This window comes from Archocentrus centrarchus, chromosome 22 (assembly GCF_007364275.1).
Source record: "Archocentrus centrarchus isolate MPI-CPG fArcCen1 chromosome 22, fArcCen1, whole genome shotgun sequence".
NCBI classification, from domain to species: domain Eukaryota; kingdom Metazoa; phylum Chordata; class Actinopteri; order Cichliformes; family Cichlidae; genus Archocentrus; species Archocentrus centrarchus.
This window is the reverse complement of record NC_044367.1, coordinates 26,165,242-26,229,589: the sequence shown is the minus strand read 5'-3', so window position 1 is coordinate 26,229,589 and position 64,348 is coordinate 26,165,242. Positions and strand designations below refer to the sequence as shown.

The 64,348-nt window shown below is 41.6% G+C and overlaps 3 protein-coding genes across 3 annotated transcripts; 1 reads left to right on the top strand and 2 right to left on the bottom strand.

The window, feature by feature from the left end:
• Positions 1 to 26,283: 26,283 nt before the first annotated feature.
• eif4eb (eukaryotic translation initiation factor 4eb) lies at positions 26,284 to 35,434 on the bottom strand. The gene is given in 11 exon segments (XM_030718174.1): positions 26,284 to 26,871; positions 26,941 to 27,013; positions 27,015 to 27,047; positions 27,049 to 27,099; positions 28,991 to 29,104; positions 30,052 to 30,115; positions 30,241 to 30,268; positions 30,271 to 30,322; positions 30,324 to 30,336; positions 34,312 to 34,415; positions 35,258 to 35,434. Coding segments are annotated over 11 exon segments (789 nt in total). The 5' UTR covers positions 35,405 to 35,434; the 3' UTR covers positions 26,284 to 26,761.
• Positions 35,375 to 48,709, top strand: metap1 (methionyl aminopeptidase 1). Its single transcript, XM_030718173.1, has 11 exons — positions 35,375 to 35,536; positions 36,660 to 36,711; positions 37,638 to 37,747; positions 38,876 to 38,936; positions 43,401 to 43,492; positions 43,591 to 43,674; positions 44,464 to 44,602; positions 45,288 to 45,419; positions 46,164 to 46,307; positions 46,394 to 46,459; positions 47,441 to 48,709. Exons 1-11 carry the CDS (start codon positions 35,420 to 35,422, stop codon positions 47,605 to 47,607), a joined length of 1,164 nt encoding a protein of 387 aa, XP_030574033.1. The 5' UTR covers positions 35,375 to 35,419; the 3' UTR covers positions 47,608 to 48,709.
• A 9,950-nt stretch (positions 48,710 to 58,659) lies between these two features.
• Positions 58,660 to 63,897, bottom strand: LOC115772484 (alcohol dehydrogenase 1-like). Its single transcript, XM_030718763.1, has 9 exons — positions 63,798 to 63,897; positions 62,701 to 62,802; positions 62,393 to 62,534; positions 62,021 to 62,108; positions 61,679 to 61,898; positions 59,367 to 59,627; positions 59,077 to 59,209; positions 58,821 to 58,959; positions 58,660 to 58,731 (listed from the first exon to the last, which is right to left on the bottom strand). Exons 1-9 carry the CDS (start codon positions 63,813 to 63,815, stop codon positions 58,698 to 58,700), a joined length of 1,137 nt encoding a protein of 378 aa, XP_030574623.1. The 5' UTR covers positions 63,816 to 63,897; the 3' UTR covers positions 58,660 to 58,697.
• Positions 63,898 to 64,348: the final 451 nt, after the last annotated feature.

Genomic DNA, 64,348 nt, shown 5'->3' with positions numbered 1-64,348 from the left:
AGAGAGAGACAGAGAGAGAGAGAGAGAGAGAGAGAGAGAGAGAGAGAGAGACCGAGAGAGAGAGAGAGAGAGAGAGAGAGAGAGACAGAGAGAGAGAGAGAGAGAGAGAGAGAGAGAGAGAGAGAGACCGATAGAGAGATAGAGAGAGAGAGAGAGAGAGAGAGATCTCTCGAGAAAGCGCGATAGAGCGAAGAGAGACCGCTCGAGAGATCAGAGAGAGATTACGCTCTCAGAGATAGAGAGGAATATAGATAGAGAGAGAGACCTGAGAAGAGAGAGAGAGAGAGGACGCATCAAGACGCACCAGCAGCTGCGTTGACAGAGCAGCAGGGAAATGTTGTCCTTCAGAGTAAAAGCCTGAAATTCTGAGACTAAATCAAGCATCTGCCATATTTTTGTATACATTTATGAACAATATTAAAAAAAAATCATGTAAAATAAATTTCTAGGACAGCAATCAAACTGAAGCAGTTAATCTAGACTTAAATCATTACAGATCAATCGATCATTAGACTTAGATCATTATAACATACACTCACCTGGACACTTTATTAGGTACACCTTTCCAGTACCAATTCTAAGCCTTTTTTTTTTGGCCTTCATAACTACTTTAATTCTTTGTGGCACAGATTCCACAAGGTGCTGGACACATTCCTCACAGATTTTTTATCCACATTGGCATGACAGCATCACACAGATGCTGCGGATTTGTCAGCTGCATGTCCGTAATGTCAATTTCCCGTTCCGCCACATTCCAAAGGTGCTCGATTGGATTGAGGCCTTTTGAGGGCAGTGAACTCTGCCATGTTCCAGAAACCAGTTTGAAATGATTTAAGCTTTGGTGAGTTATTCTAGTAGAAGCCATCAGAAGATGGATACTGTGTGGTCATAAAGGAATCTGCTGACCGGTTGGGTGCGAGGGGAGGGAAACAGGACAAAAGACACACTGTGGAAGAGAACCAGAGATTAATGATAACTAATAATTAAATGCAGCTTAGGCCTATTGCAGCATAACTAAGAGATGGTTCAGGATCACCTGATCCAGCCCTAACTATAAGCTTTATCAAAAAGGAAAGTTTTAAGCTTAATCTTAAAAGAAGAGAAGGTGTCTGTCTCCCAAATCCAAACTGGGAGCTGGTTCCACAGAAGAGGGTCAATTTGTAGGCCCAGTTTTCTGTTCATAGCTGACAGGATTGGTACTCGGTGTGGTCTTCTGCTGTTGTATCCCATCCATGTCAATCTTGGTTGTAGCGAGTGGTTATTAAAGTTACTGTTGTCTTCCTATCCATTCAAAGCAGTCTGGCCATTGTCCATATATGGTGGATATTTTTTTCTTTTTCAGGCTGTTCTCTGTCCCAGTAGATGAGGAGTTTCTGAAATAATCAGACCAGCCCCTCTGACACCAGCAACCACATTTGAAGTCACTTAAATCACTTTTTGCCCCTATTTTGATGCTCACTTTGAACTTCAGCAAGTCCATTTGATTTGTCTGCATGGCTAAATGGACTGTGATTGGCTGATTAGATATTTAACAAGCAGGTGAATGGGCATACCTAAGAAAGTGGCCAGTGAGTGTGTACATCTACATTCTGTTTACAAAAGAAAGATTTCCTTGTGCAGTCCTTCCATGGAAGCAGGTGTCGTCTGAACCTCTGGTGGTTTCAGGCTTGTTTCTCTAAAATCAGCTTGCAGTCTCGATTCAGCTGCAATTAAAATGACCATCTTTCCAGGTTACCGGCAAAATGACTTAGTAGCGTTGTGATGGTGGAAACGACACCTTTTGTATCCAAAGCAAGATCAGGTGATCAAAAGTGAACACACTATCAGAAGATCAATAAATTAGGCTTTGTTTACTGAGCAGTAGAAAAGCCTCTTGAGTAGTGATATATAAAATAGGGGGCTCTGTTAAAAAAATGTTGTCCAGTAAGTGGTGCAGTCGCCATAAATGAGTGACAGAAAATCTCTAACATTTTACTGCACACAGTGGAGGACCTGAGTTTCCTTAGGACATATAACTAATCTCCTATTTTGTATACAGCATCTGTGTTGGTCTTCCAGTTCAGCCTGTTTTCAGTGTGTTTTCAGGTACTTCTACTCCATCACATCAATATCCTGTCCCAGGATAGACGCAGCTCATGTAGCTGTCCTCTTCTTTCTGAAGTCGGTCACCATCTCTGTGGTCTTATTCACATTCAGGAACAGATGATTTCTTCCAGCAGGCTGACTTTTTTAAAAGCTTCCTTCAGTGAATCAGTAAATTTAATAACTACTGATTTTCTATATTCAGTAGAAATGTGCTGGATGTGAACTCGGCAAATTCCCTAAAATCATATTACATAATGCCAATGATGCATTTGGTGATTCTTTGGAGAATTTGCAAAGTGTCGCAACACATCCACAGAAACGTCCTGCAGTATTACAGTTATGTTATAGAACAATGGAAATGGAAATGCTAACATAACTATGATGTTACATGAAAATCAGAGTAGTGCTACTATATCACTTTATCAAATGTAAGTTAATAGAACATAAATGGAACACATTTAAATGGAACACATTATACATGAATGTGACGTATTTTGTAATATCGCTGAAACAGGGTCAGGTCTGACATTTTTGTGTTAGTATTAAGTAACTGGAAACATTAAGCAGAGGATGGATGTTACCACCACTCTGCACCAACCAAATTTTCTTTGTAGTATCAGCCTGATGAATGGAAGGATGCAATTTGGATTAAATCTAAATAAAAATGCACTGTTTTCCCACATTGCTACATTATAGGATTTGATGGGAAACTAATTTCCCATTTTGCAAACAGAAGTGTACAACTCAAGCTAGTAAATAATGAAAAAAGGCTGATACCTGGAAGTTTTTTCATTGTGGAAACACTGATGAAGAGTTAAAAAAAAAAAAAGACTGATAGATCAGATTGATTTGAAGTGTTTTATTGTCTGAAGAGAAATATCCACCAAACTGCAACACTTTACAGGAAATCCCAAGAGCACCACTGCTCAAGCACGGAGGACCAAAGCAGAGGAGTAAAATAATGCATTAAAAGTGCTTAAACACTTGGAGAAGCTATTATCTTCCCTTATCACACAGAATCAATGGCACAGTGGGAGTGAAATGTTACAATCTGTTTTATTTTATATGCAGTATACGTCAGCCATCATGTCACCAATTAAACTGAAAACTTGCTCCTCTTGCTCCTCTGTACACTCGGATATTTGACCAAAGTCTGAACCCAATAATGGCCTTAACAAGTAGAATTAAAACTTCAAACCTAGATGTCCTCTTCTTCAGAATTAAGAGGGTTTAGGAAAATATCAGTTACTTGAGGTTTTCATGCAAATAGTCCCTTCACTGAGCTCAGAGCACTCAACAACAAAAGGAAAAAGAAGAGGCACAATGACGATGATGACTCATTCTTGATGAATCAGATCAGAATGTCACATTAGCATCAGCTCCAAAGCTTTCGACACAACGGGCACTAATCAATTCTCCAATCAATTTCTGTTGAAACAAACGAATCATTACATCAGAGGTGGATGATGCTGAGACTCCTGGATAAGCTTATCAGGGTTTTAAGAAGAAGTCAATACCTGGCTCGTGTGTCACCCTGAACAAATCTTTCCTAGAAGGAGGATTTGATTTCACAGCTCACGGAGCAACAGCGTGCCCCTTAGATGATACTCACACTCGGAGCGAATAGCTTTTGTCTAATAGGATTTAATTTTGAAAGTTTTCGCAGGAAGTCCCATTTTATATTCTGCTTTCTTGCCGCTGGGTATGGTGGGACTCCAGTCTTCCAAGTTAATCATTTTGCTTTTACCAGAGAACAGCAGCTCACAGCATGGGCTGAAAAAAAGAGGAGCGCCTGTGGGATCTGTTGTATTTCTACCTCCACTCCCCCCCCCACCTTTCTGCTCATTTCTTCGCTCTGCCCTCTGAGACTTTTAATCTGTATTCACTTTCTATCCATTCATACGTTTACCTTTGTTATTCATACACGCCACATTTCCCCTCATCTTTCCCTCATTTTAATCTTCAGTGACACCTGTAAGTCACAGGGGACCCAGCCAGCTCAGATGGTGTAATAAAGATATGAAATAACTGACAGTGTTTTCTAACACTGCTGTTCTTGTGAGGACAAAATGTTCTCACAAACACAGCACAATATGATGGGAAAATTAAAACATATGATATAATTATATGTAATTATTTTGGGCCCAAATAGACAGTCAAAGTAAAGATTACATTTGGAGTCAGGCAAAGATTAAGGAGTGATTTGGCAACACTTCATGCTGACAGTTAATTAAATGTTAGTGTAATAATATTTTGTCTTTATATTATGACAACACCGGCACATACCAAATTTCATATTCTATATTGTGTTTTTATTAATTATTAAAAAAATGAAAAGCCTTTATTTCAAAACCACTGTTACAAAGTGATTCCCCAAAACACATAAAAACAGACTTCACATTAAAAAAATCATCAATTTTAGAAGAAAACACGACCATATAACGATGATTTAAAAGAGGACTTTATTAGAGGTAAAAAAAATGATTTTAAAAGAAAAAACTGGGTCTAAGATGGGTCTAATATGGTCACCATTCTTGGTTCTTGTAAGACGTCTTGCTGCTGCATTTTGAAATATTTGAAGTCTATTTATTGGTTTGGTTGATTTTATAAAAATCTAACCAAGAGGAAATAAAAGCATGAATGACTGTCTGATTGCATCCTCGTGATATTCCTCAGGTGGCAGAAGCAATCTTTTATTATTATTTTTTTTTAAATGAAATTTTCTACAAACAATAAAAACTGATTTTGAGTGGGCAGGTGGGAATCATATTTCAGATTTGACTATTTTTACATTCCCCTTATGGGGGAGACCTCTAAAGCTGTGTTCAGATGGAGCGCAGGTGAATTGTAGAAGCAGGTTAGTTGCATACAAAGCCAAAATATTTAACTGACAAAATGTGGCTGAAGCTTTAGGCTAATCTATCAGTGCTTCATACATACAGTGATTTCAGTGATCAGACCTCAGTTTGTTTAGCATATTACAGAGATATTCATTAAAAAGGCTTTTCTGGTCATCACTTACACCCTCATTTCTTTGCAGCAGCCCACTGTGGATATTTTATCAGTACCTGCACCGAGTTTCCCACTTCAGATAGTACCTGTCCTCCTGGCTTCCTTTTTCTTCAGGTCTGAAATAAATCAATAAATAAATATTGCAAGTAGTTACAGCCACCAGTGCCCAGACACTGAGCATGTAACAGCAGAGTCAGACTGACTTCAATCACCCTCACATAGATTGGTGAAGGTTTGCAAATAATCACCTTCTAAAGTATAAATGCAGGCAGACTGGCAACACTTTACAATCAGTCTGACTGGCCAGCGTAGATGAGGCAACCCATCCGTGATGTGTCTTTGTAATAGAGACTCGATTCATCTGGTTGCCAGTTGGTTGTATTCTGGCTATATTCCTGCATAAAACCAAGGTTGCTAAGTGCCTCTGTTATTTTGTAGTTAAATTGCTGTTCTACAGCAACTATTTGTGGAGGAATTTCTGGATGTCAGTTTCAGATTTATGGATCAGAAAGTTCTGAATGCCAGTAGTTGATGTGAATTTGTGTTTACTGTGTGTTTCTGTGCATGTAGATGGCAACAGATTCATGATTTTTACCAGTTTATCACAGTAAATTTCATATTATCACAAACAGATTGTGTGTAATTGCCAATTTGGCTCCATTCAGTCACAATCTGATAGCAGGCCGACCGTCTTATCACCATTTCTTCAATGTTTGGATGCACCAAAATTACTTTGAAGACAGTAACAGAGTGGTTGCAGACCTGGTCCCAGGTTTTGGAGCGACAATTTAAAATGCAACAAGAATGCAAGCTCATTACACACAGTTGCATTAATTTTAGTCGTGGAGCAGTCATCAGCCCCAGTTTTCCCTCAGGTCCCGTTTTCAGTGGAAACGGTTTTTTACTGTTTTCATTTTACAGACAGAAACGTTTCAGAAACGATCTCCGTTTACACGGAAACGCAAGACGTTGAAAACGCTGTAGTTCCCATTCCAGGCCACAAGTTGGCAGTGTGGATATAGGCGCCGCAACCGTAGTGTGCATGTGCCAGCACCCCGTTTTCAAAAAGCAGTTAGTTGTTCTGGTGTAAACAGGGCCTTAGGCGGCCAGGTTTCGCTCTACTTTGTAGAGTAAACATGTTGGAGAAGATTCACACCACTTTTTTAAAAAGTTAAAACCTACCCAGGAAACAGTTAGCTTGGCATAAGCAAGCAAATAGCCTGACTCAATTTTCAAAAGAGAGCAAATTAACAAATGAAATTTGTAACCGTTACAAAAAAGTGGAAAAAAATTTTACAGAATATCCAATAAATTGATGAGTTTCAGAGGAGATGCCTAAACAGTAACCTCGTATTTACTGAGTCACCGTCTGACTGAGGTTGTGTTTCACCCCTCAGGTCTGGAAATGGGGACTAACGGGAGCCAGCGGAAAGGTTCCCACTAGTACGGAGATACAAATTTATGCGTGTGTGTCGCCGTGGGGAGGATGGCAGGAATATTGATTTCGCTGTCTTCATTAGCATGTACCTGTGGGGCTAACGTCTCTATGGGGTTCTGGCTAGACAAGCCAGCACTCTGCCTCTCTCCCTGTGGTGAAAGACTGGCTCGCCACTTCCCTCCTGCGCCGCCTGACACTTTGGACTGAGAGCAAGACCAAAATAGAAACAGTAAAACAGACCCGGAGACCAAAAAGGAACAGACACAGCTCTGCCATCTATGGCAACCATGCCTAGAAAGAAATAAAGCACAATCTAAAATGTCTAGAGCCATTTACACTTTTTATCGCTCCATAATTTATTACACTTCCATTACTTGTGATGTCAACATGAAATATTTCTGACTTCTTTCTGTTGTAAAATAGCTTTAATTACATTAACTTTAACTTCTAATTTACCAGGCTCTGTCACTGAACCTCAATTAAAAAGGGAAAAAACAAAACAATCATGTTAAGTGCAGGGAGCTAATCCCTCCATTAGCTTCTCTCAAGACAGCTCTTTGATTTAAGAGCTTATATCAGGGTCCAGGAATTTAAATCAGCTTCAGCCGTGACAGTTTGTTCCCCTCAGAAACAATTTACGTATTAAACGTGTCTATTTATTTATGCTGCCTTCATCTCTGTGTAGTTATGTGTTTACAGCCTGCAGCATCATCGCTCAGTCTAAAGCGTACAGTATGTTATGGTAGCATACAGTTTATAAATGAGCTGATGGTCTTTTTTTTTTTGCTTTAACAGAACATTTTTTTCTTTGGCAGTTTTGACCTCCGTCTTTGTCTGTGCAGCCTCGACAAACAGCTGCCCTGTTTTCTTTTTTATATTTTTATTTTATCGCTGCGACTCCAGGGGATGGCAGGGCCAGTTGGTTAGCAGAGTAAGTCACTCAGTTCACTCCAAACGGAAATGTTTTAACAAGTGTTTGAGTGCCTGTCTTGACATTTTTGTCCAGACATTCATTGTTCCCAGAGGATGAAGCAGACTCACTTTGGTGATCCATCCAGAGCCACCGTTAGGTTGACATTTAAGGTTTTGAGAGAAATATCCTTCTAACTATTGGATTGGATTGCCCTGGCGGAGCCATTCGTCTCCTATTTGAAGTTCAAATGTCCGTCTAGAACCCAAATGTTCATGTTTATGACGAAAGCACTTAAATTCTCATCGGCCTCAAAGCTGCACTTACAGCATTTATTAGTAATTAGCAAATGACCTGTCAATAATCAACCTGTTGAGCACTGTGGGCATGCAAGCACACTGATAATAGCATTTAGTCTGAGCATAGCAATTTATACAACTGCTTCACCACACTGGTACTGCTGTTTAGTGGTGCTTTTTACTGTGAGGGGTTTTATTCATTCCGCAGCCATTTAAATAATAGATTTTTATTCCTGTGTCATGGTAACATTTGCCAGATCCCATTTGGGAAAACACGGCGATATTGTATATTAAACATTAAACACATAATCACTGTGTATTGAATGCTTTGTTTTTAGACTAGATTTCAAATAAACTGTGCACGAGAAAGGCTGTATATGTTGTATATAAAACTTGTTTGTGGATCATGCATAGAATGAAAAGAAAAATGTAACTTGTCTGAACAGTATATACACTAATAAATCAATAAAACCATTCATAAGTTTCCACTCATATCTATGCCATTGTTAGACTTCTGCTGAAATGCTGTGACTATGTTCTTGATTGACAGCAAATACAGTTTATTAGGTGCACGTGTTCAGCTGTTCATTAATGCAGATTTCTGATTAGCCAATCACGGCAGCTACTCGGTTCATTTAGGCATGTAGACATGGTCAAAACAACCTGCTAAAGTTCAGACCAAGCATGTGGAAGAAAGGTGATTCAAGTGACTTTGAATGTGGTCCAGCTGTTGGTGCCAGACGAGTATTTTAGAAACTACTGATCTGCTGAGATTTTCCGACCATCTCTAAGGTTTACAGAGAATGGTCCAAAAAAGAGAAAATATCAAGTGAGTGGCAAAAATGCCTTGTTGATAGCAGGAGTTAGGCAGAGGCATGTACACGAGCATCTCTGTACGCACGACGCACCAAACCTCGAAGCAGATGGGCTACAGCAGCAGAAGACCACACCAGGTGAAACTCCTGTCAGCTAAGAACAGGAAACTGTGCCTACAATTCACATGGGCTTATCAAAATTGATTGGATTGGAAAAATATTGCCTGGTCTGATGAATATCAATTTCTGCTTCAACATTCACTGGAAGGCTCAGACTTTGGCATGAACAAGCATAATGGCGTGGTTGATATTTTCTCGGCACACTGTGGACGCTTTAGAACTTACTAACCATCGTTTAAACACCACACTTTATGACCACACTGTACCCATCTTCTGATGGCTGCTTCCAGCAGAATAACACAGCAGGTCTCAAAGCTCAGATCATCTCCAACTGGATTCTTGAACATGACAGTGAGTTCACTGCACTCAAATGGCCTCCACAGTCACCAGATCTCATAGAGCACCTTTGGGATGCAGTGTTACGAGAGATTTACATCATGGATTTGCAGCCAACAGCTTTGGAGCAACTGTGTGATGCTGTCCTGCCAATATGGACCAGAATCTTTGAGGAATGTTTCCAGCTCCTTGTTAAATCTCTGCTATGAAGAACTGAGGCAGCTCTGAAGGCGAAAGGGAGTTTGACCCAATACTAGCAAAGTGTACCTAACAAAGTGGCCATTGAGTGCAGGTGAGTCTGTAAATATAATCAACTTGCATTTTGACATTTTAGATTAATAAATATTACTCTGCTGTAATATCCCCAGTGATCCAAACATAGGGTACATGACATTTTAATTTTCTTTCTTTCTACTCTAACCCAAAAGGTCAGCTGAGGAGACTAAACTTAATTTGAGGGTGACAGCCTCTTTCAAGTATGCCAAGCAGACAGTGGCAGACCCGAATGACATTAATTATGCCTTATGAAGTAAAAGTCACTATCACAATCATCTCATTTGTCCTGAATTAACACTAATTTGTTTGCCTCTCCTGTTCTCCCCCAGAATTCATTATAGGGAAGTTAAAAAGACACAAAAACTCTAGCAATGTAAGATGGTGGGCAAAATACATGCTGACCATATCATGGTAGAAGGTTCAACAGAAATTAGTAATAAATATAATGGTTTCAGTTACTAGTGAGTTTATTGTAATGACACTAGGCATTTAAGGTTGGGTAGGAAAAGCAAACCACAATAGAACCAAATGGTTAAAAACTGGCACACAGGGACTTTTTTATGGGAGAAATTAAGAAAAAAGATTGGTAACCGTGTGTTACTTAAAAGCAAAGGAAGCAATAAAAACTTATTAACAGATCTAAGGAGCTAAGTGACAGGCAAGTGCAGGACTTTCCCCTTTCTGCAGCACAGCCTTCTTCCCCTGTCCCAGAGCCTGGTAGCAGTGGGGCCTCGGGGTCATAAGCATCTGGTTTACATCACAAATATTGCCCGTGCTCATGCAGAGGTTGTGCAGAAAGGCAGAAACAACAGGGACAGAAGGCACACCATTTGGTCTCGCCTCCGAGGCCTCTGAGAAAACAATCGTGCCATCTTGACTTCACCATGCCAAAGGTATTCTGTGTCTGAGCCAGCTCTGGGACGGAGCTGCTTGTACAAGGCTGGTGTCATTATGGGGTACTGAGTACATGGATGTCATGTGGTATAAACAGGGTTACGCTTGAGCACATCAGTGTTGTGAACATGTCTTGGGTAGCTTTAAACACAAGCTTTTTTTCCTTCCTTCTTGGGTGAACATTTTGCAACTGACAACACGAATCTCAAAGTGGACGTAGTGAAGCAGAAAGTGGGACAGTTACAGTATATAAACTTTACACCTTCCTCAGGTCCACCTGCCCTCCGCAGAGGTAGCTCATGCCTGACCAGTCTCCGGGTGATCTTGTGAACTACAGTGTGGTTGCATAAGGCCTCAGATATTAGGTTGTGTGACAGGTCGCCCTTAAACAAACAGCAGCACCTCCAGCTGACGTGCTCTGCCACCGTGGCTGCACTCCCCCAGAGACTGCCTCAGCTTGTGCATTGCCACTGCTTAAAGGTCACGCTCTGAAGTAAATACACAACACACAGATATTTTGGGTCTTAATAGGACATTCCTGGTTTAAAAAAATGTAATGTTATTTGACATTCAGTAACAGCAATATACTGTAGACTCATAGAAATTGTTTTAATGGGTGCAGAAGCGACCTTGTGGTTAAGGATTTTTCTTTTTTTGTCTCTTTTTAAAAGGTTATGTAAGTGAGAGTTACACAGTAACATTATGGGAGCAAACAAATCTGCAAGATAAAGATATAGTAAAGGAAATTTGCCCTCAGCAGGCAAGAAACATAGACGCACGTTTCTCTGGTCTTTGTGTTGCATTTATAAAAAGATGAGAGTAAAAGTAAAAACAGGAATGAAAATGATCAACTTATAAAGGACTGAATTCAAAGACACCCTGAAAATTAAAGTGAAAAAATGATGCTAGTCCATTCTGCTGAAATTTCATTGCAGCAACTCTAAATGGTGCTCAGTGGTTTGTATGGTCCCCACGTGCTTGTAAGCACGCCTGATTACATCGGGGCTCCTAATGAGATGACGGATGCTGTCCTGGGGGATCTCCTCCTAGATCTAGACCAGGGCATCGCTGAGCTCCTGGATAGTCTGAGGTGCAACTAGCAGCATCGGATGGACTGAAACATAATGTCCCAGAGGTGTTCTATTGGAATTAGGTCAGGCGAGAGTGGGGGCCAGTCAGTTGTATCAACTCTTTCATCCTCCAGGGACTGCCTGCATACTCTCATTGCATTGCCGTGCACCAGGAGAAACTCTGGACCCACTGCACCAACGTAGGGTCTGACAGCGGGTCAAAGGATTTCATCCTGATACCTAAATGCAGTCAGGGTGCTGTTGCCTAGCCTTTAGAGGACATCAGGGCCTCAAGTCACCCTCATGAAGTCTGTTTCTTCCTCATGCTACCAGCAGTCACACTGACCCTAGCCGAATGCAAAACTAGTGAAAAAAGATGAGGAGGGATGTAAAAGCATTCCTGTTTTGGGGGTTGCCTCATTGTTGCCCCTCTACTGCACCTGTTGTTAATTTCATGAACACCAAAGCAGCTGAAACTGATTAACACCCCCTCTGCTGCTTAACTGACCAGATCAATATGTCTGTTTCAGGCTGAGATGCTCGCGCAGCATCAAATGGCTCAGGATATTGCCTTTACCTTTAAAGGTGAGAACACGGATACCACTATTATGTCTCTACAGTAACGGCGAAGCCAGCAGATCGTAAAAATAGGGGCAAACGGTAACTCCACCAAACCAAGATATAGTGCCAGCAATTTCCCCAGTAAATTGCTGGGGAGTAAAATGGATTAAAATACACAAGCTGTAAAGGGTGAGTATAAACTGTGCTGGTGGGATTATTTGTTCTTTCTACAGCTATTGTCTCCCAGTTGAGCCCACGGTTTGCAGGCCCAGTATTCATCAGGGACTGCACCATGACACCGTCTCTGTGGTTTGACTGTAACATCTTGAGGTGTCTGAGGGTAAAAATTCAGAGGAAATGATCTGACCTGTGGTGCGTTAAAATGTGCCATCTCATTCTGGCACAGACCACACTGAAAGCTCAGACGCCTTTTGAGCAAATACAATCTCATACTTGGACCACCATTCGATAGATTTGGCCGCCGACAACTTTGTCCACTTCCCGAAAAAGAAAATCAAGTTGAAGGACGGCTGTTTTGACACACTGGAGGAGACCCAAAGAAGCAGCCATGCTGAAAATGGTCCAGAGGTGGATGAGCTGATGGGCTTCACTGTGAGGCTGGTCAAACTTTAAATCAGGTAAGGCTTCTGATCTTTATGGACCTGTTCTGAGAACTTTGCCAAAGTTGACATAGGCATTCACAACTTAACAACAAAGACTTTCTGTAATAAGGATAATCAATGACAGGTCCAAGACTTAGACCTGGACTGGAACTCATCAGGAATTAATGCAGTCAGGGTTTGATGCTTCCACCTGTCCATGGCAGCACATCATACTGCATGCTGACCTGCTGTCTCCTTTCTTGCTAGGGGTAGCTCTGAAGGAAGCCGTGAGGAACATGAGTGTACATCTGAATGGCAAAACACATGGACACATATACAAATAGATGATATAATAAAGAAGAGGATCCAGTAGCTCTGTATGCTGTGGGGGCCACTTTCTGTCATAGAGTGGGTTCAGTTATCCACTTACAGAGAGGAGCATTATCTCAGACCTCAGCCCAGCTGAACACCAATGTAAAGATACAAAGATAATTTAGGCCATCATGAAGGGATTAAGACCAGTCTTTAAAAAAATTAGAATCACAAATAGCTGTATAAAAAGCTACAGTTATGATACTGTACTTTAATGGCAGAATTTGCAGACAGAGGAGGTTGTCTGAAGGTGGAGGCTCGTGTGTGGCTTGCACAGCACAGATGAATATTAACCACTTTATCACTAGTGAAACCCCCTGCGACTTAAGAGCAGCATGTGAAAGGAGCACTGCAGTCTTCCTTCCATCTTTACTGACTTGTGGGAGGTAAATTGGACAGGAGGGAGCAGCAAATACTCAGCAACCTCCTGCAATAGCAAGCAGCAGGGTGTTCAACACGTGTAATGAAATCACTTTACCACCAATGCCTGGTATACAGGAATATAGTGACAGTGATGAGAGAATAAGGATTCAGGCCACAGAGCTGGAAACAGGTCATTAGTGCACTAATGTTTCGCCTTTTTGACTCTAATTTCTCACGACCTCCTGTTTTCTCTCCCCCCTCATGTAATATCGCACAACACTGATCATTATTATTGTAACTGTTCAAACTCCTGATCTGTGTAGGTCCAGCTGTAGTTTTGTAACTCAGGCATTATTCTGTGCTGCATACAACTGAGAGGAGCAATTAAGCAAAATACAAAGCCAGTTTATAATGCACAGTCAATTCGCAACAGCCCAATCTGTTCTACAGTCTTGCACAAATGCTCTTGTTTGGGAATTACTGAGAGATAACAGCCATGAAGAAGTGACAAGTGGCTCCGAGGTGGGCGTTGAATAGTTGGAGGCTGCGTCACTTTGTGCTTCACAAAGGCAGCAAGTGACTGCAAAATCCTCGAAGCATAAAATAATGGCAGAAAAGCTGTAATTAGAATATGATTTTTTAAAATTCTTTTTTTACTGAAATGTTTTATTAGACTAGCACTGCATCACCAGACTCAGTGTAAGGCAACTACACAGTATACTGTGTAAGTATTATGAATAAAATGTGTATTAATATGTTCTAATCCATTAAAGGCAAACAGTCCAGGATGACATGGTGTAATTATGTTAAGGTTAAGGCTTTGCTCTAGGGGCATCCATAATAAATATGCAGACTAGTCGAAGCTCTTATTATCATACTACTAGAGACTACACATCTCTGCAAAAAGAGGCTCTGTATAGTTTGAAGGATATCTTTGTTTCTCTACACGAGCAGCAATAATGTTGTTAGTCTTTGCAAGGGAAGTATTGGCTTATAGGTTATATAATTCCCAAGACTGCTTCAGGCAACATAATATACTTTCTACCTTTTTATTGCATGCATGCAGTGCAGTGTCAGTGCTTTGAAGTATCACTACAGCTCTTTGTTTGTTATCTGTAAAAGTCTTGTTTGTGCACGAGTTGTGCAAGGAAGGCATCATTCTTTGAAATGCATATAAGATGGTGTCCTCTTTTATTTTAAGTCTGCTGAGATGATAGCTGTGTCCTAAATGTGGTGATTGCATTTTCACTGTTAGAAAACTGAATGGACTTGAAAAAAAATTGAATATTCTTCAAGACTGTATTCTATATTTATATTTATTTCTATTGCTAACAGAGCAATAAGGAGTGACAGATTGGACTCTGAATTAAGGCTAATGTTGCTTTGTATCTGCATGATGAATGAATAGAAAAATATCTGCTCGTGTAACTCTGTGTGTTGACTTCTGGTTTTCTCCAAACAGGAAATGATTGTTCAAACAGCCACATGTTCTTTAGCATGATCTTTGTAGATGTGCAGCTGTGTTCTCTTTGGAGAACAGTGGCTTTCTCTTTGCAGTCCTGCCACACACACTACTGTCTCCTGGTAGTACATAAAAAAACATTAACCAATGAAAGAGAGGTGTTCAGCTCCACAGAACCTACCCTAGGATCCTTTGAGACCTCCTGACTATTACATATCTCACTCTTGCAGTGATCTTTGTTGGTCTGCAACTCCAAGGGAGGGTCCACAAGCAACTGTAAGCGGCATTATTCCAAAGAGGAGGCATTTATGAACCACAGCACTGCAGCCACAAAGTGGCAGAGCATGTAAAGTTACAAAGCACAGTTGCCAAGTGCTGAGGTGCACAGTGAATAAAAGCCACCGCTGCTCTGCTGACTCCATAACTGCAGAGTTCCTCCTCTGGCATTAACATCAGCATAAGAACTGTGTGCCTGGAGCTTCATGGGCTTCCATGGCAGCTCCTGTAGGCGTGATGTGTCAGTGGGCTTTTGTCTTTATAGTGCATCTCCTGGGTTCACAAACTTTCCTCCTCACATTTGGCCATTTGATATAGTAAATAAATGATAGGCTATAATAATTTCTTTTCATTTGTACATTTGGTTCTCTTCATCTACTCTGAGGACCTGCGTGAAAATCAAACTTGGTTTTAGGTCACAGTAAATAAAAGAAATTCTAAACTCTTTCTGCACCTGCATGCAGCATAAATCGCATTAACAAATATGACTTTTGCATGATTTCTTTCCCATGTGGCTGAAAATGACACTTACTCAGCTGACAGCAGGGAGCTCAGCCATGCCACTGTTATGCCAGCAGACTGTGGGTGGGTAATAATAAAGTATTATGAAATTAAATGCTTAAACAGAAAATATTCACCTCACTGGATCAAGACAACAAATAAAATCCGACTACTGAATCTCTTGAGCTCATTTGTCACAGATGAATGATGCTGGCAGTGCACGAGGGGTTATTATTACCAGCCAATTTAATGCATAACTGCTAGTGCAAACTCCACGGCACTTCACAAAAGGCAGCGTTAATTATCTCCTGTTTGTGTGAAAGCCTTGCCTTCCTTTGAAAGTTAGATGAATGAATGGCTCAAATTAATGAGAAATTCTATTGATTGGATATTTTGAAGTTGTTTGGAAAGTGTTCGAGCTCATTGACTGACCCACTTGTTTAAGAAGAAATAACCTTTCAAGTTTTTCTTCTCACTTCTTTCAAAACAGTGCTTTTTCCATCCTGCAGTTTCACGCCCCTCCTGGTTTTTATTCCAGCCATCTAATGAGTGATTATTTGACACCTGCGATGGCAGGTGAATGCAATTAACTGCAATTAACCAACTGGTAAGATAGATGACCAGAAGCTCTGTGGGTCCTGAGGACAGGAGTGACGAACCACTGTATTAAAGAAACAAATCAGTGTTAATTAACACAATGCAAAGTGATTGTCAGCGTTGTCAAAGTAAAGAAGAAAAGGACAAAGTTGTTTGCAGAAAAAAGTCAACCTAAAAATGATTAAGCTAACAAACAGGGGGGGTGGGGTGACACTCTATTATGCGTCACATAATAGCTTGTATGGTTAGCCCCAGTAGATTTGTTTTCTTTGTGGGCAGCCTGTAATCATCTCCTGTGCTGCTGCTGCTGCTGCTCTGACATTCACTGGGCCATCATTCTAAGTCTGAGCCATCGTTGCTGCCTTCCAGGCCCTGGCCAGTATAACAGTGGAATCTGGCCAATGATACAAACGTGGGTCATCTTCTTAAACTCAAACTGATGACTTCTACCAAAGCACTTGTTTTGAATTTCGGTTGATATTTCTCTGAAACAACCAGATCCTCAGCAGCACATCACATCAACACATCTTTTTCCTCTTGTCCACTTTTCATCTCTGAAGCTACCACACGTGATTTTTTCCTTTTTGTTAGTTTGTCTGTTTGTTTTCTGGGAAACACAACAATTTTAGCTAGCAAGGCACTTTGTGCGCCAAACCTTACAGACACAGCTTGTGTATTTGGTGATGTACACTCACTGATCTAATGACTGCTTCCAGCAGGATGACACATCATGTCACAAGCTCCAGTCATCTCAAGCTGGTTTCTTGAACATGACAATGAATTTACTGTCCTCAAATGGGCTCCGCAGCAGAGCACCTTTGGGAAGTGGTAGAAATGGATCACACAGCATCACATCACACGGTTTGCATCTGCAGGAACTGTACCATGCGATCGTATTCATATGGACCAAAATCTCTGAGCAATGTTTCCAGCACCTTGTTGAATCTATGACATGAAAAATTAAGGCTGTTCTGAACGCAGAAGGGGGTCCAACCCCGTTGAAGTAGCCGATGAGTGTACACTGAGCTGTTTGAAACATTGAAACATGCTTTTGAAATTGCCTCCTACTTAAAATAAATTACTGGCATTACTCCACTGAAGTATCATGCACACAAATTGATTGACATCTGCAGTCATGAGAAGGATGAGCAAAGCGAGTGCGCAGGCAGGACCATGTGGTGACTTGGTTTGTTGTCGCTATGACATCAGCTGGAAGGACCATCAGGCTGTAGCCTGCATTGTACCAAACTGCCTGTCAGATTTAATTACTCATCAGCTGAGGTGACAAATTATGCAGGCCCACCTTACCCCTGCTGGCAGACCAATTTTGGAAACTTTGGTGATTTTCACCCTGTTTCCTTGTTGTGTTAATACAAAGCAGCACCAGAAAGCACCCCCCAGGCCTCATGCTTGAAAGTTAAGGAAAATTGCTAAGTGCTATCTCTTCTGAAATGTGTCCTATAGGATTAAGCTGATCATCAAATGTTAAAATCAATCCTACACTGCATTGGGCGCCAGCAAAGTGAAGCTAACATGAAAATAATATGCAGTTTTCTCCTGAGCGGGCTGTCAGGAGTCGGTCTCAAAGAGGTGTACGGGAGTTATTTGGATCAATACTAAATGCCTCACGATGCAATGCAATAACTGCTTCACACTGCACGGCTGCTTTCTGTGTGTTTCTATGATTGTGTACCAATGCATATATTTTAAATATACGTGTCTGGGATTTCAATTCAATCTAAGTGTTTCGATCACGCAAAGTGGCTAACTGCCTGTCGGATTACCCACCTTCATTCATTTAATCTGTGTTAACAAATCCCACCATTGATCTTACAATACATGAAGATAAATGAGAGTCCCGAATGGGCCCTTGGGGAAACCGATCAGCCATCTAAAGAATGGAAAGCTGATAAAGTGCTGATCTTTACAATGCCTTCCTTGGGTCCCTTTTGCTGTTGGGTAGTACCCAGTATTATGTCCTAATTATAGCTTCTGGCAACATATACCATCTGCAGTATAATATTCTTTGATGTTTAATGTCGAGTCTTATAGACTTTCTGTTTCTGCGCTCTGCTTCTGAGCCGCTCTGCTTGCGAGATCTTCTGCAGTCGTAGCGGCACATGAAGAAGTTTGCTTTTTCATGTTTTAAATGCTTTTGCTGATTCTTTGAAACTCCCTCTTCACCTCTGCACAAACACATGCCTTTTTTTCAGCTTGTGTTGCTGCATAACTTAATTTCTTTTTTTCCCCTATGAATAGCAAACTGCAGCCATGAAAGCCTGAGACAGGAAACACCCAGACTGACAGCAATGCAATCCACACAACATTAATCTCCTAAATCACCGCCTTTAAAGATGAAAGCCAGAAGAATGTAGACTTAGGGCTGTAAACAAATCCTTCCTGCACTGCCTACTGGCCTTACAAACACCAATTTAAAGTTAAACGGGGGCTGCAGCTCCCTCCCGTGTAAAGTGATGGACAGCAGTGAAATGATTACCTATTAAAACCTGCCAACAGTCACAGCATAAGTGAAATACCCAGAGCTGCAGTAAAACAAGTCAGCTAGATAAATATTCCACAGTAACATATTTGATGCTTTGGCTCTTGTGCTTCTCTACTCCAAAATTGCTTCTTTTTTTTGAACTCTGCTCATTTCACTCGTCATTTTGTATTTCTCCACCTGGACTACATCTCCATCTGACTGATGTGACCCTCGTCCCACATCGGAGGGTTGGGATTTTGATAAGTGCCTTTGATTGGAAAACAGGAAGGCCTGCGGCTGCTGCGGCCGACTGGAGACTAAGAAAATTATACTCAATTCAATTTGCTGCATTGAATTGCATTCATTGGTGCCAATGCTATTCTGTAACCCCCATTTAATAAATGGCCATGCCAGTGGCCTCGTGTTTACCTGCCTGCACAGGCTTGGTTTTATTACCGTGTGCACAGAAAGAATAAAAGTGTTCTATTTGTGGGTTTTAATGAACATTTCATAAATGCATTATGTCTATCTTTGGGATGAGTTTAGAACATAGTTAAGCCATGGCAAAAACAAAGTGATTGGAAAGTGAAGGACACACGCCTGTGGATGTGAGGTCCCACAGCTCACCTTAAATTCCAAGAGAAATAAAAAAAGCCATGAAATCCAGTCTCTGCACACAAAATTGTAGTGAGGCAAAGTGCAGAGGGAGGGTTACCATAAAACCCCTACCATAAAACCTGTGAAATTGAAGAACTTTGGAACCACCAGTCTACAGTTGACCAAATTAAACAATTTACAAGAGGGGCCTTGGTCAGAAAGGTGAACAAGTTACTTACTGAGCTTCAGAAGTCCTCAGGAAGGATGGGAAAACAGGCTGAAAAGAACCATCTCATGCAATTCATCACTTAATAGCAGAGCAGCTAGACAGAAGCCACTCTTAGCTAAAGACAAATGATAGCCAAGTTGGACTTTGGGATTTGGGAAACAGTATTTAAATAATTCAGAGTACAATGGAAGAATTATCTGGCCTAATTCAAGCATTCAAGATCATCTAATAAATTCATAATGTTATACAATCCTTGGAGCAAAGGATGATGGTGGTGGTGGGAGCATTATGGTATGGGAGTGCTTCTCAGCATCAGCACAGATAGACTGAACTGAGGGAAGGATGAATGCAGGCAAAAAAAGATCTTCTGCTGAGTTGGCACCCCCCCCTCCAAAAAAAATAAAATTATTAATTAAAAAATATATATATATATGTGTGAGCTACATATATGAGCTACAGTGGGCTAGATTGCTCTAATCCAGGTCTGCAAAGCTTGTAGTCTTGAATCTGCCAGGTTCACATCGATGTTTAAGGTAAAAGGTTATTCAGCATAGCTTGAGAGGAAAACATACAAGTTCAAATTAAATGTACGGCACAATAGACCACTTCAACATGTGAAGAGGCCTGGATGCTTTCAATAGCAAAACTTTAGTGCAGCTAATAAGCAGCTAATGGCAGCTGAGTTTAAGTGCGTCAATGTCTACTCCATGAAGCACAATGAAGACAGAAATCCATTATCTCATGTTTAAATCCTTCTGTGCAGTTCCTCCATTAAGGCCCCTCTGAGACACTGCACTCTGAATTTGGCAAAAGGAAATTAGGAAGGTGTTTTTCTTACATTCCTTTAACCCTAATGGCCTCAGCGCAGTATTAAAACGTTGATCAAGTCTTAGTGATTTCAGGTTTTGCAGAACACATTAGGATTCTCGGTCTGTTTGCAGCGCACTTCCACAGGCTCATTAGACCTTACAGTCCTGCTGATCAGTGACCCCTAAAGCCCTTCATTATATTAAAACAAGTTTTAACTTATGTTGAAATACACTTTTTTTTAAAAAAACCGAATGCCTGTTAATTCTGTTATCTGTTTATCCAGGTTTGAATCTGCCCCAAGGCCATTTACTGTCCTCCCCGGGTCCTTCTCCCAGCTTTCCTGTCTTCTCTCTGCTGTCCTATCTCAATAAAGAAGGCGAACGATGGAAGCCTTTTTAAATGCTGCATCATTTTATTTATTTACCATTTAATTAATGTAGAAATCTTTCATGTTTATTAAAAAATAAGCATATTGACTTAAAGTGGTCTGTGGCTGTGCCATTTTGCTACACTGGTGCAGGCTAGTTACTGATACCAGGGCTTTTGTAGCATCTGCTCTGACAATGCGCATTACACACAGGCTTTACTTAATGTGTTTATCATGTAAGTGCATTCTTGTAAAGAATTTTACATGACAAACCAGCTGGCTTTTAAAGGTTATTACCAGAACTTCTGCGGGGACCTCATTAAAGAGCTACTTAAAGCCTCATCAGATACAGAAGGATCTGTGTGTAGACGCGTCGCCTGCTGGTTTATTAAAAGAACACAGCATCTCCCAAATAATAAGCCCCAGGCCCAGATGGTTTTCCAGCCGAGTTTTATAAAGAATTTTGGTCTGAGCTAGCTCCCATTTTTTTCAGAATGGTAACTCAGATTCAGAATGACCACATCTTATCTCCAACCTTAAACTCTGCTAACATTAGCCTGCTTCTTAAACCAGGCAAAGACCCCACACTCCCATCCAGCTACAGGCCAATCTCTCTCATTAATGTAGATCTTAAAATAATTTGCAAAGCCCTTGCCAAAAGATTAGAAAGTATTACTCCATTTATTGTACATCCAGATCAAACAGGCTTTATCAAGGGTCGGCACTCAGCCAATAATACACGTCGACTGATAAATATAATAGACTATTGTTCTATTAACAAATTAGAGACGACAATCGTGTCTTTAGATGCAGAGAAAGCATTTGATCGGGTAAATTGGAAATTCTTACTAGCAGTTCTGCAAAAATTTGGATTCGGTTCATCCTTTATAAACTGGATCAGAACACTACACAGCTCTCCGAATGCGCGAGTTAGGACAAATGATCTCATTTCACAAAGTTTCAGTCTGCAGAGGGGCACTAGGCAGGGCTGCCCACTCTCTCCCTCTCTTTTTGTAATTTTCATTGAGCCGCTAGCAGCAGCAATCCGTCAAAATGCAAATATTAAAGGGATTCAAACTGAAAATATGGACCATAAACTTAGCCTTTATGCTGATGATGTATTACTTTTCCTTGGGAATTCACAAGGCTCTCTTTTGAAGACTATCACACTGATAGATAAGTTCTCATCTATATCTGATTACTCTATCAATTGGAGTAAATCAACAGTTTTGCCTCTGAATTGTAATTTCCAGAGAACCTCTAGGACCCCACTAAAGTCAGGAAATATTAGATATTTAGGCATAAATTTTTCCGCCAGGCTCTCAGACTTGGTACGATTAAATCATATCCCCTTATTAAAAACAATAGAGGATGATCTCACACGTTGGAACAGTTTACCTATATCACTTATGGGGAGAGTTGCTGCCATTAAAATGATGGTTTTACCAAAAATTAATTATCTATTTTCATTGATCCCTAATAAACCTTCTATTCCTTGGTTCAAGTCACTAGATTCAAACATCTCAAAATTTTTATGGAAAAACAAACCGTCAAGAATAAGCTTAAAAACTTTACAAAAGCCAAAACACAGTGGAGGTCTAGAATTACCAAACTTTTATTACTATTTCTTAAGCAGTAGATTGCAGTATATTTCAAAGTGGATCAAATCCAACTCATTAGACAACCCATGGCTGGATCTAGAACAGGCGTTTTGTGGAAAAATAAAAATCTCAGATTTACCTTTCATTAGTTCCAGTATTAAACATCATAACTGCTATAAAGTCCTTAGTATAAATACCTCTCTGACAGCCTGGTGGGAATTTTTAAAAATAACTAAGTCTTCACTCATCCCCTGTAAACTAACACCCATTTGGAACAATCCAGATATTTGTCAGAAAAAGAAAATGCTGAATTTTCCGTTATGGCGTGATAAGGGTATAAATAACTTAGAACATATTATCCAAGATGGAAATTTTATCACGTTCCAAGAACTTATATCAAAATATAGAATTGGCAACGGTAGATTTCTGGAATATAAACAAGTTAAGTCCGTCCTACAGGGAAGATTTAACCTTAATCAATTGAATCTAGAAATGCCTACTTGGGTAACAGAATTTCTTAACCTCTGTACCCCAAAATTGTTATCAAAATTATATAAATTTATTAATAAAAACTGATGATTCAGTTTCCCTCCCAATTACAAAATGGGAGCGTGATCTTTCTGTCAACCTTGATCAAAATTTATGGACAGAAATATGTTTAAATATCTTCAAAATGACTAAAAGACCCCAAATACAACTTGTACAATATAAGATTCTCCATAGAACATACTACACTGGACAAAGGATGTTCCAAATGGGCCTTACACACTCAAACATATGCACCCACTGTACAGCAATTCAGAGGATAATCATCTACACGCTCTGTGGTCTTGTGTACCAGTTCAGAGATTTTGGCAGAGGATTTGTGAAGATCTATCCACATGGTTTAGCTGTCATATCCCAACTTCCCCCAGACTATGCATCTTAGGTGATGTCAGTGAATTAATTATGGAGTTAAATATATCACACATAGTTCTTACTGCCTTGTGCATCGCTAAGAAGATGATCCTCATGAACTGGAAGACAAAAAATAAACTATGTATTACTCAGTACAGAAATTTATTAGTAGATCATGTTAGTTTAGAGAGAATGTCTGCTTCTTCTAAAAACAAATTGGAGGAATTTGACTCTCTTTGGTTCCCACTGCTCAGCTCCATTACTTAGTGGGGGTGGTGGGCTGCGGGCTCTGCTCCTGATGTGCTTTGTGGGGGGGTGGGGGGACTCCGGGGGCCTGGGTAGCTGGTAGCCTCCTGGGGCTGGGGTCCTGGGGCGACCTTCTGGTGATGTCTGTGTGCCTGTCCTGGTTGATGGTGGTGGGGGCTTGGATGGTGCTGCCTTCGGTCCTGGGGTGTGGGCGGGGTGCTTGGGGGGGTGGTGCCGGCCCTCGGTCGGTTGGCTGGTCTTCCCTGTATGGCTTGGGGGCTGGGGTCTGGGGCCCCGGCACTGGGGCCGCGCCGGCTCCCGGTGGGCCCCCCCTGGCGCGGGGGGGGCCTCTGCTGTCCCGGCCGCGCCGCCGGGTGGGGTGGGTTGGCCTGACGTCGGGATGTCCGGTCTACGCTTTTGGGGCCCTGGGGTGCCTGCATTGCAGGGGGGTGGGGTGGGGGATGGGGCCGCGGTGGGTGGTTGGGGGGGACTGGGCACTGCATTTCCATGCCCAGGCCAGTATGTCCTGTCGCCTGTTTGTGTCTATTGTTGAGTGAATGGGCATCTAGGAGGAGCGGGCCGCCCTCTGCGGGGGGGGCGAGGGCGCCAACCTCGGGTGCTGCAGTGCTCCGGGATGCTGTCACCGCGGCCCCGGGCTCACCTCCCCCTGCCCTGTGCTGGGGTGTGGGAGGTCGGGGTGCCTATTGAGCCAGCTGTCCGCTGGCTCACTTCTTCCAGGATTTTTCCTGGTCATATGCCCCCCCCCCCCTCCCCCTCCCCATACACAAACACACACACACACACACAGAATACACATCACTCACAGATGTAGGATGGAGAGGCCACGTGGAGAGCTGCACCACCACTTGCCTCTCCGTTTTAATTGCACTTTAGTCATTATAACTCACAACACATACACACTTACACCCTGATACACATAGGACCTTTGGGGCAGGCATGTTACTCAGAGGTTGATGAGATGGGCCGCTGAGGTGGCCCCACTCGGATCCTCGTCACTGTCTGTCTCCAAATTTTATTTGCACTTTAGACATGGAGGGTTTTGGGGGGGCAGTGTGGGCAAGCGCTGACGACCAACAGTTGGCGCTTGTGGCATAACTGTCCCCTCAATTTTAACTGCACCCTATACACCTCATTCACTCACAAACATTAACACATAGACCTACAAGTTGGGGAGGAGGAGGGGTGGATGGGTCATCTTACACCCGATTTCTTGCGTCTCGCAGGGGGTAGGGGTCGGGTGGTTCCTTGGGGACCGGGCTGGTGGCGTCCTGGGGTCGCTGTTGGCCCTGGGGTGGTTTCCACTTGCCCCGCCTTCAGAGGGTGGGTAGCTATGGATGAATGTGTGTCTTTGTGTATTTGTCACCGTCTCCGTGAGTATGGGTGGGTGAGTGAATGTGTATGTATGGCATATCTGTGTGTGGGTAAGTATGTATGGGCATGTATGAGTATCTGTGTATAAATGTGTACACGGGTGTCTGGGTGTGTTTGTATGTATGGCTGGACCTGGGTCTGGGCCTTGTGCCTTGCCTCCTGGCCGCTCCTTGCTGGTTGCCTCCTCCCCCCTACCCCCCTGGGATGGGGGTGCCTCGGGGTTCCTGGGTGGGGCTGGGTGTTCTGGCGTGGGTACTGGCCTGCCCCCCTTGGGGGTGCGGTGCGGGGCTGCGTTGGCTTCTTCGGCGTGGGGGGGGGCTCTGTGGAGGGTCGGGCGGTCCTTGGGTGCCGTGGGCCCGGGAGCCCTGCCGCCGGCCCGTGCAGGGGGCTGGCCGCGGGGGGGGGCTGGCTTCTCATCGCCTTGGGTTCCCTGGAGCCCTCGCTCCTCGACTGGGGGGGCTCCGTCTGAGACCACCCTCTCCCGTCTGCTGGGGTAGGTGTGCGGTTGTCTTTGGACTGAGTGGCCGGGGGTCTTCCTGGCCCTTGGTGGGCTGCTGGTGGCCTGGGGTTCTGGGGGCTTTCCGTACCTGCCTCTGGCTTCTGATGGGTGGAGCTGCAGCGTTTTGCCCTCATTGGTAAGTACGTTCCATGACACAGACACAAACATGACACAGACACAAACGCCCACTCAATCACAACTCAACAAAATTGTTGGTGTGCGTAACATGCTTTGTTAGTTTTGTTTTTCACACACAAATTTATTTTTGCAAGTATTGATAGTATTTTTTTTTTATATGTTAAAGTGATGAACTATCTGATTAATAGACTTGTGCTCTTTCCCCTTTTTTTTTTGCTCCTTTCTCTCTCCCTTTTTCTTCTCTTTATTTTCCTCTTCTTCAGCCTGTCAGCTCTGGCTGTTACATAGTATGTGGAAAAATAACTCAGATAAATAAAATAAAGGGTTAAAACAACAACAAGAAGAGCCTATTGAGAACCTATAGAGCTCATCTTGAAATAGCAAATATGTTTGGCACAACAACGCATTCAGATCACAGTTCTGCTTGCAAGATCTACCAGACATGGCAGGCCAAAAAAAAAAAAAAAAAAAAAAAAAAAAAAAAAAAAAAAAAGAACACAGAGAACTTGGTGACATTTGTCATGATGAACACTGATATTTTTAAAGCTGCTCTGGCAGCGGTGAAGTATGAAGTGAAACCGTGTCTCCCAAAGTATTTTCTTTCACAACTACTGACATTTTAAGGGATCTCAAAATGAGACGAGCCTCAGCCATCCATCAGTCCATTCATCCATCCATTCCATCCATCTATCCGTCTGTTGTCCATCATTCCATCCCGTGCATCATCCATCTTCCTCCCGCTCATGCTTTTCAGGGTTTGCGAGGGGGCTGGAGCCTGTCCCAGCTCCGGCCACCTGTAGGGTGAGAGGCTGGGTACACCCTAAACAGGTCGCCCATCATTTTTTAAAATTCGGTATCCTACAACATAACACCTCCGCCTGCTCCTGAACAAAGCATTTATAACAATTAATGTAGCTGTTACAGGCAGGAAAAAAAAAAAAAACACCACAATTTAACAGTTAATAATTGCAAAACCAATGTTTTAATTATATTAACACAAATGAATATATGTCATGAAATACTTTAAAAAGGCTGATTACATGCAACGGTTCAAGGCAAAAAAAAAAAAAAAACAGCATAAAATGAAGGTCTAATAATATGCAAGCAAATTCATATAATAAATTAAAAGGGTTTAATGTCATTAAGGATTACAGCCGATCCAACAATGCTGTAAAAATGGGAGAGAAATATACATTTTCTGATTCCCTGCCATTCACAAAATAAAAATATAAAATCAGAACTATTTTGTTTAGTAGAGTATGAAGCACTCTAAATGTCATCCACTATTAATACATCTCATTATTAGTGTTTGTGGACGTTTGGAGTTCATCTGTTTTCCGTAGTATTTTTTTCCTGTGGTATAAGTCCTGGGCAGGTTATGGCAACATTTGGCATGTACTCTTTATTTCCTTCCAGATTGCATTCCGCAGAGTCTTTGCAGCAAAGTAAACATGTGCACCAACAACAAAATAAGACAAGAAAATGAAAAAAAAAAAAGGCACGTGGGGCGTTTCTCAAACAACAAATTTGTTCTTGGTGGTTGAACCGCTTTTGGTAGCTGTGTCTGCATGAGACTGGTAGCCGATAGTCATCTTCACGGGAAGCCCCAAGCGCTCCTTGTAAACTCTCCTGTTGAAAATGAAATGAGAACGTAAGAGGCCGCGGAGACCGTCATCACTTATTTAAACAGAGCCCCGAAGATCTCCCTCACCCTATGTCGGTATAGCTTCCCGGTTCTCGTAGTCCGATGTCCAGACGGCTATTTTAATCTCCTTTTGTGCGGACGTTGACAACGGCCCCCGCAGACATCGTCACTGTAGTCGTCAAAAGCCTCTCCGACTAAGCACAGCAGCTGGTAAAAGGATGAAGAGGAAAGAAAGTTTTTGTCTTGACAGTAACTTGAAATCCTCGTCAGTCTTCATTAAAAAGAGGAAAAGCTCTGAGCTTGTTGGCTTTGTCAGGTTCATTAGAGGCGAGCAGTCTTTTTTTTAAGGATTTCTGCTCTTGCAAAATCACATTTGAACCTTTTTCTTTAAAAAATGAAAAACCTGTGGCATTTACTTTGACATTATTACTTCTGAAGTCACAACTTAATGTCAGTAATATATTTGAGCTGTATTTGAATAGATTTTGTTTGATAATTTTGATATTCCCAAACTTCAGGCTGCCAGAAGATCAATCTGATCATCACACGAGCAGAAAATGATCATCAGCAGCTTTACTTTCCAAATTAAGTTCTTTCCAGCTAACGATGAGATGTAAGACAAGTTCAGGATCAAAGATCAGCTCAAAGGTCAGAAAAGGAAGAAAATTATTAAGGAAGAAATCTTTATTTCATTAGTTCATTTCCTTATTAAAATGTAAATGTTTTACAGTCATTTTAAGCTTGATTACAAACTCTAGTCTTAAAAAGTCACAAAATACAATTTTAACAGAAAAATCTATTTGATTTTGACATCAATCCTAAAGGATTTTATCCTACAGATTTAAAACACAAAGATTAACTGTGGTTTCAGCCCTGTAGACTCTGAATCTGATCTGTAAGTTTATCCTATAGGATTAAGCTGCATAAAAGTTCAGAAGTTGCCACTTTAAAAATTATACATTTCTACATATTAGTGTGGTGTGTGTGTGTGTGTTTTTTTTAAAAAAAGTATTTATTGTAAATCACCTCCTGCAGCCCACCTGCAGTACCTTCAAGGTCCACCAGGAGGTCAAACTTTGGGAATCACTATTTTGTGGTTTGGTCATAATTGGCAAGCATTTATTTCAAACACACACGAGTGTAGCAGACCAATCAGCACTGGGCCCAAAAAAAGGCTTTGGTCTAACAGTATAAATACATGGATCTGGATGATCTCTCACTGCCCTGATCCAGGCCTGTATCCTGGGTAGCAGGATCCTGTCTGATCCTGCCAAAAAAAGTACAACTTCAATGGCTAATGGAGAATACGCCTGCAAAACACATTTGCTGCTAATTATTAGTGATTATGTGGGAGCTCCACCTGAGGTGGCTGAAATACGCTTTCTCCCAGTGCCTGATCTAGAACCGCCAAAAAGCTGGTGGAGGCTTGGCAGCCAAGTAAAGCCAGACCCAGTGCTGAAACAGTTTACATCAGTAGCTGTGTGAGCGGCTTCTGCAAGAAATCTGCAGAAGATACGACATCCACGTAGGTCCTGCATCTGTGCTGGGCATCACTCACTATTACAATAACAGATATCACAAAGTGTTTTGCTTACTGCACACAATACAGTAAAAATTTAGTACAAACTAGTGGAAGCGACCTTTTGACCTTCCAGTGAGTGCTGTTTGCTCAGTGGCAGGTCATAGTGTGCCCCGTTGTCTGTATCTCCAACAGTGACCTTTAGAGCAGCAGGAGAACTCACCACAACACAGCGTGGATTGCCGGCTTAGCAGCAAGCAAGCAAGCCAATTTTTAATTGCTCTCGTTTGACCAGGTTGTGATCCCAAACCTGCAGCTCAACTGCATTCTCAGCAATCGCACATTTATTGGCACGAACATGAAATCGATCTGAGCCGCGGCTCAGCTCAGCTCAGCTCTGAAAGGTATGAGAGGCTGTAATCAACCCTTTCTGCAGGCGGCAAGTATAGATGATAACGTGGTGTAACTAATTATGTCTGCCAGCAGGTAATAATGTAGTGCTTTGGGGACATGTTAGAGAAATAATTATTAGTGCCACTGGTTTGAGCAACGAGCACAAGCAGCCACAGCCAAACCTACGGTTTCCAGCCAGTAGCGGTCCAGGTCTAATCTCCTCTGCTGCTTCGTGAGTGTAACCAGCCAGCGCCCGCCACGCTTGTTCCTCTCATCCTCCCACATGGGTTCAATGCCATCCTGCAGCAATAGTTCAAATTGTCAGTACACATCCCAAACAGCCTCTAAGAATGAGGTTTCAACACACTTCCAACACTGCCTGCAAGCAATGTTTCTTTCCCACATTTAAGCCTTAGATGTCTGCAAATGGAAAATGAAAAGGCAGCAAAAATTCAGCACGTGTGCAGTGAGAGTGGTTAAACACCCTTTTCCTTAAAAAAAACAAAACAAAATCACCTTAACTTGTTCATAAGTAGCATTTTTTCCCCCCAGAAGATTCTCTTAATGTAAATTTTGCACAACTTGAGCTCGTCTGTTGATGAATGATGATCACTGACATAATCCTACACACTGGCTCGTGTCCAAGCACTCTTTTCCCACTTTAAATCCTCTCCTGGCTGCTTTCCGCCTTTCTGTCGGTCTACCTTTGTTTCCCTGCCCTCCAGCAATGATGCTGCTGTTTTTACTGCAACTCTTGTCTTGGCAGTTCAGTCAGGTATTGTTCTGTTTGCAGAAGCTTTACTTGTTTCTGTTCAGTGTTTGGACTACCACTGCCTTGAGGGGTATGTGGATGTGGGCTGTGGGACAGACCCCCCCGAAGCAGTCAAACTGCTATTGTCTTTAAAAAAAATCTTAGAATGTATAAAATAGTAGCGGGATCTCAGTTTAAAACACTGAACAGATTTTTCTTCCTGTCCTTCAGATGTGGACGAGGGCTCAGGCCTTTATTTCTTTATTTAATGTCTCAGAAAATACCAAAATAAATCAGCACAAACACCATATCTCAGGTATTTTCATTTCAGAAGATGCTATGCAGGTTTTTCCATGTTACTTTGAGAATACTGGAATACTTTTGCTTAAAATACAGAGCACGAAAGAAGATACCAAAAAGTAAAAGTCCCAGAAACTAATTTAATTAGATATATGTGTATGCTTATTTCCAGAAATGGTAAATAATTTAAACATACCTTAAACAGTGAGTAATCACAGCCTGACATGAGGTTGCTAGACAACTGGATATGGTTGTAAAGACTGAAATAAAGACAGCAAAGCATTAATAAAATCATATTTCACAAGCGTATTATAAATTCAGGACATTTTCCAGCTTGTTTCTCAATGACAGAACAAAAGAACCCCAGAGATTTATTGTTCCTTACGCCCAGAAATCTTCAACTGTGTCAAATTAGAGATGAGTCGCAGGTTGGCCTGCCATGTTTTGCTCTTGTCATTCTTGAAGAAACCACAGAGACCATCTGTTGTTGGAAACAGAAAGCAGAAATTAGCATAAATATAACAGGCCCATTATTACGCACACAAAGTAAACAAAAGTAAACAAATCCGCGGAGCGTCGGGACAAACGAGCAACGTATGGATGCACCAGGATGCAGACGACGCCTGTCGCAACTGTTCAACTTCAAACTCTCTAATAGCTCAGCAACGGCCTGAAACTCTTCAGGCTGATGAGAAAAAAGGAATAATTTTATTCTCATAAAGAATTAAAGCGGCCAGACTGACAGCTGATGCTTTTAAATGAGAGCAGCCAAATAAGATTGGAATAATAAGACAAATTTTTGTCGGCTGAACTGATATGCATTGCAAACAGTGTAATTATCAAATATATTTGAATGTTTGGTTATAGGCCATACTCTGAGGCAGCATATGTTACATAATCCCTCTCATGGTCCTCGGCAGGGTGCTTCACCAGGCTCAGGAATGTACACCACGGCCAAATAACATAACATCAATACAGTTCAGTTGCTTTATGCTACATCATCAATATTTTGGGATATTTAGTCATTAGAGTTATCTCTCATCAAAATGAGCTGTGAGACATCACTAAAGTGTTCAGGAGCCAACTTTCCTCTTAGCTGCCTGGATCTCAGTTGAGTTTGGCTTTATATTTGACCCTTTTGGACATAAACACCCGTGTGGAATTTAAATATGCATAAAATATTCATTCACTGCTTATTTGTATTCAGCAGAGAAGGTACTTGGAACTTATCCAGGTATGGATTGAGAGGAAAAACACTGAAACCCCCCCCCACCCCCTTCCCCCGGACAGGTCACCACACCATCGCAGACATTCGCAGTCTCACTGTGGGGAAATGAAAAAAAGGCTCGAGTCCACTGCTCTGCATGAATATATACAGGCACAATTTAACACAGCACTGTATATAAAACTAAATCATTTACACCTAAATTTTTTTTTCTATAACCAACTTTGAAAATCAGTATTATGGGATATGAGTGTCATACAGCAGCAAAGCAGGATCAATTTGATGTCTATGACACCAAGTGACAGAAACAAGCACCGGTACTCTGAATGTTTCTGTGGCTCAGGAGGTGCAGCGCATCCTCTACCAAGGGGCAGGTTGGTGATTTGTTCCCCAGCTCCTTCAGTCTGCATGTTGAAGGGTTCTTGGGTAAAATACTGAACTCCAAATTACCTCTGACGCATCCATCACTGTGAGTATGTGCAGGATAGGCAGAAAACGCTTAAAGGCACAGAATAAAGTACTGTATGAACGAGAGTGTGAATTTGGCTTGTAGTTAAAAAACTCTTTGAGTGCTCAGTTAGAGGAAAAAAGCACCACATAAACCAGTTCACTTTGATAATTCAATGGAGAAAACCTGAAAAGGTGCTTTTTGTGTAACCTTTAAGGCTCATACCACCACGAAGGATGGCTGTCATATCAAAACAAGTTATATAGTATGAAAAGTCCCCTGTGACCCCTTCTGTACATGACTGCTTCTGGGACAAATTAATGACATTTTGTATGTGTTTTTTTTTTCAATACATGCTAAAATTTTTATACAAAAAAAAAAAAAAAAAAAAATCCCCTGATTCTGAGGAGGTCAGGAGGGGACTCAGAGATGACTCATCTCATATGGAATGACGCTGTTGCTATTCTCAACCCGCTGCTTGTTAAACTTCCATCTTCCCTTTTCTGCCGGCTAATCCGGAGCTCGGCTAAGTGAGGCCTTCTCCTTCTTCAGGGTTTCCACCAGTGTACTGTAACCCCGGCAGCCCTGCTGGGCCTAAACTGATCCCCTGCCTAAGCTTCAGGTATTTTTGTATTTACACACAAGCTACAACTGTTAAGTCAGCTCATGAATCTTACTGGCCCACTGTTACCATTTTTACACATATAAACACAGCATGAAAAGGAAATGATAAACAACTATTTAATGATGCGGCTCCACTGCCTGATCTAATTTTGTGTGTGTGTGTGTGTGTGTGTGTGTGTGTGTGTGTGTGTGTGTGTGTGTGCGTGTGTCGGAAATTCTAGCTGTGTGACATAAAAACATTTAAGATTCACCAAAACTACATTTGAGATAACTTAATGCTTTAATTATTAAATTAAAACTCTAAAGTCTGTTAAGACACTCCGTCTTCATCCAGACTGAAAACTGTCTTGAATGTTCACATTCTCATTTGTGCTTCCAGTTATGCTCATATCATGCAGACAGTTTTGTAAATGCCTCTGCTTCCTCCCCATGAACCGACCGCTCACTGTTTGCAGTGAGAGGTCGGTTCGTGTCTCGCTTTCACTTCTGCATGAGCTGCTCCTTCAGCTGCGTGAACAAATGGTCGTTCAGTTCTTGGATCGAGTCTTGAGATCAAACACGAGTGCAGCACACAGGTCACCAATCTTTTCTCTGGAGTTTGATGCACTTTTCATCTTGACATTTATACACTCCCACACACATCTGCAACCAGTCACTGTTACTGATGGTGATCAGATGCTGCCATAGCCTGAATCTGAACGCCAACTGAAAGGCGTTTCTTTTGTTTTGCCTCCAAAGCACGATTTTTCAAGCTACTGTCGTGGTTCTGGGCTGTTGGCCCAGTGTTTTGTGTTTTTGTATGAGGTTCTGTTTTCAGTGTATTTCTAGTTGTGCTTCTTAGTTGAGATTCTTGGTTTGTTGTAGTTTTGTGTTCTGTTTTTTTGTTAAGTTATTTGTACTTTATTCTTGTCTTCCCCGTGTCTGTGTACCTGTCTGTGTACCGGTGTCTGTTTTGTCCCCGTGTCTGGCCCTTTTTTGTGTTTAGTTCCCCTTCCTGTTGTCTCCTTGTGTGCGGCGTTTAGTTCTCCCTGTGTTTTCCCTTAGTGTCCCTCCCTTACGGTGTGTGCGAGTCTCTTGTGTTTGTTCTCCCCAGTGTGTATGTGATTCCTCGTGTGGTGTCAAATCTGTTTGTATCTTGTTTGATTACTTCCTGTTTTATTTTGACAGTCTCATGTTCCCTTTGCATTGTGTTTGGTTTTGCTTCCTTTGTGTTATTAGTTTCATTTGGTTCACCTGTAGCTTCCTGCTGTCTCCACTCTCCCTAATTTCCTTGTGTGTATTTAAGCCCTCAGTTTTCCTCAGTTATTTGTTGTGTCCTCATCTGTGTGTTTCCCTGTTCAGTGGTTTTTTCCCTTTTTCTCCCAGGCTTGTTGTTGTGTCTTTTGTTCAGCCCTGGGTGAGATTTGGATTTTGTGTTTTTGAGTTTTGTTTCCTATGAGAAGATTTCAGCAATAAAGCCTTCTCAGACTCTAGTTTGTCTCATGCGTCCTGCACCCCTGCCAGCCACACAGCCTAACCGTGACAGCTACTTCAACAAAATTACTTTATTTACATCATTATGAACCTTATGGTAAATCAAAGCACACCTACCATGCCATGGTTGATGCTATAAAAATGCTCATTAAGGTTTTATTATACAAGACTGTGACTGTAAATGCATCGCAATGACCATTCACATAAACTGGGCATGCAAATGACATGGTAAGTAGAAGGCAGATTGTTGGCTGTTGAGATTGGACCAACAACGAGGTGGAAGTGTCACTGAAAGTGCAAGGCTGTTACAGTGTCTGAAAACAAAGAGTAACAATTTATCCAAATCATTCTAATCTGTGGTTTTCACCATGTACTGTCCAGGATTTCCCAGCCCAGTGGCACAATAGGCCTAAACTATATATTTGTACATATTCAGGAAATATAAGGGACTTTCACACCTTCTATATTTTAATCTGAGAGTTATAAACATTTTAAAAATCTTATTATGATCATATTTTTTGGTTGCAAAGGGAGTAAGTGTATTTTTTTTCCCTACACATGCAATTTTTTTATATACTGGGAACCACTGAAATTAATTAAAATAATGCTTGAGAATAACTGATCAAATAAGCGTCCTGAGGTGTCACCAAAAGTGTCCAGACTTGAAATCAGCTTGCTGTCTCTACCTGTTCTGGAGGGGGTGTTTGATGTAGGCCTCCGGGCTCACAATCTCCTGTCCGGTCTCCTCAGCTCCATCTTCATCAGGCTGGGATGGACTTGGGTTGGTTTCCTAAAAACAGACGGCGGATCAGCACAACCAGAGGGCACACAATGAAACTTTGTATGGTTTCTGACTTTATGTAATGATTAAATTTGTCTCAGTTTCCACACACGTGTGGCGGTTGAAGTCCCTTTTATAAAAGGAAACTGATGTTTGTAGCCTGAAACGAAACTTAGATCGACATAAACTCCGTGACGGAAGCAGATGTTAACAGAATCCGTAACGAACATCTGGAATATGGGACAAACTGATTAACTCTAAAATTACTTAATAAAAAGAAAAATCTGGAGGCTATCTTAGATTTACGTTTTTTTTTCCATATACATTAAATATAATTTTAGAGAGAAAGCAGATCAGGAATCCCCTCTCTGTGTTTCTACATCATTTTTCTCAGCTAACACAGCTGCTAACAGATGTCATGGGTCGAGCAGTTTTGACAGCTGGATTTTATTTACATAAAGTCCCGCTCGCATGTAAGCTATTATTTCACATGCCTCCAATAAACACATATTTCTTAGGTATTCAGTTAACCGGTGCGCTCTGTCCGTCACTAAAAGTGGCTGATTTTCACGCTGGGAGTTAACTGTGCTTCTCTGGTCGGTCAGCAGTAACGTCAGCCTTAAAGTTGGGAGCTTTCCACACACAAGCATTCCTGTTTTACGCCTCGCTCGTGGCACCCCCAGACAAACTTGGAACTATTCAAAACAACACGTGCAGCCCAAACAGCGCTCATTTACCACCTACGGACTAACGTTAGAAGCTGTACGTCAACTTTACAGGCGACACCGCCCTGTAATCACGGCGGGACGCCTCCTGTGTGTTTTCATGCGTTCTTTACAGAAAGTACTCACCGGTTCGGCGGTCGCCATCTTACAATTCTCTGTTAGGAAGTTTCTGTTGATTGGACCGAACTGTGCAACGTGACGGTTCCGCTGCGGACATGCGCCGTGCGCGCAGCTGCCGCTGGCTGGCTGCTTGTCGTCGACTCCACCCCTCATGCAGACGGAGCAGGCATGGCGAGCACCGAGGCTAGAAGGGAGTGTGAGACAGAGGGCTGCAGTAAGGACGCCAAACTTCAGTGCCCCACATGTATCAAGCTTGGTATTCAGGGGTCCTACTTCTGCTCACAGGTACTGCTGTTTTCCCGGCTTGTCCGCTTTATGTGTCAGCTGCAGCCATGCGCCGGGGCCCTCTGTTTTATCACGAGGTTGCTAACTGACAAGCTAGGTAGCTGTGTGTGCGTAAATTGCTTGCTAAACCGTTACTGTTTGCTAAAGGTAATGAAAGCCTTTTGGTTGTGTAGTGCCACACAGACTGGTAAACATAAATAATGCAACCAGTGATTGTAAAAGGTGCTATCTGCTAACAGCAGGCCGAGGGTAAACGCTTAGCTAGCTAACTGTTGGCTAAAGTGAGTCATGTAAAAACCCTGTGCAAAAATAATAGCACTAGCCAATTGGTTGTAAAGTTGTCCTGCTGACAGGGTAAAGGTATAGTGTATAGGAATCATGTAAAGTGATACAGTAGGGGCTGCACGCAGTGACACTTTAGGGGTAAAGTGATCTGTCACGCAACTCTAGCGTGAGATACCATCCTGGTACTTCAGCTCTCGTGAGACCAAACACCACTAGAAAACTTGTCATTTTAAAGATGTAATATTTATGCGTTTGCTGTCCTGCTTGGCTGGAAAACACTAGATTTACATGCATGCAGACGCATTTCTTTCAGAAGCGTGGCAACTCAAAGTACTGATTAATCCGCTGCTGCTTCCACGACGTTTTACTGAAATACTTCGTGGAAGTTATAACAAGTAGATAGTGCACTGATGTAGTTTTCGGCTGCTCTGTGGCTGCAGACGCTGCATTAGAAAAGGTTTCTATCGATACGGTTTTGAGTAGGTTCAGTTTTCTTTATTAACAGTTAGCATTGACCATTGTCAGCCACCCTATCTTGTAACTATTTTGGCCCTAAAAGTCTCTGCAGTGAGTGCAGCTTTGGCTCTCCAACCAGACTCTGCTCTCCGTATTTCCTGGCACTCTGTTCTGTTAACTGTCCACACTGATTTATCAACCTTGATGGCTTCTGTTTGCAAATCAGCAAACAAGATAACCCTCAGTGATGTCAGTGGACAATGTTTTTTCTGTTATTTCCCAAATTAAAGCTGACTGTTATTGGGTCATGTGTTACATATTGTTGATTTGTACTTTGCTGCACAATTTGCACAGTATCACTAATATTAATTTTTCCCCGCAGGAGTGTTTTAAAGGAAGCTGGGCGTCTCACAAGTTGCTGCACAAGAAAGCAAGTAGGTGTCACTGGCTGCTGTTGTAATGTTTACTTTATATGATCGAGCTGCCTGTTGTTTGCATGCATGTTTATAAATACAGAAGAGCACTTGACTGTATTAAAAAACTTGTGGGAAGTACTGTACCATTGAAGTCATAAATTTAGACTAGCATAAAAGAATACATTTATAACAATAACACACCATATTAGCTACCCCATTCATCTCCCAAATATGCTCCTCTAATATTCTAGCTGTCACTCAACCCCGAAAAACCATAAAATGTAAATGATCACACAATATCTTTGAAACCACGGCAGTGTTTTAAGAATTAGCGCTACACAATCACCTGCTGTTGATTAAGAAAGGGAAGTGGCACAAAACAAAGACAACAAAAAGACAGGAGGGTTGTCGGCCCTTGCTAGCCGCAGACCCACATTTTCTTCTAACAGCTTACAAGGCTGGGTGGGCTACCTAAAACAAAGGCTACATCTAAATCAAGGAGGACAGCAGTAAACAGACAAATCAGTGGTCATTACAAACACAAACAAAATTATCAATTAATAAAAACACACAATAAAAGATACAGTTTAAAACAGCTGTGAATCTAAAAACACTGATTATACCTGCTGCATTGCAGGAGGTCTAGGTGTCAACAAATTCACAGAAGTGTCCAAAGATATTAAAAGAAACACCTGCATGATTAGATGACCCACTTCTAAAACAGCAAGCATTAATAATCTATTACACAGATCAAACTTGTTCAAAACTCCTCCACCAATCAAATGACAGCTCAGAAAACCGCCTTACATATACATGCCCATTCAGAGTCAAGAATACATGAAACCCTTTTCTGTATAATGATACAGTTGTGCCAGATGCTTTAGATACCCTATGAGTTGTTTTACGTGTGCATGTATGATTTTTATTTATTGTTTTTATTTTAGAGGAGGAGAAGAACCAGAATGAATCTAAGAACTGTGTGGAGAAGGAGACCAACACAGACCCATGGCCAGGATACCGCTACACAGGAAAACTACGCCCTCACTACCCTCTGGTACGTAATGAAGAATGGAAAGGCAGTCGGGACAGTTACACTCCACACGTAGAGGATTTAATTAACCATACCTGAGCAATTGCACTAGCCAAACGAGCTGAACTTTGGAGGTCAAAGTGCTCCGGCATGATACCGATAGCCTAGTTTGAGTAAACCTCTTAAGTCTAGTTTATGGTCACTGCATTGGTTGTTGAGTTGTCCAACTGTGATGTCACCAAAGCCCTTCAGCCATCGATATTGGTGCTTGAGGCAGGCCAGACTCACTTCAGTCTTCTGCTGAACACTAGGTGTCGCCACTCAGAAACCTCTGTATCAGTGCTGGTGTATGTACAGAAGAGCCAAAATAGGAGTAAAGAGATTGCAGAGTTTTTTAAGTAAGTGTTCCTAAGAAAGTCTCATCTTTTCAAGCTCTTAGAGCATCTTTCCCTCTCTGCAGTCTGACAATCTCTGAGCTCCTGTATCGATTATATTGATCACTGAAACAGCGCACCAGGTTACAAAGATCGAGAGGTGGGTGACAAGTCGAAATGACACCAAATCATTGTTTGAGAATAAGCTAGGTGTTGGTCTCACTGTGAGCGCACGTCACACACACACAAGAAAGCTGAAGTGAAATAAGATTAATCGAGTTGCCTAAGAGCAACAAAATTGTCCCAACAAGTATTACACTGAACATAACCAGAGTCAGAGCAAGTGAACAAAAGAAGCTGACAAGAAAAATATCATCTGAGCTTTTCAGTCGTGTCATCTCACTTGGCCGCAGTTTGTGTGAGAAACTGTTGCCGACATTCAAAGAAAAGCTGTTGCATTAGGAGACGTGAGAATGCTGATCTTTGCTGTTAGCTTCCCCTGTACGATGTTAGCTCTCCTGCCACCAAGCAGTGCACTGCTGCTGATGTAACATGTTGTAAATGTGCATAAAGCCAGAATTAAACTGAATACATTGGTACATTTTCACTGATATCTGATCCTGCTTTTTAAATCAGACTAACAAATATCAGAACGGTGCGTCCTTAAAAAAAAGGGGAGTGCGATGGATTTCTAACACAGGACAAAATGGGTATTCTCTCATGTAAACACTGATATTCTGAGGTAACCTGTCTGTCTTCCTCTTGGCTCTCTGTGTAGACTCCCATGAGGCCTGTGCCAGGTGACATCCAAAGACCTGACTATGCTGATCATCCCAGAGGTAACCGGGTCTCTTTGTATTCGTAGTGAAGTGGTCCTTTTTTCTCTTTTCCAAACTGTAGACCTTTTTTTTTTTTGACATGTCACACTGCAGGGAAGTGCAATTTTAGCTCTGTTGTCTTCCAGTGTTACTGAGTGTGACATATTATCAGTTTAACACTTCTTTCACAGCCCATGCAAAGATCATTAATCATCAGAGGTGCTCTGTACAAGCACGAGGACTCCCTCAGAGCAGTCATACTTCTTAATAAATCAGAAATCAACCCTAGCCCCAGTAGGTCCGCACTGTGGGACATGATGAGCACCAAGCTGTGGTGGGGATTGAAACAGTCCTCTGTGTGATGAGTGAAAATCTCAAAAGAACGATCACATTCACAACAGGTCTTTCCTTTGTCTGGCTGATCTGCATACCTGATTTGGGGGGGGGTGTCACAGCCATTTCAGTTGCAGTTGAGTTACTGATCAAACAAATACTTGCTTGTAAGAATGTGTGGACATCAGCTAAGTGGGGGAAAAAGTGCACACACTGAGTCATTGAACAACTGTGAGTTTATAACATCTTTAAGAACCAAAAAATCCTCAGTACTGGAAGACTCCTCTCACAGCTGCAGCCATCAGGCTTTTCAATTCTCAGACAAATAGCAGATGAGCTATATCAGACATGAATTTCCCTCTGGGATTAATAAAGTTCTTCTTCTTATCCAAAGCTAGATTGTTACTACTGTATATGAGTTTGAGACTAATGGCATAGATTTGGTAACGCCTGAATGAGCGTGGAGAGCTGCTACCTGTGGAAGGCCTCTCACTCTCCCTCTCCCTCTGTGTGCGTCTGAACAATGCACTCATCCATGCATGTGTTCTATCATTTTTGCATGAATGCACAGATAAGCTGATACGTCTTTCGCTGTCAGCTAAAGATCTGTACACGCAGAGGATAGTCTGAACAGGCAGAACTTGACGAAGAGCAAGGCCTGCAAATTTTGTTGTAATTGAAATTCAGCCGTTCACTAGAGATCTCCATTATCACGCGGTTTGAGCGCAGCTGCAGAATCAGTTTAGTTTTTAGTTTTTTCGGCTTTTCGCTCCGTGTGTAAAGGCCTCCAGACCAGGATTAAACCCGTCTACTCGTTTGTTGTCTGCTCGTTTTAAATGAGAGATTGTAAAGTCGTGTTGTTTTCTTGTTTGTCTGTTTGATCTTATTCATTGTGCGCTTGTTTGATGCTGGCTGCACCGCACTTTGCCACACTGGGAAAATAAATCTGACCTTGATCTTGACCCTGGAGTCCATTCAAAGGATTTTGTTCACACAGAACTCATTTACATACATCCGCCAGTAAGTTTTAGTCTGCTCATAGAAAAGGAAATACTATTGTGGGAGCAGTAAGGTTTACTGCCCGCTGCACGGCTGCTGCTTGTTTTATGAAGAATTGTACAGATGTGGTTGGATGGAGACGGACCATTTTATACAAACCATTCTCACATTAAGTGTCCGCTGGAGGCCCTTACAGTGCTGCAGCCTCGTGCTCAAGTCTGTGTGGACACAGAAATTTGGCAGGCATGTGTGCATCGAGCATCGTTTTCAGCCTCCGATAATGGAATTTGTTGCTCGGGCTGTTGTGGACCCTCACATACTTGCTGACAAGAAAAATGTAACACTAGTGTTTGAAGTGGAAGCGCTAGTATGATGAATGATACAGTATTAGCCGGAGATACAGTGGTTATACTCTTATTTCCATCTTGTGCCTACTATATATGATTTCCTTGCTGGTGGAAATTTGATTCCCTAACCGTTTCCTAAAGACCGGCTCCAGAATCTCACCTCATTTTAAGCTGACAGGGATGTTCAGCCTTTGCAACACAGTGACTTCATCAGGATTTTTGGAGTGGAGGAGAACAGAGGAGCAGCTCGTCATGATTTGCTCAGTAGCCACTCATGAGGGAGCTGAAAAAGTGAGCAGTAGACTTTTAAATATTAACTGATAGGTTAATCATTAGTCCTCCCACAGAGCTCACTGGACTGTTTGCTTTTTTTTCCTTTTTTTTTTTTTAAATCCAGAATGCTGAATCAGTGAACCTGGTCTAGTGGATGGATTTAAAGGTCTGGATGTAGGCAAATTATTTTTGCTTAATGGAGCTTGTTTTAAAGCTGCTGTTTTTGTGTTGTAGCACCGAATCACTGAATATCATGTTGGCACATTTGTACTGATACATTTTATTTCTGAACTGGTATTTTAAACTGGACTTAAACAGTTGCCTGTTTAATGCGTCTCTCTGATCTCTCTCTTGTTGGCGTTGGATTTATTGCAGGGAAAAGTAAACCCGCTGACTGCTCCGCTGTCACGCTGTGTTTTTTATGACCAGTGTGCTTCTTTTATGTAAATTATCACAAACTGAAATAACCTGACTTATTTTACATCTGTTTCCCTGGGCAAGACGTTCTTTTCGCAGCCATGGCAACCTCTACATCCGTGTCGTCTAACTCAGGTAGTCATGGTTACAGTCTCCTTTCATTCTCCCGTGATGCCGATTCAGGGAGGGAAGCACAATTGTTTCGGTTTCCCAACATATTGTGGCTTGTCAAGTCAGAACTGGAACTTTAATAGCTTAGCAGTTAATAAACAGTGATGATTTCCTCAGATCAGCTCCTAATAGGAAATGGCCACAACAGCAGAAAATTGGCTTTGTGGTCCCTGAATTAGCACAACAGTTTCAAGATGATAATAACCAGAGGAGAGCCGTTAAACAGTTAATTGTATTGAAAGATTTTCCAAAGGTTTCCACTCAGGTAGCTGACTCATACAGATTATTAAATGGCTTGAAATCATAACCGGTAAATAGGGATGCTTTAATATCTCAAATCAAATTATTTACCACTTAAACAAACAGCTGCAATAACAAATATCAATAATTTACTGTAATAATGTATCCAGTGGCCATTTTTATCAGATCAGCTGGTACACGCCTGATCCAGGCCTCTTGTTATTTGAGCCCCCCCCCCCAGGGCTGGGCACAACCTAGCGTTTACAACAGTGATCATTATGAAGACATTACAGTGTGCACTGTGTTTTTCCTCATACTCCGCTCATTCTCGGAGCACGTGTATCAAAGCGTAAGTCATTCGATTGATTCACACTAGCACACCGCGGCCTCCTCAGGTCAAAAGGACACCTGCATTTGACTCGTACACAGATCTGTCTCATGTCGGTGTTGCTAGGCAACTGTGCGCATTCATCCAGCATTCATCTCGTTGAGTTAATAAATTATGGACCAGCGAATTATTGATGACGCGGCCGCTTTGACCGACACGTATTTGTATGCAGTCCAGTAAAAATGTTGGGATCTTGTTGGATGGGTGGTTGCCGAGCTGACTGCACTGAGACCTTTTTGTTGTTCTCCATGTAACAGAAGCTGCACAGCTTTGTTCTTCTGATTCGACAGCGTGAGTGTCATTAGAGTCCGCCTCTGCTCAGGTGCTGACGCTGTAGTGTAGTCTCTGTAGGAGCTGCTAGTTATTCATAGCATCGCAAGATGCCTTCATGCTTGTTGGGATTTTGGCTGGAAAAATGTCCAAACAGTGGTGTAGTGGACTAAATTTATACTGCAAAGTATTTCTAATATTTTATCCATCGTCATTATCATACATGAGGTGATACTGGTTTCTTTTTCAGATTTGTGCCCCTCTGCACATACTGTAGCTGACACATAGTACAAGCAGTAAAAAAAATTAAACATCACAAGGATTTTGCATTAAAAGTACAGCTGGGTGATACTACCAAAACCAAACCAGGTGGCACTCCTGGGCTAACATCAGTAGTTTTTCACTGTTCCTCTGATACATCAAAAATAACATTCATGTCCTAAAACAAGGAGAATGTGTTTGTAGCAATTAAACTTTTATCGCAAGCGCTTACCCCGGGCTTAGACTTTGGCGTGCTTTCTGAGAGTAGGCTTGCCTTCTGCTATAGAGAGTAGTGTTTTTATTCTTTTATTGTTTCAGATGTTCTTCCAAATTGGTTTCTGTTGAAACTAAATCCCTTTTATTCCCTTCATGGTCCAGAGTTGGATTAATTGTGTACTGTGACTTGTTGAAGCTGCGTGGACTCAGAGACAACAGAAGGTAAAACTTAGAGGACAGTAAGGATTGGCATGATTGCCTTTTTTTAAGCATCTACATTCTTGCATTGGGTAATGGTTACAGTTGCACCAGTTAACGATGTAACGGTAATAACTATAGTATGAATGACAGTGCCTTGTGCCTTCTCAGTAACAGATGATTTATTTGGTTGTCACTCTTGGTGGAAAAACAAAATCAATCAGGAGAATGTAAATCCAGCAGTGACAGTCTGGAAATTGATAGACTGACAGCAGCTGCTATTGCAAGATCCTGTCTGAATGAGCTGATCGGTTTCACTGAGTATTGACGTGTGAGTGATGCCAGTTGTCTGTCCTTGTTTCCGGCCCGCAGGGATATCTGAGTCTGAGCAGTTCTTGAAGGGGACGTCACAGATCAAGATCCTTTCTCCAGAGGACATCGAGGGCATGAGAATCGTATGCAAGGTGACAATCAATCAATATCCACTGTCTGCTTTCATGACGTGCATTTTTTTCGTTGACCTTTTATTGCAGTGTGGTTTTGACATGTCTGCTATTTGCAGCTGGCAAGAGAAGTCCTGGACATTGCAGCCGTGATGGTGAAACCAGGCGTTACAACAGAAGAAATCGACCACGCCGTGCATCTGGTGCGTCGTTTTAAACATGACACGATGCCTCGTTTGGATCCACTACACACAAATGCACAATATGGTTCAATGTAGTGCATCGACATGCCAGCACCAGCCATTGAAGCAGCTTAGAGTAGATCTAGGTTTGAACCGTTAAATATGTGATATGAACACATTTACATAATTAAATCATACTATACTTTCTTAGTGAAAGGAAACGTGTGTAAAAAGATGCATAAAAATGTTAATTATAGGCCAAATTAAAAGCATTTTCACATGTAGACGTCAGCATTTAGCTCAAAGTACAGCTGTCTTTATGTACAGTCTCACAGAGCAGCTGGCGTGGCTGTAGAGGCTGTAGAGGCTGTAGAGACTTGAGTTTTGTGAAATTGATTTTCAGTTACAGTTTCGATCATGTAGGTAATCAGTTCCATATCAGCTACATTTTCAATCGACACTTAGATCAAATCTGACTTCTCTAAAGCCCCGGTCACACAAATCTAGAGCATCGACCATCTGCCAACCACGGGTCGCAAAGGAAAAATGTTTATTCTGTGATTGGTTGGTGAGTGGCTGCTGGAGGTTGTTGGCAGTTGCTGATGAAATTGGTTGCAAAGAACTACACAGTGCGACACTAACAACCAACTTGTGATTGAATTGATTGCCAAAACTTTGACTGTGTCCGTGTCCACAGGACAGCTGCACAAGGAAAAATGGATCCCAGATTTTTAATGTGTGTCATAAATTTACATTTGTACTTTGTTGCTTTGCTGCCATCTCTGTAACCTACACACTTTGTCTGTTCAGGCCTGTTTAGCAAGGAACTGCTACCCCTCCCCTCTCAACTACTACAATTTTCCAAAATCCTGCTGCACGTCAGTCAACGAAGTCATCTGCCATGGCATCCCAGACAGAAGACCCCTTCAAGAAGGAGATATCCTCAACGGTGTGTTCACTGTCCCACACAGCTTCTCATATCTGTGACTGCTTCACTGTGTCATCCTGTGCTTTAATTTGCAGGGAACTTTAATATTACAGTTTTAAAAAATATGGTCATATTCCCAATGTCAAGCAAAGTCCTGAGAATGGTTGAATATGTGGGGAAATGTTATATAAATGAGAGTGTGTGTGTGTGGGGGGGGGAATTGGCATGACAAATGGTTGTACCAGGATCCTGAAATGGTGTCAGCGGGAGTTTGGCCAATTTTAGCCTCTTTATGAATATTTCTGCTAAGGCGACGTCGTCTATCCGCCACTCCCCTCAGAGCGTCTGATGGAGTACTTGCCAACAACTCATCTCTCGCTGCGTGGCCCGACAAGACAAATAGTTTCATTAACCTCTACCAGTGGGGTTTTGCCAGTCTGATTTTCTGCTCTCTGCATTTTTCCTTGAGTGGGGAAAAGTCCCAGTTTGCAAACTGGCAGTTCCAATTTTATCATCAGTTTTCTTTTTTAAAGGGACATTTTGGATGGCCTTGCAAATGGATACATGTTTTCTGAAAACTTGCTAGCGCCGGTTATTAACTGCTCTCGGCAGGTCATTCATAATATTGCTCCCTTTGTGTTAAACATAAAAGAATCCAGTTTGTTGTCTGACACAATGGTTCTGACATATTCATCTTCCCACGCAGTGGACATCACCGTCTACCACAACGGTTTCCATGGCGACCTTAACGAAACCTTCTTTGTTGGCGAGGTGGACGAAGGAGCAAAGAAACTGGTTCAGACTACGTATGAATGCCTTATGCAAGCCATTGACTCTGGTAGGCTCATCTCCTTTTATTTTTCTGACATTCTGCGGTGACGCTGGAGTTCTGGGTTGACATAATGACGCTTTTGTTCTCTGACTTTATTTAATCAGAGGCGCAGCTTTGTGTAAACATAGAGTCTATAAACCAGCCAGTATTAGCTTATAGGATTATATTTTCAGAAGCAAGTAACAACAATTTGCATAATAATATACAAATTTGGAAATAGAAACAGTGTTACCATTGCAGAGTTTGGCCACCAGAGAGCGCTTAAATTTCAGATTAAGTTTAAATTGATGGGTCAGCCCTGGGAAGCAATTTTTCTGGACTTCCCCAGAAGTTTTAAGTTACAATGCTTAAAGTGTCCAGAATATTACTAATTCAGATCATCTATGTTTGTGTGGCAACTGGAAAGCTTCATCTGCTGAGGCCATCATGCATTATGGAATGATGGCTAATCAGATTTTTATTTTCTGGCCTGCACAATATTAAAAAAAGAATAAAAAGCTGATTACAAATTCCCACAGCCCCAGGGAAATGTCTGCAAATGTCTTGTTTTTTTCCAGTTAATAATCTATAACCCAGCTGACTGCCAAAGACAAACACAGCAGTCTCACGTTAGTGAATCTGACATTGGAAAGTATTCAATATTTCAAAACATTTACGTAGAAACGACATAATTTTATGCACTGTTGGCATCGGTGTTAGAATTCCTGTGTGGTTCAAGAGAGAAACTCAGCCCTGTGTTTGCCTCCTCAGTGAAGCCCGGCATTCGCTACAGAGAGCTGGGGAACATCATTCAGAAGCACGCTCAGGCCAATGGCTTCTCTGTGGTCCGAAGCTACTGCGGCCACGGCATCCACAGACTTTTCCACACGGCTCCAAATGTGCCACACTATGCCAGTGAGTCTTAATACTCCCACAGTTACTGCTGAATGTGTTAGTATTACTCTGCAAGTACATGATTTATGTTCTGATTCATTTTCCAGAAAACAAAGCAGTTGGTGTTATGAAACCTGGTCATGTTTTCACCATTGAACCCATGATATGTGATGGTGAGTGTAACCTTTGGATGAATAATAATCAGTAGAGAAATGGATCAAATAATATATTCTAAACCTGCTTTACTTAGACTGTTTGCAAATTACATAGAGCAGGAGACTAAAACTAGAATAAAATGTGAAGTGAAACGGTTGCGGAGTTACGGTAATAAGCCAGCTGATCAATGTTCCTTTGATCGGCCGACTCCGTGCTGATACGCCACGTCTCAGTCTGCTGTTCGCCGCTATTGAGGGCAAGTAAGGGGCGCTTCAGCAGCAATCGCCCAGCGTTAAAGGGTTAAAGCACTCTTAGCAAATATATTATTTAGACCTCTCTTAAACAGATTGCAACAAGGCTGCCGAGATCACAGAAAGCCTGTGTAGATGAACAGATCGTTCCCTTCACAGGCTGGTGTCCTGTGTGGCAGCATGGCAGGGAAACCAAATCCTTGGCTTACACAATATTTCTTATCCATAATGGAGAGTGGGTCCTGTCACTTTGTCCCCACTCAGTCTCCTCGAAAGTTGATATCTCGTCCTCCAAGCTGTCACTTTCCCGGTCTAATGTCTGGACCCCCTTGACCTCGTTTCCTGAAAGTCTGACTTCCACATTTCCGAATAAAAACCTTTGTGCTTTCCGCCCCCGCTGGGCACAGATTGAAACGGGCAGGTACTAAATCCTGTTGTCCTCCACTGAACAAAAGTTTTGATGAAAAGGGTTAAAATTGTTGTACATTTCTAAAATCTTAGTAAACTGAATTTGAGATTCTCACATTGAAGAATCGACATTTAGCAACAGAAACATAATACCTGCAAAAACAATCACTTAACCTCCCTTGATGCCGTAAAATGCAGAAGCTGCAATGCCCCCACCTACCTCACAGGTGAACGGTGAGTCACTGCCAAGTTCAGAGGGTGTGTTTCCATCAGTTTTGTTTATTTGATGTTGTGTAAGCCAAAGCCAAAAAGCACATGCGTATGTGTGTAATGTCTCAGGTGGTTGGCAAGATGAGACGTGGCCCGACGGCTGGACGGCGGTGACCAGAGACGGGAAGCGCTCGGCTCAGTTCGAACACACCCTGCTGGTGACGGAAACCGGCTGCGAGATCCTCACCCGCCGTCTGGAGGACAACGGACGCGCTCATTTCCTCAGCGAAATGTAGACCGGAACCCGCCGAGGACTGGACTTTACCAAACACACACCCCCAGCACTTCTGCAGCGCGCACACACACAAACACACTTGCGCACACATCTCAAATCAAGAGGCACCACTCCTGGAGCTCAGTGCAACTGCAGCTCTCATGGCTTTTTGAATTAAATATTGGTTCCTCAAAGTAAATGGAAGTACTTGAATGTGTCTTATATCAAATGTGGATTACTTTATTAGTGAAAAATGTATCCTCTGGAGGAAATATAAAAGTATTTATGAGATTTGGTTTTGCTTAGCGGCTTGACAGGCTCGTTTTGACCCGGAGCTGTCACTGGATGTCTAGTTGTTGTTGTCGGTGGTGGGTGGAGCTCAGGGCAGATTCAACTAGTACACCACGCTCTGCTTTTTTTTTTTTTTTTTTTTTGTCTCGTCAGCCTCATAATGTCATATGAATTTACCAGATGTGGAGTGAGGAGAACCAGCAATACTAGAGACTAGAGGAGGGGTTCAGGAAACCAACTAGCAACTTAAACTTTAGTCTTATCAAATTCAAGTTGCCAGCTAGTTGCCTCGCATGTAAAGAAAAGCAATCTGAAATGAGTTGATTTACTGCTTGATGAAAGAGATGGCTGATCAGCTGACTCATCCACCTATTGACGTGTCCAGTACAAACGCTCTAGCCTAATTGTTGTAGCTTGAATGTGGCTATTATTAGCGCTCGTCCAGTGAGGAAATCGTCAACAGTTGCTAGGAGAGTTGTGACGTATCCTTAAGAGCATCTGCATGATTATCCAGAATGAGCATAGCGACCCTGAGCTTAACGTGCCGGACTTATCAGCCCTTCTGTGCGAAGTGCTCCTGTGGTGTCTCATGTTTCCATTAGCCCCGGTGTAGCAAATTAAAATGTGAATCTAGAAATTACAACTAGCTGGTTATCTCAGTTGGTGGCCCCTCTCTCCTTTAAGTCTGCGGTCACAATTCATCTCGATGACGGGATTTTCCTCGTGCGACAAGCAGCATTCGGTATTTCCGTATTTTCAGAGGACTAATGTGATCAGAGATTCTCTGCCATCTTTGTATTTCTTCTAATGGAGTAATAAATTACTCTTCTGTAGCTGTGTGTGTGGGTGAGTTTGTCCTTCAGTACACTGGTGATCTGAATCCCCAAAGTGGTTTAATTTAGCAGACTTTTATTAATGGAAATGACAGATTGGGTTCCTCTTGCCTTTTTTAAACTCAGTGGAGGGCAGTGATGGCCCAGACAGTGTTTTAGATTAGATTTTTTTTAGTGTATTTTTCTCTGCTTCTGCAAAAACAGATGAATATTATCCCACAAACATTTATCTGTTATATATTATCTGATTATGTAAGTGTTACTCTTATGTGCAATTTGAAGCTTTGAAAAGCTTTCCTAATTAGAAGCATCACCTTTTAGTTTTGTAAATTGCACAGTTGTAAGATAGTGTAACATTACTAATGTGTTCCTATTGTTCACATTACTCATCTGCATCTTTATATTTCCCACGTGACAAGTGTGAATGTCTGCTGTGAAGAAAGGCCTGTTCACAGTAATTAACCCCATCGAGCTGTAAAGGCACTCAGTCCTTTAGTGATTAGTGTCTTTCATCTGTTTGCCTAACAAACAGTCCAGTCTAAGTTCACCACAGAAATACAGAAGAGGTCAAACTACAAATGGCACCATTGGGCACAGGCTTAATTTCTTTATGGAGGAAATGCAAGTTCTAATGTAGAGTCTAAAACCGATTTTTTTCCTGCAGCAGAAACGGGTTTTTTAGCCCGAGCCAAAGGAAAGTCAGCAGGACTGTCTGTAATTTGGGTATAATTTACTCAAGTGCAATGCTCACTTTGTTAGTAAAATTGTCAGAAACTAGAAAATGAATAGATTCTTTCAGATAAGATCCATTGTGTTAACTGTTGTGTCAGATTAGCATCCAGGTAGGATTTATAGCTACTAATGAGTTTCAGAGTTCACAGGCGTTGATAGAGAGATTATAATCCAAATACCTTTGGACATATGTGGAATAAAGCTCTAAGCTGGAGAGTTGATACAGTTGACGACTAAATTAAGGAAGGATGTGACGGTGATGCCATCAGACAGGCTTTTTAGCCATCATTTTCAGTCTGATTGCGTGAGGATGTGAGGTGTCTGACTGTATACAGATGGTGATGCTTGAGCCCATACTGTCATACAATATGAAAGATAAGAGGGGGAAAAAAATCACAGAATACATAAATAACTAACCTGCCTGAGTGCAAATGTAGAAGCACACAGAAAAACTCAATTTCAAAAGAAGATGATCACAGAGTTGGCACAGTTTGGCAGGAAGGTCATTTTTAATGGCTTGAAAAGTGGCTATAATATAGACTCAACATAGAAGTATAATTCTCCTATTACACCTCTTGATCACCTTTCATACACTCATCCCCAGTTTGAACTTATGACTCAAACCAACCAACGAGTTTAAAAATAAAATAATGTAGATGGCCAACGCAGGAGAATATCATGGTCTCCCATGATATTATGAACCTAATCCTAACCCCTATCAAAGGAATGTCGTAGCTTTACAGATAAATAATAATTTTACTTTTTTTGCAGAAAATTATAAAACCTTTCTGAAGTCCCATTGATAATACAGGAGAAATAGAAATAGGGCATTAGTTGCATATTATGATTTCCTGCTCTAAAGATTGGTGTTTGACCATTTTCAAACCTGCAATGATTTAAAAAAAATGTTTATATACCAGATGAAGATTTTCGTAAACTTTCGTGTTATGTAAACAATTTGGCTTCAGTTATGGTTTTTTTTTTTTTAATTTTGTGAACATTTGGTAAACTGTAAAAGTCATGCTATGATCAGACAAAACAGACTTAATTTCTTAATAAATACCATATCAATAAGAACTTAAATTTTTCTAGTGATTCTAGAAAGGGCCTTCATTAATTTGTTAGTAGTTAAACTTCCTTAGAGGCTTAATTTTAAACTTGGGGATCTTAGATTATTCTTAAGTTCTTGAAATTCTTTTGGTTTATACACACACACACACACACACACACACACACACACACACACACCTTCAAATAGGTCTTTCACATATCTGGTGCGTATCTGGCCTCTCAGCAACCTGTAGGAAAGTCATTTATAAGCAGATACAAAAGCAGTGGGCCAACGACTGAACCCTGGGGGGCACCCATTCTGTTATTTAAGAGGGGCTCATTGTCTTTTGGTCAGCTCTCATACAGTCGCTTTTCTTTATGTGCGTTTTTTTAAAGCACGCATAAGCAGAGTGTTTGCCGGTACAATTAAGTCAAACCAGGTTTTGATTTGCAGAGGCAAATCAGACCGTATAAATCTGATCTCTTTATGAAATTATGCTTGAAATATTCAAATGCTGCAAGTATTGTTTGGTTTCGATTCCCAGAACACTTCCACATGCATAATAAATCTCCCAACGCAGTTTCAGTCAACATTTTGGGAATGGCACATTTTTGATCCTTCATCCACTGATGAGATCTACACAGAAGATTCAAACCACATGTTGGCTCCGATCCTACAGGGAGGAAAGGTATGTTGTGCAATCATTTTAACAGTCTCAAGTTAAATATGCAGAGTTTTCAACACACTTTTCTGCAACTTTAACAGGCCTCCATGTCCACGGTGTTCCTAAAAAAAAAGAGTCATGCACCACCTTATTATTCATTCAGACTAGATCAAAGAATCCTTCTGAATAATCTGGGTTTGATTCCTCTGTTTTTCTCTCACAATGCTCTCTCTGTGTGTGCGTTTGTATGTGTTCCTTCGGGGGAGGGGGGGGGGGGGGGTGCCGATCAAAGCGCTGTCTTGACTGTGAACTGCTCAAATAAAAAAAGACTTGAACAAGAAATTGTAAGATTGTTTATTAACCGTGCAGCGTAAACAGGGAGGTAGGCCTTATCTCCGTGTGCTCCTCCACCCCAGGACCTGAAGGAGAGCGCTCGGTTCTTGCATTGTAATGAAGGACTCGTTTGTTGCAAGTTATTGCAAAAGTCCCATCTCTACTATTTATCTTCACTTCATAACTTCAGAATGTATTTGAAATCAAGGCTCACCATTTCCTGTTGTCCTTAAGATCAAAACCGTCATTTATCTTCTGAGAGGTGGAGAGTGAGTCACAAATTCATCTACTTTCAGCTTCTTATTCCCAGCCTCCTCTACCAGTGTGTGAACACTGTCAACACTCTTATACCCCACATAAAGACCACAAGCACTGTTATTACTTACAGTTAAACTTGGTTTTATTAAGTGAGCTTGAAAGCCATTTGTGTTCACTAAATGTGCAGAAATAAAAATTACATTGCCCAGATTTCTGTGAGACAAGATCAACAGCCTTTACTGCACATGGACAGATCAGCTTATGTGAAGAGTTTGTGTGTCTGTAGCTGTTTTATGTCTCTTTACAGTGATGGTGCACCTCTGTCGAGCTGTCCTGTTTCTTCTTGTAGTGGGTTAAACCCTTCAAGTATTCATTTAGCATCACTTTGGGATTGTTTTGTGCCTCTTTGTAGTCATCTGTATTTTTTAAAGACTTTTAGCAGGTGAAGCCTACTGTTTGTGCCCCAGTGGGCCTGTAATTCAGTAGCCCGACAGTCACTTTAAAAAAAGACAGATGCTTCAATACACAAACAAGATTGTTGTTCTATGAATGTAAATGTGAATTTAATGCTAACAGTTTATTGGAAGAAAGCCATGAAAATTACCTAATGTTGCCCATCCTTTATGGTCAGCCTGCAGTGCTGCCCTCTACTATTAGGAGACAATGCCCTGATCCTGAGTACTCTGTTGGTTACTGCTCTGTCATAATTATACAATTACAGCTATCAGTCAAACTTTGTTGAGCCATATTTTTGATCCATGACTGCTACATTTCCCACACCTCCATCTGTCATCTCTATCAGGACCTCTTATATTGGCTCCTGCACATGTGTGGCTCCAAACTCTTGTCAGGTTCAGATAATTTCCCATAATTCTGGCTGATCCAGCTGCTTTAAAGCCCACCATCACTGCAAGGCCGAGCACCTCCATGCCGAGCACTGCACAAGGCCACCTCCACCTGTGGGGTCAGGGTGAGTGAGGGGATTAAAAATGGTGGCTGCGTTTTTCACGGTTATCTGATAAATACTATGAGCAATATTAAACGTAGCAACATCAATCAAGTGTTAAAAATATTGAAGCAATACTGGATACAGAGTTCTTTTGTAAACAAAAATGTAACGAGTCTCTCAGGTGATCAGGTTTCAGCTCACAGGCTGGTTGATATTTGGCTGCCCTCTAGAGGCCAAGAATATTACTCATCCGGGTCTGTTGATTCCAAACTGCTCATGTCTTAATAGCGCACATGGAAAGAGCAAAATTAATATGGTTATTCACATTATTGATGATGTTTTTAGGTCTAATATTATGGCGTGGCATTACTGGTAAAAAATCAGTAGCCAGCAAAGGTGCTCAGGGATGAATTTAACAAACCTTGATGACCTCTTGTTACCTTTAATTTTATTTTGGTTAGATTTGGTGGTTTCAGATGTCTCTGCTAAAATGCTGCTAAGAATAGTTAACATGTGCTATTTCATATGGATTGGCTACCATTACTCTTCTGTTCATTGTTTAGATGAGTTTTAATCAAAATGTAAGTTTGTGCCTCAAAAGCTGTTTGTGGATGCTTCATGGGATAATATTTCACATTTTTTCATTATGTAACAAGTTAAAAATCACATGCTGGAGCCTATCCCAGCTGTCCTAGGGCGAGCGGTGGGGTCACCCTGTACAGGTCGCCAGCCTGTCGCAGGGCCAACACAGAGAGACACACAATCATTCACACCTATGGGCAATTTAGAATCACCGATTAACCTAACCCCAGTAACTGCAGGTCTTTGGACTGTGGGAGGAAACCCACGCAGACACGGGGAAAACATGCAAACTCCACACAGAAAGGCCCCGGCAAAGGTGGATTCGAACCTAGGACCTTCTTGCAGTGCTAACCACCATGCCACCGTGCTGCCCCCCACGTGGGACACTTTGGTCAAAATTCAGGGGTCAGAATGTATTTTAGTCATTTCACTTAAGAAGTTTTGGTCTCAGAACTAATGCAGGAGCACATCATGAAAACTGGAGCCATCCAACAATTTTAAGCTTTTTATCACGGCGTGGCTGTCGGTGTCAGACGGTCTGAGAATTTCAGAAACTGCTGATCTGCTGGGATTTTCCCACACAGCCATCTCTACAGAGGATGGTCTGAAAAAGAGAAAATGTCCAGTGAGCGGCAGTTCTCTCAGACAAAATGTCTCAGGATTAAGACAACTCTGGAGGCAAAATGGGTCCAACCTGGTATGATAGCAGCCTAAGTACCTAATAAAGTGGCAAGTGAGTGTGTTTGGATCCTATTTGAAAGAGTCCTCATGATAAAGGTGGATAAAATGAGCCTTTTCAAACATTTCTTTGACAAAAAATATGAATATTCTGTGGAAACAATAAGTATGCTCTGCTTTAACTCATATAATTTATTACAGGCATAATTGTTCACCTGTCTCTGACAGCTTAATAGGACTTGGCTTAATATGGTTCACTGCAGTAATTTAAACAGGTTTTTGTCCTCATACACCAAAGTTACCTCAGAATGATGCAGCTTGTTTGAAATTTTAACTCATTACATAGGGGAAAAATTAACTTTTGGCAGGACACTCCTGTTAATCAAAAACCAGCACACATATGAATGTTAAGCTATAACAAGAGTGTGCAAAACTGTGGTCCAGGCAAACAGCGGCTCCTTTGGATTTAAAACAGTTTCTCCTATCTGCATGATTAGTAATACATAAATAAATGCACATTATTTCATAGTTTTAAGGTCTTCAGCATTGTTCCATATGGTAGGAAATGGGAAAACATAATAATTTAACAGTCATATCACTGTGAAACTTTCTAAACAATAACAATGTACTTGCTGTAGTTTCAGTCATTACCATAATGGTAATAATCGGCAATAATACGCAGTTCATTTAAGAAGTAATAATTTACTTCTAGTCAGTTCATGTTTCTTTATATGACATCACCTTTTTCCAACTGTAACATTTTTGGCAATTAAAGCTCCTGTCAGATTCAATTCAATTTAATTTTATTCATATAGCACCAAATCATAACATCAGTCGCCTCAAGGTGCTTAAATGCTTTAAATGCATTAATTGTTTTTTTTTAAATTTATTATTAGTAATTATATCAACAACAACAAATCTAAAGATTCGACATTATTTGGTTTGGAATAGCACCTTGTGTGGTGGACCCTTGTGCCAATGTGCAAACTGAGTGAAAGTGCACAGTGAGAGGCTGTAGGGGGTAAACTGGAATTGGGCCGGTCTCTGTGTGTCAGGGGCCTCACATTCACCAGGCCTTTAAGGAAGGATTATGGAAGCTGTGGTCCAGTTTTCAACAACACAGATGTGCCTCACTTTTTTAGCTCCTTCCTTAAGATGCAGGTTTTTGAGGAGGTTTAATATGAGACACGACCCACTGCAACAATCTAAGCTTCAGAATAAGACCCAGTTTTGAATGCAGAGCCAGTTCAGCTTGTTTTATCTGGTGTGCACTGCCAGTTGCTTTATTTGCTTGAAACTTGATCTTTGCCCTGTGACAGGTTTAAAGAGGTTTCTTGCAGTTTAAGTTACAGCTTGTTTAATGGTTTGAGTGTCTGCTGCATATTTTAATTCCTGGCAGGCTATGTTATACATTTTATAAGCTCTCTAGCTCCTGTAACATCAGATTTTTTTTTAATTTATTTCCCTCTTTTTAGATTGACAACACTATGGGTGCTGGTCCTAAAATTAGAATATCATGAAAAAGTTGATTTATTTCAGTAATTCCATTCAAAAAGTTAAACTTGTATATTATATTCATTCATTACACACAAACTGATATATTTCAAATGTTTGTTTCTTTTAATTTTGATGATTATAACTGACAACTAATGAAAAGCCCAAATTCAGTATCTCAGAAAATTAGAATATTGTGAAAAGGTTCAATATTGAAGACACCTGGTGCCGCACTCTAATCAGCTAATTAACTCCAAACACCTGCAAAGGCCTTTAAATGGTCTCTCAGTCTAGTTCTGTAGGCTACACAATCATGGGGAAGACTGCTGACTTGACAGCTGTCCAAAAGATGACCTTTGACACCTCGCACAAGGAGGGCAAGACACAAAGGTCATTGCTAAAGAGGCTGGCTGTTCACAGAGCTCTGTGTCCAAGCACATTAATAGAGAGGTGAAGGGAAGGAAAAGATGTGTTAGAAAAAAGTGCACAAGCAACAGGGATAACTGCACCCTGGAGAGGATTGTGGAACAAAACCCATTCAAAAATGTGGGGAGATTAACAAAGAGTGGACTGCAGCTGGAGTCAGTGCTTCAAGAACCACCAGCACAGACGTATGCAGACGTGGGTTTCAGCTTTCAAGGTCCCAGAGTCTGGAGGAAGAGAGGAGAGGCACAGAATCCATGTTGGCTGAGGTCCAGTGTAAAGTTTCCACAGTCGGTGATGGTTTGGGGTGCCATGTCATCTGCTGGTGTTGGTCCACTGTGTTTTCTGAGGTCAAAGGTCAACGCAGCCATCTACCAGGAAGTTTTAGAGCACTTCATGCTTCCTGCTGCTGACCAACTTTATGGAGATGCAGATTTCATTTTCCTACAGGACTTGGCACCTGCACACAGTGCCAAAGCTACCAGTACCTGCTTTAAGGACCATGGTATCCCTGTTCTTAATTGGCCAGCAAACTGGCCTGACCTTTAACCCCATAGAAAATCTTTGGGCTATTGTGAAGAGGAAGATGTGATACACCAAACCCAACAATTCAGAAGAGCTGAAGGCCACTATCAGAGCAACCTGGGCTCTCATAACACCTGAGCAGTGCCACAGACTGATGGACTCCACGCCACGCCGCATTGCTGCAGTAATCCAGGCAAAAGGAGCTCCAACTAAGTACTGAGTGCTGTACATGCTCATACTTTTCATGTTCATACTTTTCAGTTGGCCAACATTTCTAAAAATCCTTTTTTGTGTTGGTCTGGAGTAATATTCTAATTTTTCTGAGATGCTGAATTTGGGGTTTTAATTAGCTGTCAGTTAAAATCATCAAAATTAAAAGAAATAAACATTTGAAATATATCAGTCTGTGTGTAATGAATGAACATAATATACAAGTTTCACTTTTAAATTGGAATTACTGAAATAAATCAACTTTTTCATGATATTCTAATTTTATGACCAGCACCTGTACTTGTATTTTAATAAAGTTCTAATTGTGAATAGAATGCATGCCTCCAGCGTTCCTGAACCTGTAAATTGTTTTTGCATCAATAGCATATTTAGAAACCTCATCCACCTCATCTGTACAGACTGTTGGGCCATAAACCTGCTGCTGTTCAGTTTATGTTTACTTTAAGGCAATAACTGCCAGAGTTTGTCATCTGACAGGGATACAGAAAGACTGCACCTTTTCTGAGACATACAGTATGACTACACTGTGTATGCATTTAGATCTGGATGGGTTGACTCACTTGCTTCTGAAATGTTTGAAAATATGCAAGAAAAGTTTGCATTTTTTTTTGGTGATGTTTCCAGACTAACTGAAATAAAATGAAAGCAAACAATCAGAAGGGAAGTCATTCCTAATGAGAAGGGCGTGGTGGAGACTTCAGAAGCTGCTGTTGTTAACTTCAGACTGGACAGTCTATGTTAAAAATTACCACAGACTTTTACTTGGCTGAGGCACTGATAGAAACAGACATACAAGCAGCAGAAACACAGAGAAGTCCAGCGAAGCAGCTAAAAAACATCATAGCTAAAAAAGTACAGCAAATGACTCGCACTGTTCCCACTGATCAGCCGAATCATTGAAACTCACTCCCTACTGTTGCGCACATCTGCTTTATTGCCAGAATATCTATGACCTATGACTTAAACAGTGGACCCTTTGATTTCCTATGTGTGTGGATTATGTGGATGTGTGCTGTTCCAGCGTATTGAGTGGATGTTTGATCAGATTGGGATTTGGATAGTTTGGAGGCTGGATCAAAGCTCTGGACTGTTTATCATGTTTCTTGAGCCTTTCCTAAGCAGTGGAGGCTTCTGCTGTTGGAGTGCTGCCTGGGTGTCTGCCTCATCTGCAGCAGTGCTGAGCTGGTTGGTGCATGTCGCCATCCTGTGAATGTGACACAGCAGCATCCACATGAAAGCCAGAGCCAAAGGTTTTCATTGCATCGTGTGCTTTATCTTGTAATGTTGTGGCTAATTGGTGTACATGTACTAGAGAGATAATAGATGTGAAGTCAGTAGGGGGAGGGTAGGCCAGGGGTTTTCAGGTGGCAGGAAAACTCCAAGGCAAGTGGGAGTGGCTCGTCAGGGTTGCTAACAGGAAGGCAGAAAAGTGATGAAGAGCAGCAAGGGAGGAAAAAAAATCCTAAAACATGGATCTGTGCCACTCAGATCCATGCAAACACCAGAAAACACCTTCTGGTATTTAGCAGACGCAGTGATTCATTCATTAATTTAAGGTGGCATTGCTGCTTGGCATCAACATTTACCGTGTAGTGGTTGTATCAGCCAAGCCATAGAGGTAGGCACGTGTGGGCTGGCTTTGCCACTTGAATTGACAGAAATCGTTGCAATATCCTCTCGCTTATCACAAATTCTACAAGAAAGTGACAGAAGGACTGCTGAGGGGCAAACCGTGGCTTCTATCCTAGCAGAATAATTACAACACAGCCCGCCAAGCAAAGCAAACATTTATATTATCAGGCTGCTCTGTGTAAATCTGAGCTACAAACCCTTCATACAGACTTTAATGAAAGGCATTTAGTGGCATGGCAGACAATACTGTGGACATAAAAAACAATAAAATGAGAAAACAAACGAGACCCGTCTGTTTTATAACATTTTATTAATCCATAAACACAATGACATTTTTAATTTTGCTTATATGAATTCATATGAACCTCCACTGAGTGATTCACTGATTTTTTTTTTAATTTTAACTGATTGCAGTGACACACTGCTGGAGTAAATGTTATTGTGGAGAAACACTCATGACCGCCCGGATGCTGTGGAAAGAAAGAGAGAAAAGAATTGAGACTTTTTTCATATTAATAACTTTTCTGTGTTGCTGATGAGTCATAAAAGGTAAATCTACCATTTGCAGTTCTTCATCAGTTCAATGGCATCATTGGCTTGATCCAAAGTCATATTATGAGTGATGAACTCATCCAGTTTCAACTTCTTGTCCAGGTAGGCTTTAACCATCTTGGGGACACCATCCTTACTCTTAAATCCTGAATCACAAAATAAAAATAGGAATCATATCCAGAAGTTGTAAAGAAGGTAAAAGTGTAGCAAACATAAGCCATTAGTGATTCATTGGCCAGTGATTATGGTTATACTTGTCTCACCTCCAAACAGGGAGCCCTTCCACGTACGTCCAGAGATCAGGTGAACGGGTTGGATAGCTATGTCATGCAAGGTGGTCCATCCAACAATCACGCTGACACCCCAACCTTGTGCAGAAGACTCCAAAGCACTGCGCTAGATGGAGAAAGAGCACAGTCAGTGGATCTGTATCCACAGGAATACACTATCAAGGAGTTTCTTCAATACCTGCTGCTAGAAAAAACATGCATGCTTGGTTGACTAAAACTTAGGGATAAGCATGTTCTTCTATTCTCAGATCACACTAGAATACCATGACTTGCACATTCCCGACACATTCCACAGAGTAGTCCACTCCTCCGTTGGTCATCTCAGTCAGCACTTCACTGATGGGTTTATCGTGATCCTTGGGGTTCACAAAGTCAGTGGCTCCAAACACCTTGGCCTTCTCTGCTTTCTCTGGGTTGATGTCAACGGCAATAATCCTTTTGGCTCCTGCAGCCTTGCAGCCCATGACTGCAGCCAAACCCACAGCTCCCAGTCCAAACACAGCACACGTGGAGCCCGGCTCAACCTACAGGAAAGGAGACTTTAATCGCTTTGTGCTGGCCACAGTTGTACATACAAACACAATGGGTGGAAATATTCAGTGTCTCACAGTGAGTGAACGTTTCTGTTGAAAAGATTTTAGTTTTATGTCACAAAATTTGCCAAATTTATTCTGTTGGCTATTCCTGCTGTGGAATACCATTTCAGGAGACCAGGTCTGTCCTCCAACACAGAGTGTTTATACTTTGTTTTGGTAAATGGGCCACAGGAGCACTCAAAGTGCTTTATACAACACGTCTCATTCTCACACATACTTTCTACATTTAAGTGCTTTCTATCAAACATTCGGACACTCTGAACACATCAGTATCTTGCCCAAGGATACTTTGGCACACAGACTGGAGGAGCCAGGCATCAAACCACCAACCTTTCGATTAGTAGATGAGCTGCTACACCTCCTGAGCCACAGCCACCCCAACCCATGTTGACCCATAAGGTGAACAGCTGGGAAACTTTAGGATTTTAGGCCGTCTCTGGTGTGAAAAATACTATCCTATGTGGCACCAAAATGACACTCCTACATCACACAGCGAGAGAGGTTCAAAATTCTGAAAACATAAATTTAACACAACTATCTCTCAGCGTGACTGTAGCTATGGCCCATGTCTTCTAAACAACCAATAAGAATGCAGCATGAAAAGAAGCTGCACCAGCACGAGTGAAAAACAAATCAAACCCAAGACAGAGTGAGGTGCTACGTGCAAAAAAAAAAAAGAAAGAAAGAAAGAAGAAAATGTAGTTGAGTCGTAGCAGAAAGCAGAAGTTTGTACATTGTGGCCTCCAGCTTTTATAACTGCTGCAAACATGAAGTGACATAACGTGGATATAAACTGTGGAGGAATACCAGCTGTGCACCTTGTCCTTTTTTCAGTAGGTATTATCATTGTAAAGTTTACATGCATCATACCTGATGTCCTTTGCAAGTATATTAGAGCCGTGTCACACTGTGTGGCTTCCAAAGAACTAACAGTCATGGGAAAAAGTTTTCACAGGACTCTGTGTAGTCCAACCATGATTCAGCAGCGTGTAGAACCGCCTTTGCAGCAATAACTTTATCAGTCTCTCACATTGATGAGGAGGAATTTGGGCCCACTCTTCTTTACAGTGTTGCTTCAGTTTATCGAGGTTTGCAGGCATTCGTTCATCTACAGCTCTCTTGCGGTCCCGTCACTGTATTTCAGTCTGGTGGAGGTCTGGACTTTGACTGGGTCACTGCAACATCTTGATTCTTTTCTTTTTCAGTTTTGTAGATTTGCTATCGTGCTTGGGATCATTGTCCTGCTGCATGACCCAATATACACGACCCAGTTTTAGCTGTGGGACATTTGCTTCTATAATACTTTGGTATGCAGAGGAGTTCATGGTGGACGAATTACAGCTCTACTTTTCATATCAGCAGACAGTTTTCCAAGATGTCCGACTTACAGTAGGCCTGCAGCATAGCATCTGCCTGTGCATACAGAACAACAAACAGCAACATTCATCTTCTCTCCAGAGCATACCTCCACCTCTGCAGGCTTTCTTCCACCTGGTCCCTACTCTCACTACACATCACAAGGTCACCTCCAAACATCATAGTCCATAGATACACCTCATCTGTCAACCTGTCCATCACCACTGCAAACAAGAAGGAGCTCAGAGCCGATCTTTGATGTAACCTTTAACCCATCTGTCACTCCACCTGAGGTCTGTAGAACCTGAGATGGAGCTCTTGTTTTTTTTTTTGCAGTACCTGTACGCATTGCACGGTCTGACCTTGTGGCGATGCCCAATCCTGGGAAAATTGTGGCATTGTGTTAACACACACATGAATCCTCCAGACCAGAGAACTATCAAACCTGCTGCTTCTGCTCTTCCTATATTAGATTAAAGTGCCAGTACAGGACCTCCACAGACCAAATTAAAGGATAACTGCAAGGTTCACCTCCAAAAACAGGCTAAACTGTGTATGAACTTCTTAAAATCTCCTCAAAGAGAGAACAATCCCATTTTCAATTACCAACCAAATCTACAAACCTTAGCAGTATTAACAGCTGCTCCATATCCAGTGGAGATCCCACACCCAACAAGACAGACTTTGTCCAGAGGAGCAGCAGGGTCGATCTTAGCCACAGCCATCTGATGGACCACAGTGTACTCAGAGAAGGTGCTGGTTCCCATAAACTGCAGCACCCTCTTCCCCTTACAGGTAAACCTGGATTCCACTGCAGACATGGTTTCCTGATGAATCCTGGTCCTGAACAAGAGCATCTTGATGGTAAATAACAGATTTTTTTAATTATACAGATGAGTCTAATGGGTGTAACAGTATATGAACCAAACTGAAGACAAAATGAGTGTCAGGAAATGAGTGCTCACCATGCTACTGCACACTGGTTGGTCTTTGGATTCTTACATAAGTGGCATTCTTGACACTGGGAGAGGAAGATAGGAATCACCTTGTCTCCTGAAAGATAACAAAACCAAAATAAGCAAGAAAAAAAATCTCTCTTTTTTAGAAGCTTTGCAGATGTTATTAATGATCAGCGACGCCTTTGCTGTTGGTGTTCATCGGCTTAGTTTACTAACAGGTGAATATGACATTCTGTAGCATTGGTTAAGCTGGAATTGGTTAAACTGGATGAGAGGCCTGGACTGCACAACACAACTGCTGTTGTGTTGTGGCTCTGTGATAAACACATGAGACTGATGTTGATCTTCTTTTCTCACGCTTGGGGATTTCAAACGGACCTGGCTGAAATTCCGTGACTCCAGGCCCGACACTCTCAACAATGCCGGCTGCCTCGTGGCCGAGGACAGTTGGGAAGCCGTCCTTATTCATACCCTCAAAAAGGTGGTACAGGTCTGAGTGGCACACCGCTGTCGCCACGATCTGCACAAATGATATTAGAATGCAAACACTTCTCAAACATTTCAGTTAATGGTTCTTCCAAGCTGCACTGACCATGATGCTTTAATAAAAGTACATTTGCAGATTTTTTTTTTTAACAAAATAAATACACGTGCATGTGTGAATCTTGAAGGTGGACATCTCTTACCTTGATGCGAACCTCATTGGCCTGGGGCGGGGCTACCTCAATCTCCTCAATCACTACAGGCTTGTTGGGCTCCCAGGCAACTGCTGCCTTGCACTTGATGACCTGAAAGGCAGTGACAAAAACTTAGGTTCCCAAGTGTGACGTATGGCAAATATTACTGATGGCTGCCACTATTAGAACTCCACCAATTGAGTTTCCTAGAATGTGACACAACGCTACAAATACTTGCATTCATGTTTTCATTTTGTAATCTAAAGTGCATTTACGGGGACCTGGCAAGAGATAGGAGTTTTTTTTTAATTTCTTCATGAGAGACATAAAGGCTCACAAAGACTCACAACCACAACACTTCTTTGTGTTCACAGCTACATAAGCAAGTAAGGGAATTTAATGTACTTTTGTTATAAGCGAAATTGCACTCAGAAATATTTAAGTGTCAAGTCAACTGTTAAGCCTCATTTGCTCAAAAGTTTGTCAAGCAAATGAAAGGCTTTCACACTTCACCCACATGAGTGCCATAAAGACAAGAGAAAGACAGACAACACGCACAAGGACACACACATCAGTGGAGCATTAACAACGGTTCAAAGTCCACACATTCATTAACTGGCAAACATAAGATTTATTACTACAGTATTTTTCACAATTAAATCACTAAATAATTCTGCTGATTTGTTTGCCTTTAGTAGATATGCTCCTTTTTAATCCACAGCAATAAATATGATTTTGTGGGCCTAGTACGCATTAACTTTTCCTACACTGCCTTCACTGGAATAACTGCCAGAAAGTGGCTGCATATCTTCAAACTGTGTGCAGAGTCAAAACAGGATATGAGACATGTAACTGGGGCAAACAGACAGAGATACAGGGAAAGAGCAACTGCATGATTTAAAGTTAAGTAGCTGCTAAACTTTCAACAGGTTTTATTGCAGTAGGGAAAAAAAAAACAGCCTGGCATATATCTTGCACTTGCACATCTATGAAAAGCTACACAGTAAAGAAAAAAAAGGCACAATACAAGGGCAAACACAGCGTAATGAAGACACATCATGTACGCACATACTGCTAAAACAGCTTATATGTTGAATTACACTTACTTTTCCAGCTGTAGCCATGTTTGCTGTCAAGATAAACGTCCACAAGTTAATGAGAAGACAAGAGGGGGAGAGAGAACTGCAGCTGCACGACACGGGAGCGGGGAGGGGAAACCAAAGTACTGCACCCGAGGGTTACATAATACCAGTCAGAAGGTCAAAGGCTTTGACCTTGCAATCATTATTTCTTTAAGTTTCGACTTAACTGCACCAAGAGAGCGGATCCCTTGTAGCGTAAACAGTAAATGTTGGATGTAAATGGTTGTTTATATATGAAAGTCTTGAGCTTCTTCTTATTTTGCTTCCTGGGAGCCGGACTTTCTTGCAGTTTTTAAAAGTGCTCTTTAGCAACAGTTCTCCAGGCATTCAGAAAGGCTTTTAAAGTTTGCCTTATGACATTGGCTGCTTTTTCACTCATTTTCAGTCCAGTCTTTGGACCTGACCATTTTCAGAGGAATGTCTGTTTGTTTTAATCATTCAAGCATTAAAAAATGCACACAACTCAGTATTTTGTCTACACAGTCAACTTGGCTAAGAGCCAATTTAAATTAGCA

What these genes read in the sequence shown, in the direction of transcription:
- LOC115772484 (XM_030718763.1), bottom strand. An exon ending in AGTCACGGAATTTCAGCCAG is followed by an intron (nt 62,109 to 62,392) that starts GTCCGTTTGAAA and finishes GTTATCTTTCAG; the next exon opens with GAGACAAGGTGATTCCTATC. An exon ending in GAAGGGCTCCCTGTTTGGAG is followed by an intron (nt 58,960 to 59,076) that starts GTGAGACAAGTA and finishes TTTGTGATTCAG; the next exon opens with GATTTAAGAGTAAGGATGGT.
- metap1 (XM_030718173.1), top strand. Translation starts at nt 35,420, where the DNA reads ATGGCGAGCACCGAGGCTAGAAGGGAGTGTGAGACAGAGGGCTGCAGT. An exon ending in TACGCCCTCACTACCCTCTG is followed by an intron (nt 37,748 to 38,875) that starts GTACGTAATGAA and finishes CTCTCTGTGTAG; the next exon opens with ACTCCCATGAGGCCTGTGCC. An exon ending in AAATGTGCCACACTATGCCA is followed by an intron (nt 46,308 to 46,393) that starts GTGAGTCTTAAT and finishes TTCATTTTCCAG; the next exon opens with AAAACAAAGCAGTTGGTGTT.